The 72,089-nt window shown below is 40.9% G+C and overlaps 1 protein-coding gene across 1 annotated transcript; it reads right to left on the bottom strand.

Annotated features, from left to right (window-relative positions):
- Positions 1-16,893: 16,893 nt before the first annotated feature.
- On the bottom strand, positions 16,894-44,025 carry LOC121388690 (putative amine oxidase [copper-containing]). The gene is made up of 4 exons (XM_041520147.1): positions 43,834-44,025; positions 32,203-32,318; positions 27,733-29,836; positions 16,894-17,904 (listed from the first exon to the last, which is right to left on the bottom strand). Exons 1-4 carry the CDS (start codon positions 44,023-44,025, stop codon positions 17,611-17,613), a joined length of 2,706 nt encoding a protein of 901 aa, XP_041376081.1. The 3' UTR covers positions 16,894-17,610.
- Between the last annotated feature and the right edge of the window lie 28,064 nt (positions 44,026-72,089).

Raw genomic sequence — 72,089 nt, forward strand, 5'->3', positions numbered from 1 at the left:
CGCATCAAGCGAACGCTTTGCCACTAGGCTACGTCCAGCTCCCTATATTAAGAGTTAAAGACCTCTCCTTACATTGTACAAGCGGATACATGTTAAGATACACATAACACTTGAACGAATAGGGAGGAAAAGAGAGGGAGTTAAGAAGTTAAAAAAGGGTGGTGCAGAACATATACATTACATTGGGTGCTTTCTAACATAATTACTATGTGTTAGCTTTAGCAGAATCGTTTTAATAGCAGTTATGAATCTTAAAGTAGTTTTAATCATTTCTTAACTTGCTTGTTCACTAAATTCTGGATTTCCCAATAAAGTCATTTTATAATTGAGATGTAAATAAAAAGACATGAAATTGTTTCTCTGTTCATTGTACCGGGAACAGTAGAGAATGAAATAACCTCTATCTTCTATAGGATGCCCATAAGAACAAGACGGATCATCTGAGATATACAAAAAGAATGTATGCCGTCGAGATTACTGATGTCTAGACTAAGTTTAGTCATGTCTAGAACCCAGATAAAAAGATCTAGGCATAAGCATACGTACGAGTCAGGGGGTAGGGGTGGGGGTGACAACTGTCCTCACCTCCTAGTGCTAAAGCAAAACCTGAAATTCGGCCTCCCTCCCTCCCCCCCCCCTCCCCTCTCTCTCTCTCTCTCTCTCTCTCTCTCTCTCTCTCTCTCTCTCTCTCTCTCTCTCTCTCTCTCTCTCTCTCTCTCTCTCTCTCTCTCTCTCTCTCTCTCTCTCTCTCTCTCTCTCTCTGTCTCTGTCTGTCTCTTGGATATAAGCACGAAAATAAGTTGAAATATGGTCAGCTTTGGAGCAGCCTTGGTACAGTTCAATGGACCCATTGTGTATTTTCCTATTCCAGGTGCGATCGATCGTATGCTTGGTACAATGTGATGGATATTGTATATTTCCATATGACCGGCGCCCGCGCTGCGCCTGAAACCAAGCACACGGAAACCTCCGTTATCTGGGCGGGATTTACCTCAGTCAGTAGAGTGCTCACCTGCGGTACTTGGGTCGTAGGATCGAACGCCGTCGACGGACCCACAGGTATCCCCAAACATTAACGTCAGATATGTTATAATAACGTTATATAATACTCTTTATCTATGTATCTATAGCATTTGTATGAGGGGTTTCTGTTTAGGGGTACCTGTGGACGGATCCACTGGGTGTTTTCCGGTTCCTAACAGTGCCCCACGACTGGAATATCAAAGGCCGTGCTATGTTCTGTCCTATCTATGGAAAGGTACAGTAAAATGATCTAATGGAACAGTACAGCCGGGTTTCTCGGATGACGACGCATTAGATTTACCAAATGTTTGACATCCAATAGACGATGATTAATTACTAAGTGTCCTCTAGTGATATCGTTAAATTTTTTTTTTTTAAATCGCGTTATTACTATGGGAATTGGCTTTGTATGGTATGCATAAAAAGCAACAACAACAACAACAACAACAACAACAACACACACACACACACACACACACACACACACACACAAACACACCACAACAATTAGAAACTAACCTGATTTTTCTGATCGCTGTTTTCATCGTTGCTGTCCGCATTGCCATCGCTGCTGCCGCTTTCGCCGACGTCGCATGTCGAATCCTTCTTGAAACTCTTACTGTCTCGGAATGTCTTGAATGTTATTCTCAGAAGGAAACAGATGCACCCGAACGACTGGAAACAAATAAACGAAGCATGCATGGTGACGCTGGTGTCTTCTTCACAATGTCGTAGCCGTTATGCCGTCGTCACTTCGTCTTTGCTACGCCGTCTACGAAGTTAAAAGCTTTCGTCGGCTTGTCCACAATTTTTGAAGGTTACATGGCGCTGATGTCAAGAACTATGAACGGGTTTCAGCAAAGAGAATTCATATTGTGGACAGTGTTTATATAGCAGAGCAAAAACTGAAATGCTTGCACAAATGTTGGACAGCTGTTGACAAACACTGGCTCATTAGTTTAATTCCTACATTAAATATATTAGATTAGATAATACCATTGTATACTGATGCGCCAGATGTAACCAGCAGACGGTGTGTGTGTAGGTATGTGTGTATGTATGTGTGTGTGTGTGTGTGTGTGTGGTGTGTGTGTGTGTGTGTGTGTGTGTGTGTGTGTGTGAGTGAGTGAGAGAGAGAGAGAGAGAGAGAGAGAGAGAGAGAGAGAGAGAGAGAGAGAGAGAGAGAGAGAGAGAGAGAGAGAGAGAGAGAGAGAGAGAGAGAGAGAGAGAGAGAGAGAGAGAGAGAGAGAGAGAGAGAGAGAGAGAGAGAGAGAGAGAGAGAGAGAGAGACAGACAGACAGACAGACAGAGGCAGAGAGGCAGAGACTCGTGAGGTGATGGATACAAGACAGGATCAGATACATATCCATTCATGCACGCACGCACAGACACATAGAAAGAAATGTCAATAATTTGTGCAAAATAACTAATTTTATTATAACAGCTTACGTGAAATTCTTTTATTATAAAAGCATCATCAGGGGTGGGGTGGGAGTATGGATAAACTTGAAATATAAAGGTGGTTGTGGGGAGAAGACTCAACCCCGGGCGCCAAACTCAATCGTACAACCACTGTTGACAACACAAACGCGTAAAGTTTCTGTTACGGTTCATCTTGGACGACATCTGTCACACGCATTAATCGTTAATAGAATAACTTACAATACGGTTAATATTATAATTTATGCAAATATGTCTCATTGCTATGGGTACAATTATACATATAAGGATTTTATTGGTCGTATTTTTGTCTGAACGAGTTCAATTGCAGGCATGAAAAAGAATATGTTTGGTAACACCTCAGTACATTAATAAGCCCAGTGGTAAAACATTCACTTGATCTGCGGTCGGTGTGGGATCGATCCCTGTCGGTGGGCCCATTGGTCTACTTCTCGTTGCAGCCAGTGCACCACGACTGTTATATCAAAGGTCGTAATATGTGCTATCCTGTCTGTGGAATTGTGCATATTAAAGATCCCTTGCTGCTAATAGAAAAATGTAGCTGGTTTCCACTCTAAGACTATATGTCAGAATTACCAGATGTTTGACATCCAATAGCCGATTATCAAATCAATGTGTTCTAGTGGTGTCGTTAAGCAAAACAAACTTTAACTTAATTTTTTTTTTTTTTAATTACGGCTGTTTGACGGCTACCATAATAATTATGATTATACTAAACTTAGTCAAGTAGTCAAGACAGAAGAGAGAGAGAGAGAGAGAGAGAGAGAGAGAGAGAGAGAGAGAGAGAGAGAGAGAGAGAGAGAGAGAGAGAGAGAGAGAGAGAGAGAGAGAGAGAGAGAGAGAGAGAGACAGACAGACAGACAGACAGAGAGAGAGCGGAAACCAGCAGCCGCCACATAAGCTACTCATACTGAACAAGCAGCAAGAGATCTTTTATATGCAGTTTTCAATATACAAGACAGTATATTTCATGGCCTTTTATGCAGTGGTTGAGGCGGCAAACATATGAGGCAACCAAGGACGATCGATCCTTTAACCCATCGCACCCAAGGCGAGTGCTTCACCACTACGATACACCCCAGCCCGAATTTAGTCATACAAGTTACGCACTCAGTTTCGCCTGATGGTCATGACAAAACTTAAGGACCCCCCCCCCCCCCCCCCCCCCCCCCCCCCCCCCCCAAAGATTGCAATATCTACACTAAAATGTTCATACGTCGCAGAAGCTAGCGGCAAAAAAGATAGTTATTTCATAAACATTTAGTTTTCTTCTTGACGGTAAAAACCCAAAACATAAATCATATTATTATTATTTACAAAAATTATATTTATAGATTGGAAAGTGAAAATTGTGTTTGTTGAAAATATTTATAAATAACTTTTTGAATTAAATGCTTTATATTCTGATAGCTATGAGGATGGGTGGAGGTTACATATGTAAACGACAAAACCGCATTCCGATACCAAAAAACGTATCTATGCACAAGACAGAGTCGAAAAGATGTTAGTCGTGATTTCAGTTATATATAACAGTAAATTTACACTACTTAATAAAAATTAGTAACTATGACCCTAACCCTGCCATTCTGTGTCCTGGGGGCAATAAAGTTGTATTAAAAAAAACCCCACCCACAAAAACCTATGAATTTGATCCGATTTTTAAACCCATTGAAAATGAATAAATGAATGACTGTTTAACGACACCCCAGCACAATTTTAAATTAAAAAATTACACGTATGAATAAAATTAGGGTAGACATCTATGAAAGATGTATAAAAGTATTTTGGCATTAAAAAAAAAAAAATCTTCAAAATTCCAAAAATAAATGCTATAGTCACACCATGTTAACAGTATGTAGAGCTGTGGTATTTACACGTATATAATTTTCAATCATGCTAAGCATACATTTCTCAAAAAGAGCGATTTAAAATACAATTATGCGCAATACGTCCATGAATAAGGAGAGTTGGATTTGCATCATTGATCTTGGCCCATTGTAATCCAAGTTGGCCACCATGACCATCACCTTTGATGCTGGTAGGTACAGGGTTCGCAGCCCAGTAACGGCTCTCACCCAGAGTGAGTTCTTAAGAGCTCAGTGGGTAGGTGTAAGGCCACTACACCCTCTTCTCTCTCACTAACCACTAACCAACTAACAATTAACCCACTGTCCTGGACAGACATCCCTGTCGGCTGAGTTGTGTGCCTAGGACAGCGTGCTTGAACCTTAATTGGATATAAGCTAGAAAATAAGTTAAAATGAAATGAAATGAATGATTTCCCTTGAAACGATTGAGAGAGAGAGCTGGGGTGAGGTGGGGGCTCTGTTGATCTTTCCAAAAAATACCCCCCCCCCCCCCCCCCCCACCAATTGTTACATCAAATATGAGACAGTGGCTGACACAGGATTCCACGCTGTATATTGCCTATATCAGTGTGTACAACTGGCCTCGGTGGCGTCGTGGTTAGGCCATCGGTCTACAGGCTGGTAAGTACTGGGTTCGTATCCCAGTTGAGGCATGGGATTTTTAATCCAGATACCGACTCCAAACCCTGAGTGAGTGCTCCGCAAGGCTCAATGGGTAGGTGTAAACCACTTGCACCGACCAGTGATCCATAACTGGTTCAACAAAGGCCATGGTTTGTGTTATCCTGCCTGTGGGAAGCGCAAATAAAAGATCCCTTGCTGCTAATCGGAAAGAGTAGCCCATGTAGTGGCGACAGCGGGTTTCTTCTCAAAAACTGTGTGGTCTTTAACCATATGTCTAATGCCATATAACCGTAAATAAAATGTGTTGAGTGCGTCTTAAATAAAACATTTCTTTCTTTCTATCAGTGTGTACAAGTTTTGAAAGAGTTACTTCCCTTCTCACTGTAATGGACCGAGTGATGGTATTTAAAATTAAGTTTGGAAGGATGCTGTCACATGAGCTATTATCTTCAATCCAGGTAGTTGTAATTCAGATTTAAACAATTACAGATAATATCGTCTGTATGTTAGGCTACAGACCCGTACGCAAGATTTGTTTATGTAGCCTATGTGTGTGTGTCTGTGCGTGCGCGCGCGAATTACTCGTGATGGGACCAACAATAGCCAGCCCCTCCCCCTAAATAAAAACGCCGTTTACGTAACGCTTAATTTGATAGGAAAAAAAAGTGGACCTTTGGTAATTGTGTGGGGGTGCGGGTGCGTACGCACCCATCCCCCTCCCGCGTACAGGTCTGGGCTAGATGTAGCCCAAGTACTCTGACTGTAAGAGAGCTAGACGGACATTTGGACATAAATACGCTGACCAAATGTCCGTCTAGCTCTCTTACATTCAGAGTACTCGGGCTAGGCTAGATGTAAATGAATCCGGCATCGACAATGCACTGTGGAAAAAGATATGGGAACTAACTCTGTAGATTAGGAACATTATTTTAGTGTTGTCTCCCTTGAGATGGCAACATCTGCATGATAATGGCTCACTATAAGTTTGTAGCCTTCTGTACCAAATCAAATCCCATAGGCGACCCTGTTAACATTTGTGTTTCAAAACACTATATCAACTAAATTATGACCCATAAATATCAGTACTACAATTCCTACCTCAAAGTATTATCTGAAGAAAATGATACCCTTCATAGCTCAATTTCGATATATATGTATGCTTTTACAACAAGTTGACCCTTATAAGATTAATAACATTAATATATCAGATAAACCATGAATTGACCGTTACATGGTGATTATGTGAAGGATATTCGGTTTTATCCAATAACTTACCCATGATATCCATGTCATAAACCCATGTGATAATTTACTTTATTCAATAACTTACCCATGATATCCATGTCATAAACCCATGTGAGGCAGAGCCTTGACAAATACCGATTAACATAGACTCGGTTGATATTTTCCATATTAACAAATACTCGTGACGAATTCTCTATTTATTACCCATATTGGCTCAAATATACGGGGTAATATTTCTTCTACACTCACTGACTGGCTGGCTTAAAAATCATGAAGTTTGGTTGGTTGCTTGCTATTGCCGGAACTTAACTTTCTTTCAAATAATGTTTCCATTCATGAGTCAGATTACACATACGTTATACGATCTACAAAGATTTACAGAAAAAAATTCACTCATTTGTTTTGTAAACTTGAAATGGTATATTTTCATAAGCAGCGACTTTAGTGGCATATAAAAATCATTATTTTCTAATGCAACTATAGTCGTATTATTTTGTACTGTAAACTGACAATGGCTAGTGGCGTAGGAAGGTGCCAAAAAGTGTGTGTGTGTGTGTGGGGGGGGGGGGGGGCATACTTTTATATTTACACACTTTTACACTATTATAAAGCAAATATAAAGCAAAATATCTAAAAAGTGCCCTTCCCCGCTTCCCATGCCAGTGATGGGTAATAAAGCTAATAACCAACTCGCTACGAGGAGTTAGACTAATCTGTCCCTCGTGAATGAATGTTGTAAAACCCTCACCAAAGGCTCGGGTTTACAACATTCATTCACTTGGGACAGATAAGTTATAATTCCTCGTAGCTCGTTAGTTATTCTCTAAAAGACTAAATATAACATTTCTGGAAGTAGAGCAGAATATTTAAAAAAATGGCTTAATTTACTTCCCTTTTGGGCCTCGCCTCTAATATTTCATTTCAACTTATTTTCGTGTTTATATCCAATTAAGGTTCAAGCACGCTGTCCTGGGCACACACCTCAGCTATCTGGGCTGTCTGTCCAGGACAGTGGGTTGGTTGTTAGTTGTTAGTGGTTAGTGAGAGAAAAGAGGGTGTAGTGGTCTTACACCTACCCACTCAGTCGTTAAAACTAGCTCTGGGTGGGAGCCGGTACCGGGCTTCGAACCCAGTACCTACCAGCCTTAAGTCCGATGGCTTAACCACGACATCACCGAGGCCGGTTGGGGGAGCCAGAATGACCAAATTCACAACGTTATTTTTCTTCACGTCCTAAGCAAGCTTTCCACCAAATGTTGTTGGAATTGGTAAGTACCTATGGAGAAGAAGTAAAAAATGTAACATGTTTACGCACTCGTGTGACCAACAAAAGGAACTATGACAATGCACAATGTTAGAGAGGTGGGACGCAGCCCAGTGGTAAAGCGCTCGCCTGATACCGTGGGTGGCACTTTGGGTTATTTCTCGCTCCAGCCAGTGCACTACGACTGGTATATCAAAGACCGTGGTATATGCTATCCTGTCTGTGGAATGGTGCATATAAAAGATACCTTGCTACTAATGGAAAAATATAGCGGGTTTCCTCTCTAAGACTGTGTCAGAATTACCATATGTTTGACATCCAATAGCTGATGATTAATAAATCACTGCTCTAGTGGTGTCGTTAAACACGGCAAACGTTAACACACACACACACACACATATATATATATATATAGGTGTGTAAGAAAGAGAAGTCGACGTATATTTGATTAAGAGTATGGGCGGAATGTACTTCAGTGGTTAGAGCAATTAAATCTTACTGTTCAGAATGCATTCTTTCTTAAAGTTCCGGCCTCGGTGGCGTCGTGGCAGGCCATCGGTCTACAGGCTGGTAGGTACTGGGTTCGGATCCCAGTTGAGGCATGGGATTTTTAATCCAGATACCGACTCCAAACCCTGAGTGAGTGCTCCGCAAGGCTCAATGGGTAGGTGTAAACCACTTGCACCGACCAGTGATCCATAACTGGTTAAACAAAGGCCATGGTTTGTGCTATCCTACCTGTGGGAAGCGCAAATAAAAGATCCCTTGCTGCCTGTCGTAAAAAAGAGTAGCCTATGTGGCGACAGCGGGTTTCCTCTAAAAAAATCTGTGTGGTCCTTAAGCATATGTCTGACGCCATATAACCGTAAATAAAATGTGCTGAGTGCGTCGTTAAATAAAACACTTCTTTCTTTCTTTCTTTCTTAAAGCGACATACCCTAGTTTTTAAACACTAAGGAATATTTTTTACTATAATAGCCGTTTTTGACAACTGAAATCATACTTTACTTAGATTTTATGGTTTAGTTTATCAATTTCCGTACATTCGAAGATTTTTTGGTCATCCTGGTCTTTTTAATATCACAAAATGCATTTCTGATATTTTTCAAAACGGACGTGCGTCTGAGAAGTAATAGTTATGGAGTCGAGTTTTAGTCTATTTTTAGAGGGCATTTCACCAATTCAAAATCACAGACTCATGTTTCACTCAATTGTAACTTTATCCTAATGCGTTACAGGTTTGTAGATTAACTGAATTTAGTGTTAATTTTCACGGGTTGGAACTAGGGTCTGTCCCTGTAAATGGAAAGTCCTGAGTTTACAACCATTGTGAAATGTTTCCGATCAATACAGCCTTTTCGATGACGTAACATAACCATTAAATACATTTTCTTATTTAAAATGTCATTGTGTGTATTTACAAAGCGATTGTTGTTGTCCTAATGCTTGCAGTAGCCCAAACCGGATTTTGCCTCCCAATAATTTCGTACATACGAAAAAATATATATCACGAATTTAAGTAAAAACTGAGTGCTACAAAGATTAGTATATGATCGCAAACACATTCTATATATATATATAAACAAGAAAATGTATTTAGTATGAAATAGTAGTCGCCAACAAAGCTCTGTTATCGCAAACATCTTACAATGGCTGCAAACTCAGGACAGTCCCTTTAAATCTAAAGTACATTTAGAATAAACACACTTACAACAAAGTATTGCATATAACGACCCTGGCTAAGGTGTGTGTGTGTGTGTGTGTGTGTGTGTGTGTGTGTGTGTGTGTGTGTGTGTGTGTGTGTGTGTGTGTGTGTGTGTGCAAAAAAGACTATCACAATAAAAAGGGCACTTTCCCACATTTTAATCGGGGGTGGGGTGTGGATTGGTGGGTGGGTTGAGGTGGTGAACTACCATTTACCCTCACCAAGTACGGTATTGAAGCAGTGGAATAGCCTGTCCTGAACAGCGTGCTTGAACCTTAATTACACCTAAAGACAGCTGTAAGTTTCATATGTCCATAATGATAGTGGTACTGATCGTTTGGTTTGATTTGTATACAGTCTTTTATTCATTTAATTTTCGTGCTTATATCCAATTAAGGTTCAAGCACGTTGTGCTGGACACACATCAGCTATCTGAACGGTCTGTCCAGGAGAGAGCGAGAGAGTTAGTGGTTAGTGAGAGAGAAGAGGGTGTAGTTGCCTTACACCTACCCATTGAGTCGTTTTAAAACTCGCTCTGGGTGAGAGCCGGTACCAGGCTGCGAACCCTGTACCTACCATCCTTATGTCCGATGGCTTAACCACGGCACCACAGAGGCCGGTAGTTGTATATAGTCCAACAGATGTAAATCTTAAATAACGAAGATATGGATTAACAACATTAGACAAGGATTAAGCGTGGACTAAACAAACTGTGAAGGCGGTGATTTATTTCCCCCCCAGACGCACTCATAAAGCAAGAGAGATCGGCCGAAATTGCTATCACAGAAGCTGGTTAATCTTGTTCCTGAAAGAACAGATTGCCGAGATTTACCGAGATTTACCGAAAACGGACAATAGCCTCACGCGAAGCAAGAACAAGTTGGCGGTAACGACTATGGAGAAAAGTTAAGACATGAGGGATTAAGCAATTGGTACAAAGTTTCCCCCAACTAAACGCTTTCTTTGTATTTAGCGGCGAATTCATCTATGTGGGCCGGCCACACGTTTGAAGATGGGTGATTAGGAACATGTGCCAGATGTGGAGATACTAGATGTATGTCACAAGCTTACCCGATATTGAATGACAGCAGGTTCAATATTCTAGTTATCACCTTAAGACACGTTTTATTTTGTAGTCTGTAAAAATAATTTGTATACAGCATTGGTACCATCCTCCTCCTCCTCCTCCTCATCATCATCACTGTCATCATCATCATCATCATCATCATCGTCATTATCATCATCATCATCATTGTCATCGCCATCATCATCACCATCATCATCATCATCATCATCATCGCCATCACCATCGCCATCACCATCACCTTCAACATTATTATTACTATTTCAACGCTTACAGTTACTACTGCTGCTGATGGTCGGATGTAGCTCAATGGTTTATCTCTGACCTGGAGGCGGGACGTAGCCCATTGGTAGAGCGCTTGCTTGATGCGCAGTCGGTCTGGGATCGATCTCCACCGGTGGGCCCATTGGGTTATTTCTCGCTACAGCCAGTGAACCACGACTGGTAAATCAAAGGTCGTGGTATGTGCTATCCTGTCTCTGGGATGGTGCATATAAAAATCCCTTGCTACTAATGGACAAATGTCGCGGGTTTCTTCTCCAAGACTATATGTCAAACTTACCAAATGTTTGACATCCAGTGGCCGATGATTAATAAAGCAATGTGCTCTAATCGTGTCGTTAAACAAAGCGAACTATATATATTTTTTTATCTTAACAGGATGTAGCTGGTCGGTTTAACTCTCACCCGAGAACGAGCTGTAACTCAATGGTTTAACTCTCACCCGAGAACGAGCTGTAACTCAGTGGTTTAACTCTCACCCACGGGCGAGCTGTAACTCAGTGGTTTAACTCTCTCCCGCGGGCGAGCTGTAACTCAGTGGTTTAACTCTCACCCGAGAACGAGCTGTAACTCAGTGGTTTAACTCTCACATCAGGACGAGTTGTAGCTCAGTGGTTTAACTCTCACCTGAGGACGAGCTGTAACTCAGCGGTTTAACTCTCATCTGAGGGCGAGCTGTAACTCAGTGCTTTAACTCTCACCCACGGGCGAGCTGTAACTCAGTGGTTTAACTCTCACCCACGGGCGAGCTGTAACTCAGTGGTTTTCACCCGCGGCGAGCTTAACTCTCACCCACGGGCGAGCTGTAACTCAGTGGTTTAAATCTCACCCACGGGCGAGATGTAACTCAGTGGTTTAACTCTCACCCACGGGCGAGCTGTAACTGAGTGGTTTAACTCTCACCCCGGACGAACTGTAACTCAGTGGTTTAACTCTCACCCACGGGCGAGCTGTAACTCAGTGGTTTAACTCTCACCCACGGGCGAGCTGTAACTCAGTGGTTTAACTCTCACCTGAGGGCGAGCTGTAACTCAGTGGTTTAATTCTCACCTGAGGGCGAGCTGTAACTCAGTGGTTTAACTCTCACCCACTGGCGAGCTGTAACTCAGTGGTTTAACTCTCACCCACGGGCGAGCTGTAACTCAGTGGTTTAACTCTCACCCACGGGCGAGCTGTAACTCAGTGGTTTAACTCTCACCCACGGGCGAGCTGTAACTCAGTGGTTTAACTCTCACCCGAGAACGAGCTGTAACTCAGTGGTTTAATTCTCATCTGCGGGCGAGCTGTAACTCAGTGGTTTAACTCTCATCTGCGGGCGAGTTGTAACTCAGTGGTTTAACTCTCATCTGCGGGCGAGCTGTAACTCAGTGGTTTAACTCTCACCCACGGGTGAGCTGTAACTCAGTGGTTTAACTCTCATCTGCTGGCGAGCTGTAACTCAGTGGTTTAACTCTCATCTGCGGGCGAGCTGTAACTCAGTGGTTTAACTCTCATCTGCGGGCGAGTTGTAACTCAGTGGTTTAACTCTCATCTGCGGGCGAGCTGTAACTCAGTGGTTTAACTCTCACCCACGGGCGAGCTGTAACTCAGTGGTTTAACTCTCATCTGCGGGCGAGCTGTAACTCAGTGGTTTAACTCTCATCTGCGGGCGAGCTGTAACTCAGTGGTTTAACTCTCACCCGAGAACGAGCTGTAACTCAGTGGTTTAACTCTCATCTGCGGGCGAGCTGTATTTCAGTGGTTTAACTCTATTCTGCGGGCGAGCTGTAACTCAGTGGTTTAACTCTCATCTGCGGGCGAGTTGTAACTCAGTGGTTTAACTCTCATCTGCGGGCGAGCTGTAACTCAGTGGTTTAACTCTCACCCACGGGCGAGCTGTAACTCAGTGGTTTAACTCTCATCTGCGGGCGAGCTGTAACTCAGTGGGCAAGCACGTAGCTCATTAGCAAACTACTCACAAGTACGGGCGCAAAAAAACCTTTTACAGCTTCCCTAAACAAAACCGTGTATCTGCACAATACAGAGTCGAATGGGCATTTAGCACTGGAACGTCAGGATGCGCCCACGAATGAGCATAGAGTAATATGTCAGGCAAGTATTTTAGAGATATATATCGCTGAAATTAGTTTTGAGGGCAAAGTAACTTTGAGAACCATTCACCCAAGGGGTGTCGATCCTAGAACCGATCACATCCCAGAGGAATGCTCTATGACCATGACAAATCCCGACTCTTTGTAATTAATTTTCTAAAATAATTTGACACATATACATATATCACATTGGTTTTCCCAATCCATATTTAGATCATCTTTCATCTGGTGGGGGGGGGGGGGGGGGGGGGGGGGGGGGAGGGGAGGGGAGGGGGGGGGGAGGGGGAGGGGAGGGGAGGGGAGCATACTCTAGTCCCTACAGATTGAGTATGGGTGGGGGAGGAAATGTCCGCCTGTCCTCCCACTTCCGAAGCCTATGTTTGACTCATGATACACGCAAAAATCTTGCATCTTGTCGTTTTTTTTGCGAATTTAACTAGAACTCATTACCTTTTGATTCATAAGAATATTTGTCATGTTGTTCGATCTGAATTCCTGTTTAAATCATATTAACTGTAAGAAAATGCCACAACATCGACATCTTGCAACGGAAGAAGCTGTCATTGGTGCTGCCATATTTATAGAACAATGCCGAAAATATCCAATGGCCCTTGAATCAATTTTGTGGAGCATGTTATACAATTATGAGATTTAGTTAAAGAAACATTCCTAGGTTTTCCTACAAATATTATAATTAATACCTAAGCAAGAAACTGTAAGTAGGACAATTTTGCATTCAACTCCATCCGACCTCGGTTGTGTCGTAGTTAAGCCATCGGATATAAGGCTGGTAGGTACTGGGTTCGCAGACTGGTACGGGCTCCCACCCAGAGCGAGTTTTAAACGACTCAGTGGGTAGGTGTAAGACCACTACACCCTCTTCTCTCTCACTAACAACTAACCACTAACAACTAACCCACTGTTCTGGACAGACAGCCCAAATAGCTGAGGTGTGTGCCCAGGACAGCGTACTTGAACCTTAATTGGATATAAGCACAAAAATAAGTTGATAATAATGATAATAAAATAAAATTGAACTCGTCGTTTGTCAAAAAGTACTGACGAACGTGCGTCTTTAATATGTAATACGTATACAAGTGGCATCATTATGTTTGTTTGCTCCCACGCAAACCATAGACACGGTAATATATCCAGTGATGGGTTCCCCAATGATGTTGATGTCTGTATTGGTAATACAAATCTATTCTGACGCCCATAATCACGTCAGAACGTGCCTTATGTTTTAGCCAAACTTAGAACCGTCTTATTTCTTTTTCCTTCAAGAAGGGTATGGAAGACACAACGGTGGTACGTTTAAGTCACATCCAATTTTCATATTATGCATTTAATTTTATAAATGAAATAAATGGAGACTTGTTGGGCTTTCATCGAGAAGGAAAAGTTTGAAATAATAAAATAATTAAATTGTGTGCTGTGTGTTACGTGCTGATCTTGCAAAATATATGCAGGTTTTGCTAGAGGTAAAGAAAGAAGTATAATAAAATAAAGACAGAGGCACGCACACTGACATATATATAGAGGAAGAGACGAAGTGAGAGAGAGAGAGAGAGAGAGAGAGGAGAGAGAGAGAGAGAGAGAGAGAGAGAGAGAGAGGGGGGGGCAGTGAAGGGGGGGTTAGGAATATATATATATATATATATAATATATATATATATTATATATATATATATGGAGTAATAGATAGAGAGAGAGAGAGAGAGAGAGAGAGAGAGGAGAGGAGAGAGGGGGTTAGGAATATATATATATATATATTATATATATATATATATAGAGAGAGAGAGGAGAGAGGAGAGAGAGAGAGAGAGAGCGAGAGAGAGAGAGAGAGAGAGAGAGAGAGAGAGAGAGAGAGAGAGAGAGAGAGAGAGAGAGGAGAGAGAGAGGGGGGTTTAGGAATATATATATATATAATAATATTAGGAAAATTATAAAGAGAGAGAGAGAGAGGGAGAGAATCGAGAGAGGGATATATAGAAGATAGAGAGGAGCAGGAGAGAGAGAGAGAGAGAGAAGAGAGAGAGAGAGAGAGAGAGAGGGAGAGAGAGAGAAGAGAGAGAGAGAGAGAGAGAGAGAGAGAGGAGAGAGAGAGAGAGAGAGAGAGAGGAGGGAAAGAGAGAGAGAGAGGAGACGAGAGAGAGAGAGAGAGAGGAGAGGGAGAGAGAAGAGAGAGGAGAGGGGAGAATAATATCTATATATATATATATATATCCGGAAGGCAGGAGAGGAAGAGAGGAGAGAGAGAGAGAGAGAGAGAGAGAGAGAGAGAGAGAGAGCGAGAGAGAGTGGAGAGGGAGAGAGTGACGAGGAGAGGCCGAGAGAGAGAGGAGAGGAATCTAGAGAGAGATGAGGGTTAGGAATATATAGAATATATATATAGGGAGAGAGAGAGAGAGAGAGAGAGAGAGAGAGAGAGAGAGAGAGAGAGAGAGAGAGAGAGGAGAGAGCGAGAGAGAGAGAGGGGAGAAGGGAGGGGAGAGAGAAGAGAGAGAGGAGAGAGGATGTTTGGGTGGGTAGGAATGCAAGAGAGAGAGGGTTAGGGCTATATATATAATTAGTGGATATATATTAAGGGAGAAGGGTAGAGAGAGGAGGAATAGGAAGAGAGAGCGGGGGAGCGCGGAGCTGAGGGAGATAGGAGAGGAAGGGAAGGAGGGCGGAGAAGGATAGAGGGAGAGAGCAGAAGGGATATTGGGAAGGAGAGAAGGAGAGAAGAGGGAGGAGGCGATGAGGGAGGGAGAGGAGGGGGAGCGGAGGGTGGGGGTGGTAAGGAGGGAGGGCAGAGAAGGGAAAGGGCAGGACTGAAGAGCGGGAGGTGAGGGAGGGAGGAGGTACGAGAGAGGGAGTTTAGGAATTTCCTATCTTATATAATTCGGCATATATATATAAGAGGTCATTCACACTGAGAGAGAGAGAGAGACTTGAGAGAGGAGAGAGCTACTTTAGAGAGGAGAGAGATGGAGAGAAGAGAGGCAGGGAGGAGGGAGGGAGAGAGAGAGAGAGATTCCGTCCTTGCTTTCTCCTTATCTCAATCTATAATATATCCTTCCTAATCTCTGCTCTCTATCGCTTCTGAGAGAGAAGAGATCTATTCTCTTTCTCTCTCTCTCCTCTCCTATGAGGGAGGAGTTCTGGAGAGGAGATGAGATCATTCTGTGTCTTAGAGCGAGTTGCTTCCTTTCGCTTCTCTTACTCTAGCTTCCTCTATCGTTCTTAGGATCGAGAGAGAGAGATTATCTGTCTCTATCTCTCCTCTCTTATCCTCTCCTCTCTCTCTTGCCTCTCTCGCTACCTCTTTTCCTTCTTCCTCCTCTCTCTCTCTTCTTTCTCTTCCTCCTCTCTCTCCCTTCTTCCTCCCTTTCTCTCTCTTCGCTCTCTCTATAATCCTTCTCTCTCCTTTCTCTCCTCTCTTCTCTCGCTTCCTTCTCCTCTCTCGAGAGCTTTCTTCCGTCTCCACTCTCCTTCTTTTCGGCTCTCGCTTCTCTTCTCTCTTCTCTCATTCTCTCGCTGCTCTCTCTCCTCTCTCTCTCTCGATTCCTCGCTCGAGAGAGAGTGCTTAGGAGGCCTCTCTCTCTCGCGTCTAGCGCTCGCTTTTCTTCGCTCGATCTCTCGAGGGGGTCCTCTGGGAGTCGCGGCTCTCGCCGCTCTCGAGGGAGGCTACTCTCGGTCTCGCGGGAGAAATCCGCGATGAACAGGGATCGATGCTCTCTCTGGCTCTCGGGGAGAGTCTGGCGCCGTTAGGGGTTTTGGAGTGCTCGATCTGGAGGTTCGAAGAGTCCGATCGGGGACGGGCGTGGATGCGGAAGGGAGGCGCGGGAAAGGCGGGGGACCTCGCTCTCTCTCGCGAGAGCGGAGCGCGTCTCGCGCTCTCGCTCGCGCGAGGAGAGAGAGAGAGAGAGAGAGATAGAGAGAGAGAGAGAGAAAGAGAGAGAGAAACGAGGGTTTGTCCATGTTATGATGTTTTAAATTAGGGAGTCCTAAAAATTATTGCATTTCTTTGGAAAAGCTTCATTCTTGACAGATGATGCCATTGTAATATATACGTTCAAAACAATTTACCCATGGTAGATACGCTAGAACACATTCACTCATTTTTAAAAAGTGACTATCTAGTTCATTTTCCCACCCGGTGATAACTATAATCAACATAACACATAAAATGTTCTAATATTTATTTTGACATACACGACTAAAACAAGATGTTTGTTGACAAATGGTATTTACAGTAATAATCGACTAACAACAACACAACAGTTAACATGTAATCGTAGTTACATGTATTGTAACTTTCTAATATAAATTAAACGGCTCCAAAAAGAACCATGTCTCTATATAATGGCGTATGTACACGATGGTACTCGATGGTACACGAACTTACCCGATGGTATACGATGGTATACGATGATACATGAGGTACGCGATGGCTATGGCTATGTACAAGTATGTGCTATATTGTCTATATGAACAAACATGAACAAACATGAACAAATGTTTACTGTACATATCAAGCATTTAACAAAAATAAATATAAATAATTTTTGGTAAAGATCAAATAAAGTATGGCATGAGGTCAAATATATAATACTGGCGTTGCTTACGCTAGCGAGGAGGGAGAAATGAGAGGATGGGGGTGGGGGTGGGTTGGGGTGCATGGGGAAGAGAACAGTCGTTCCCTGTTATTTTTCAAATTGCAAACGTACACCATCAAAATAGAGCAGATTACACTTACCACAAGGATTTTCATATTCATGGCAACATGCACGTAGGCTTCTGATGAATCCTGCACACGTTGTGAGTCATCAGTGTTAGAATCTCGGTTTCCACCCCCACCCCAAGGATAAATGTAGCTACGACCCTGTTTAGCACTGAATGAGACAGTGTTGGTTTTATCTCGCTTCATTTACCCTTTATAATTAAAAGATAGTGAAACCCAAAACAACCCCCCGCAATCATGAAAACGCAAAAGTATTGTTCATTTGTGTTGAAAATTCCGAGTCCGTTCTTGGTATACACTCTGGCAGATTGTCCATCCCGTCTCTCTCGATCATTATATTCTCGTGGGGTCTCGCCTTATCTCGCGGCATCATGCGCACGGCGTCACGTGACGCCATGGACGGGTCCTCGTCGAAGTAGTTGAAGGGCATGAGGTAGAAGGAGAGGTGGCCGCCGACGGTCCCAGTGTTGGGCACGTTCTCAGTCTGCGGGATGTGGTACGTGCCAAGCGTAATCCAAGCAACCAGATCCTGAAAAACACAATAATAATATGCAAATTATAGTGAGAAGCCATTTCAAATACAATCTGAGAAATATTTTTGCTCCGCTTAGTATGTGAATTAAACGCAAGTACTACAAAAGGATTAAAAGTTAAAAAGTTTGTTTTGTTTAAGGAAACCACTAAAGCACATTTATTTATTAATCATTGGCTACTGGATGTCAAACAATTAGTAATTTTGACATATAGTCTTAGAGAGAGGAAACCCGCTATATTTTTCAGTTGGTAGCAAGGGACCTTTTATGTGCACCATCTCAAAGACATGATAGCACATACCGCAACCTTTCATATACCAGTCGATGTGCACTGGCTGGAATGAGAAAAAGCCCCAAATGGGCTTACCGACCGATCTGAGTAGAGTCACTCGGGGTTGAATTTCTTTTGTTGGTGACACAATATGCCTATATATCTGTCTGTCTGTCTGTCTGTCTTTTTTATCTGTCTATCTCTGTATATCTGTATGTCTATGTTTCTTTATGTTTATCTATCTTTCTCTCTGTCTGTCTGTCTATCTACTTGTCTGTGTCTATCTATCTATATCTGACATCAGTTGGTCTCACACCTCCACACTGAGTCTGTACTGGGAAGAAAGCATTTAGGAAGCGAACCCAGTATCTACCAGCCTTAAGGCCAATGGCATAACCACTGAACCGCCCAGGCTGGTATCGATGTAATTAATATCTGGCGTCATGGAATACAGATTGTAACACATCTAAATTTCCAAAGGAAGGAAGGAAATGGTTTGTTTAACGACGCACTCAACACATTTTATTTACGGTTATATGGCATCGGACATATGGTTAAGGACCACACAGATAGTGAGAGAAGAAACCCGCTGTCGCCACTTCATGGGCTACTCTTTTCGATAAGCAACAAGGGATCTTTTATATGCACCATCCCATAGACAGGATAGCACATACCACGACCTTTGATGTACCAGTCACAATGTAAATAGCACAATGGGCTCACTGACGGGGATCGATCCCAAACCGACATGCGCATCAAGCGAGCGCTTTACCACTGTGCTACGTCTCGCTCCTTCCAGTCACAGAGTCTCAAACTGTTTATATTGTATTTCATATATATTATAGTTTTCATCCGTATTAAATAGTTAAAAGCTGAAATCCTCGTTGGGCTACTACAAACGTTAGAACGACCACAGACACATTGAATATGCAGACACCGATATTCAAAAGAAAAACAAATGTATTTAATATGTAAGTTTAATCGTTAAAAGGGCTCTGTTAGTCAAAGTTTATTTTGTTTAACTATACCACTAGAACACATTGCTTACTAGAAACTAATCATCAGCTATCAAATATCAGATGCCAAATATTATGCTATAAATATATAATTTCAGAGACAGCCTGTAACATTCTGTCATTAGCTGGAAGTGATATTTTATATGCATTTCCCCCACACAGGATAGCACATACCAGATACTTTGGGATACCATTCGTGGCGCACTAGCTAGGTTGCAAAAAGACATTTAACCAGGGGCGGGGTGGGTGTGGGTGTGGGTGTTGGGCATCCACAAAGTATTAGTTGTGTTTTGGAACGACAGGCAAGCATATTATAAGGTGGTGGCGAAAACGAGGTAGGGGTGGGGGTGGGGGTGGGGGATGAACATGAAGCTCATAAAGTACGGGGCAGCTAAAGGGGTACGATGCTACGACTCAATCACTTTGAGGGGGCGCGAGGTAGCCCAGTGGTAGAGCGCTAGCTCGATGTGCGGTCGGTCTAGGATCGATCCCCGTCGGTGGGCCCATTGGGCTATTTCTCGTACCAGCCAGTGTACAATGACTGGTATATCAAAAGCCGTGGTATGTATTACCCTGTCTGTGAGATGGTGTATATAAAAGATCCCTTGCTGCTAATCGAAAAGAGTAGCCTGGAAGTGGCGACAGCGGGTTTCCTATTCTCAATATCTGTGTAGTCCGTAACCATATGTCTGACGCAATATAACCGTAAATAAAATGTATTGAGTGCGTCGTTAAATAAAACATTTCTTTCTTTCAATCACTTTGAACAGGTAAGGGGGCTGGATTTAGCTCTGTCGGTTGAGTACTCGTTTTCGCGTCACAGGATCGAACCACCTCTGTGGATCCATTCAACTGATTGGGTTTCATCTCGTTCCAACCAGTGCATCACAACTGGTCAAAGGTCGTGGTATGTGCTTTCATGTTTGTGGGAAAGTGCACATGAAAGATTCCTGGCTGCATTAAGAAAACATATAGCGGGTTTCCTCTGATGACTACAAGTCACAATTACCAAATGTTTGACATCCAATAGCCGATGATTAATTAATCAATATGCCCAGTGGTGTCGTTAAACAAAACAAACTTTCTTTGAACAGGCAACCACTCTAGCAACTAAGCTAGCCCCTCCCCGCCAGCTCTATCAGCGAGAAACTTGTTACAATAGTCACAAACTGACGTCAGACACTTGAACAGCTGAACGTTGTCCTGATGTAACTACATATCATTACATGTTGGACTTTGCTTTATTATTCTAACATAATCGCACACTGATACGAAACGATGCCTACAAATTGGAAAGCCAAACCGCCAGGACCGATCCCCTCCAAACCCTACCATTGACCACCATTACGAAATTTCATCATCCAAGATAAATAAAACGTCAATAAAAACTAGTGTTATTAGAATTGTTAATTTATTCTTGTCAGCACCGCGTGCGGTCCACCAAGATGGAGGAGAGTGTTACCAAATGATTTTGCCCGATTACACTACCAGCGAAATGTCTTGTTGTGGACGCTTTCAAAGTGAACAGATCAAGAACTGAAGAGAGGGATGAAAAGAAACCTGACATGTCAAGGTTGGATCACGGCTGTAATCACAGCTTCGACAACGAACATCTTCGTTCTCTTAGAAGAACGTATACGGTGGATAATAATTGCCCTACGCGAGGATTGCACGTTGTTCTGTAATCCGTTCCGGACACAAGGCCGGGAGCCTGGGGTCATTTACCCGTGCAGCCACCCGTGTAATTTAAATCCGAACACGGAAACAGTTGGGACCACTCGCTTTTGTAATATCGTGACTGTGATGCTGTTCAGTTTTTAATGAATGTTCTGAATAGTACTGTAGTGTTTAATTCTGGCGAAGATTCAGAATTCAAGATGGCAGTGCGAAGATGGCGATATGCTCAAAATTTATGATGTTGTCGTTCTAACATATGGTTGGTTAGGACACAGAATCTGCATGTCACGTGCATGAAACAAAGTTGGGTTGGCGGGTATTAACTTGATTAATAAGTGAAAAGAGCCTGGGGATTTTTCTTAATGGAATTTGCTACTTTAATTTTCTAGAACAGTCATAGAATTAGGAGTGATTCATTGAAAGTTATGTACAGAAAATAAAATGATTGTTGATTACTGATATTATTCACAAGAAGAGATAGGCAATTCGTATCACAAAATTGTATTATTAAATTAAATGTTGATCACTGCTGAAAAAAACCCCTTGAAAATCCTAAAACAAAAAGATCACGGGAAATGAGTTTAAAAATTGTAAAAAGTGATGGCATTTGATTGATAAGTAAGTATGAAAGTTCCTAACAGATAACATTTTGACACATTGAACTCAGCAGGGAAATATATATATATATATATATATATATATATATATACCTTCTGACAATTCATGGCAATCATTAATCAGATACTGCTTTGAAGGGCTTTCCTTTAGAGGTAATTGCAATCGTTCATTCTATCACCCCTCACACACAAACACGTGCGAAAACACACGTACATGTATGTATGTATACCTGAAAGCATTCGCATTTACTGTCTCCAGTTTCGTTCTGCCCCATCTTCCAAAGGTATAATTGTCGGGTTAAAGAGTAAAACTACTCGACGTCTAGACATTGTGCGTGTGGTATTTAGCTTGGTGGTACTCCTGGGGTCGTATCCACACTTTTATAATGATGATGGCATTGTCACACTTTTTCTTAACACTTTTATAATGATGATGGCATTGTCACACTTTTTCTTAACACATATGGCCTATATTTTTGATGACCTTTTTGGTTTGAATTCGTTTTTCTGTTAAAAAATATTTATTGTTGATATTTTGTTTTGTTTGAAATATAGTGACTGACACACACACACACACACACACACACACACACACACACACACACACACACACACACACACACACACACACACACACACACACACACACATATATATAGAGAGAGAGAGAGAGAGCAAGACAGATATGTTTGTGTATATATGCAAGCGCGTGCGCGTGCGTGCGTTTCTTTATGTGCCTTTTTATGAAAGTGAGTATAAGTATTTATGCACTTTCCCCAGACATGATAGCACATACCATGAACTTTATTCATAGAGTTCTAGTTGGAATCGTTCAACATTTCGCAATTCGATCGGACGGTTTGCGATTGAGTAACACAAATCTTGTTCCGTAAGAAAGAAAGAAATGTTTTATTTAACGACGAACTCAACATATTTTATTTACGGTTATATGGCGTCAGACATATGGTTAAGGACCAAACAGATTTTAAGAATAAACCCGCTGTCGCCACTGCATGTGCTACTCTCCCGATTAGCAGCAAGGGATCTTTTATTTGCGCTTCCCACAGGCAGGATAGCACAAACCATGGCCTTTGTTGAACCAGTTATGGATCACTGGTCGGTGCAAGTGGTTTACACACCACTCAGGGTTTGGAGTCGGTATCTGGATTAAAATTCCATGCCTCGACTGGGATCCGAACCCAGTACCTACCAGCCTGTAGACCGATGGCCTGTCACTACGCCACCGAGGCCGGTGTCCCGTAAGAGGTACGGTACTGGGTAACAAAGGTCAGCTGCATTAGCCAAACATTTACACTGGTTCATTAAATAAATGCCCTTTCATTAATCTTTGTACAGTTCCACACGTCAAATAATAATTAATTATATACACGAAGCGCGTGATTTCGATGCATCGCTAGTTGGAGATAATGAACGTTTCTGAGATAAAGACTTGGTGCCACTAATCCAATACCCATCCCTCCCCCGCACAACTCACGGTCTAGGTCAGATACGTCTGGCTTTGGCCAGAGAGGATTTGGGATGGCGCCAAGAAAAACAGAAGAAATATTTGTAAAATCAAGAGGTAATTACCCGTGATTTTCTTCGACTATCCCATTTTCTTTGAAAGTTACATGCTTTCACTTGACAAAGATCCATGCACACGTTTCTCGGTGGTTGTTTTGACTTCTTTTTTTTGGTCTCATGTTCAAAGACGAAGTCACGTTTTAGCTTTGAAATGGTTAGAGAGTGCGTCAGAAGGATGAGTTGAGTGTTCGCTTGACGTGCTTGCGTCGCAGGATCGAACCACCTCGGTGGATCCATTCAAATGCTATGGTATGTGCTTTCCTGTTAGTGTGAAAGTGCATATAAAAGATCCCTTGCTGCATTAGGAAACATGTGGCGGGTTTTCTCTGGCGTAGGAAGCGGGGGGGGGGGGGGGGGGGGGGGTGAGTGGGCATGTGCACCCCACTTTCTGGAATCAGCAATGATTTTTTAAATATATTTATACATGTATTTATATATATATGTGTGTGTATGTGCCCCCCACTTTTTGGCACCTTCCTACACCAGTGAGTCGTGTCAGAATTACCGAAAGTTTGACATCCAATAGCCTATGATTAATAAATCAATGTGCTCTAGTGATGTCGTTAAACAAAAACAAACTGCAGAGGGACGAGAGGGTAGATTCTTCATTGTGAACAACCCTAGCTGATTAAGGGGAGTTCACAAAACCATCATTCTGGCTCTCCAACACTCTCCAAAAACTGAACGATGAAGGAGAATCATTTGTAGCTCCGCTTAATATGTGAACTAAATAAAAGTACTACAAAAGGATTCACAACCAATGCCCAATATAGTAATATCGTAAACTTAATGTTTGTTTTGTTTATCGACACCACTAGAGCACATTGATTTATTAATCATTGGCTATTGGATGCCAAACGTTTAGCAATTTTGACATATAGTCTTTGAGAGGAAACCCACTACATTTTTCCATTAGTTGCAAGGGATCTTTTATATGCACCATCCCACAGAGAGGATAGCACATGCCACGGCCTTTGGTATATCAATCGTGATGCACTGGCTGGAAATACTCCCAATAAGCTCACGGACGGAGATCGATCCCCGACCGACCGCGCATCAGGTCGCGATGGTAGGTATTTACGGCGATAGTAGTGCTAAGATCGCTTCGTGGAACGGGGCCCTGATCAATAACCATATTACGTCAGACACAAATATCCATAATTTCAACATGTGCTCAGGTTTCATTGGACAAATTTAATATTCCTTTCTATGGTATGGTCCGTAGACTCACTATTTTAAAATTCTATTACATTTAATTGCATTTTCATTTTCTTATCTCCATAATTATGATGTTAGTTAATACCAGTTACTGCGAAAAACTCACAAAAACCCCACAATCCACTCCCTCCCCTCAAAAAAAAAAATTCCAAAGCAAAAAACTAAATTCCTCAAACAAAATCCCCCTAAAACAAAAACCATTACTCGCCAAATCCCCTCCTTCGACCCCCCCCCCCACCTTCAAACAACCCACAACAACAACAAAACCCCCCAAATATAACAACAACAGCAGCAACAACAACAACAACAACTACACCTACAAGACCTTCACCCGTGTCATCAAACATCTTTAGATGAAAGTATAATTTGATACACCTAATATCACCTAGTCAACCAATTTGTATGAGGTGGAGATCAATAACCGTCCACCACTGGACAGCGCGACACTGATTACAAAGTAAGTAGTAAGTACCGTGATATGAGAAGAAGAATTACTGACAGCCATATATGGTCACGCCACGGTCAACGTTTCAGTATTAGCCGTGTGTGGGAGGCGGTCCGTTAAGGCTTCCGTCCGTGAGGTCAAATTGGCTCCGACCATCAGGCCAAATTGCTCTTACGGTATATCTGCGGGGGCTAGTAATTATCCCACTGAAGTTTGTAAAGGCGTTATGTGGGCTATTAGTTAAAAGTATTCTAAGTTCTGTTAGTGCGATTTGTTCTACAGGATGGATACGAAGGAAGGAAATGTTTTATTTAACGACGCACCCAACACATTCCACCTACGGTTATATGGCGTCGGACATATGGTTAAGGACCACACAGATATTGAGGGTGGAAACCCGCTGTCGCCACTTCATGGGCTACTCTTTTCGATTAGCAGCAAGGGATCTTTTATATGCACCATCCCATAGACAGGACAGTACATGCCACGGCCTTTGATGTACCAGTCGTGGTGCACTGGCTGGAGCGAGGATGGATACCCACCAAATCAAATCATATAGGCGACAATAGTAACTTATGTGGATGAAACTGCCATAAGCACCATTTCAATCAATGTATACACACCGTGGTTATAAATACTGAATACTTCCACCCCTCACCTTTAAAGTAAATGAGAAAACGTTGGGAGTTAAGCAACTAGTTACAGACATAGCGGGACGCGGTTTGGACTATCCAGGTTCTGTACACAAATTGTCATCCTAATTTTTAGTAGAAGGAAGGAAGGATGGAAAATAGTTTATTTAACGACGCACTATTTACGGTTATATGGCGTCGGACATATGATTAAGGACCACACAGAAATATTGAGTGGGGAAATCCGCTGTCGCCACAGCAACAACAAAACAACCCCAACTATAACAACAACAACAACAACAACTACACCTACAAGACATTCACCCGTGTCATCAAATATCTTTAGATGAAAGTAGAATTTGATATACCTAATTTGATGCTCTCTACATGGGCTACTCTTTTCGATTAGCAGCAAGGGATCTTTTTTATGCACCATCCCATAGACAGAATAGTACATACCACGGCCTTTGATGTACCAGTCGTGGTGCACTGGCTGGATATTTTTTAGTAGGATCACGTACATGCTTCAAGCGCAACAAGACATTGATTTCACATCAAATTACAGAAATGTACTGGACAGATAAAACAACATTCTAAGACAACAAACCCTGTCACATTTATCACCAATGGCAAGGATGATAACGTTAACTGCGATATTAAAAGTTGGCTGCACTTCGAACTTTGACCCGGTGAATAACTATTCCGTATACAGCTACACACATTGTAGTGACTTCCATTAATTCGTAAAGCACAACTATAACCGTCGGCAATGCAAGGTGATTTAAACGATCTAAATCTAAACGGCAGAACCCAATCATGGTCCAACATTTATGCTCTCTGTTCTTTTTCTTTGTCTACGAATGACATACATACTGGTGACGTATCGCGATTAAAACCACATCTCTTCACAATGAATGAATGAATGTTTAACGACACCCCAGCACAATAGTGTGTCAAAACCAATAAAGGTCCAGCTATTGTGCTCTCTCTCTCTCTCTCTCTCTCTCTCTCTCTCTCTCTCTCTCTCTCTCTCTCTCTCTCTCTCTCTCTCTCTCTCTCGATCCCCGTCGGTGGGTCCATTGGGTATTTCTCGTTCTAGCCAGTGCACCACGACTTGTATATAAAATGCGGTGGTATGTGCTATCCTGCCTGTAGGATGGTGCATAAAAAAATCCTTTGCTAGTAATGGAAAAATGTAAGGGGTTTCCTCTCTAAAACTATATGCCAAAATTACTAAATGTTTGACATCCAATATCCGATGATTAATAAATCAATGTGCTCTATTGGTGTCGTTAAACAAAACAAACTTTAAACTTTTTAATATTTGGAAGAAAAAAAAAATTCTCTCTCAGAATTTTCAATTATAAATACCTGGTTGTTCCTTTAAAACTTGCAGTTACCTCGGTGACCCTATCAGGCGAGAAATTGTATACGCCACCGTCGATTGGGCGCGGTGCCAAGACAGAGGTCATGTGATGGTTCCGGCCAGGAATGTGGGTCAGTGTGTCAGGCAGTGGGGAATCCGTGCCCGGGGCTAACATGTACGATCGTTTGTTTTCAAACAATCCATAACGTTTCCGCCACTCCTCCGATAATTTACCATATGTTCCACTCCACGTGTAGCCAACAAAATAAAAAGAGCTCTCTACGAAGCTGGTGCACGTTTCAGATACACTTGCAAAAAATACAACAGCCCACACATGTCTGAAAGTCTTTCAGAAGTTTGTGCCAAATTAATTTACTATATAGATTCCTGAACACATGTCCGAACGATGATGAAATCAGAGTTTCATATCCAGGTATATTGGATTCAAATTCCATACTTGCCTAAGCCTAGTCTATATACAAGTAGTTCTTAAACATTTAACACCCCCACGCACAAGAACACTTCATATACAAGTAATTAAACATTCCACCTCCATCTCAAGAAGCCGATACCTGGCTCCTATCTCAAAGATCCCACTCGAACCCTTTCTAATAAGTCGCTTTGGTGTCGACATCATCCCCAAGTCATGAATAATATACTTCATAATACAAAAATAGTGTCACCACATATTTATGAAAGATTCTCCGACTAGTATCAAAAGTGATATGCATATGGGAAAATACATGTAACAGATCCCTTTCTCTCATCAAGTAACCCATTAATCTGTCCCCTTAACCAGTGTACTGATACAGTGGTTGCAATAAAGATAGTATTGTATCGTATTGTATTGTATTGTATTTGTATTGTATATTACATTGCATTGTATTGCATTGTACTGTATTATATTGTATGACCAGATGTACCTGCTGTAACCTTATTTGTGAATTACAAAACACAAAACACAAGACATACGCAATTTACAACCATCAGCTGCTTACCTCATTTAAAACGGAGTCGTCGTTGTCGAGATATTTCTGGAAGTTGACGACGGGGTCCCCCGCGTCCCACATGGCGAATATTGAGCTGCTCATCTCTTCCTCATCCCTCTGCTTCGTGACGGCCATCTGGTAGCGTGCCCAGGTCATGGAGCTCTCGAACCCGTTCCACGGGGCCAGCTTCTGCTTGGACATTCCTTTGATGATGATGCGGTAGCTGTTCTGGTTGCCGTACCTGTCCCTGGACGAGTTGCTGCTGAAGAGCAGGTACATGGGCTCCTCGAAGTGATGTCTGTACACGGCCTCCAGCTCCGTCTTGTGGACGGTTTTCTTGATGTACGTCTGCATATGGTGGTTGTGGGGGTCGTGCGACCATTCGTTCGTCTTGTTCTCCACCTCCACGCTCCACGTCTGGTACTGGTTGACCACGCCCTTCACGTCCACGTCGGCCTTGAAGTTGAACAGGTGGTGATGCATGCCGGCCGCCACCGTGTCCCCGACCCTGGCTGCATAGCGGTCTTCCTCCGGGGTGTAGAAGTTGGACGCCAGGTAACCCGTGGAGGAGACGCCGGCGCAGACGGCCCCGTTGTTGTGGAACTTGAAGTCGAAGACGTAGTCGTAGTTGATGATCGATATGATGAAGCGAACCACAAGGACGACGTCCACGAGTCCACCGTAGAAGGCGCCGGTTCGGCTGTATGCGCGATGACGTCGCAGTGGCGTCTGCGTGTTGTCCTCGAAGATGCAGAGAGCGTTCTGAAAGCGCTGCATGCCGCTTTCGTTGGAGGTAAAGAGCTCCACGTCCTGGAACGTGGCGTGGTGAGGACAGTCCACCCCGGGGACCATCCCGCGGGTCCGGGTCCCGAACAGCCCCGCGCTGTCGGCGAAATACAGCATGCTGGCCGCGGGGCTGTGTCCGGCATACAGGACGATGATCTCCTGCAGACTCAGTTCGTACACGATTCTCTCAGCGTTGTATCTGATGTTGAACAGCTGCAGCCCAACCGTAGGAGACATCCTGTAGTTCAGCTTCCACTTCATGTAAGTGATTTCGTTACCATCAATGGTGTATCTGGGCCCGCTGGGTTCAAACTGACGAGGCTTCTGGAGGTTTTCTTTCGGGAAAGGAGTTCCTCGGAGGTAGAGGGAGCTGCGGAGGTGTTTCTGTGCGACGCTCGGCATGGTGACTCTCGTCTTGTTGATGTTCCCGTGTTCGTACATCCTCATCAGCTCGGGTAAACTCTCGTACAGTCTAGAGGCGTACCAGACCTTCTGTAGCTGCCAGTTTTTGGGATCTGTATCAGTCATGTCGACAAGGACTTGGAAATCCAACGGATTCAAGGTGAAGAATTCCAAGTCGTAGGTAAACCAGAACCACGATTTCCTTTCGCCCTTCCGAAGAAAAGCGCTGGAAACCGGGGTCATCGAAAACCGTAGGCATTTGTCCCCGCATTTGTACACCGTGGCGCCATAACTTTCCACCAATAGTTTCTCTGCTAGTGTTGCCACGGCAACCAGGACGTGCTGATAAATGCCATAGAACTCAAATCGCGAAAAGGGTCTTATGTTGTAAGGGATCTGCGTTTTACGGGATGTGGTGTTAGCCACCCGGGCGAAGGTCAGGTTTGGCAGATCTCCCACTAGGTATTCTTCAACCACGGGCGGGGTGACATTCCCTCTAAATATAAACACTTTCGCTCGTCGCGGCGGTGCTGGCGCCAAACCATCGAGGTGTTTTAAAACAGAAAGTTTTGGCGCCAACTGCAGCTCGATGGTATGAATGAAATTCGAATTTATCTTAGCCTCATTTAGCGAGACTAGTGCCAGACGTTTCTGGCTCAACAGGAAGCTGACAACACTCTGGATTTCGTCAGCTGTCAGCTCGGTAAACGGGTGAATTTTACTTTTAATGTACGCGTCCTTTGGGAATCGCTTCGCATTGTTTATGCACTTAGAAGATGTTGTTGTATCTTCAACGACGGGTTTTCGTGCGTACCATACGGCGAACAGGGCGCCGCAGAGAATCAGTATAATCGAGACCAGAAAAGCGTCAAAGATGTCTCGTCGCTTCACCCTGTACTTGATGCTCTCGACATCGGCGCGGAAACTACAACAGAAAAAGAAACGAAAAGAAAATACTAGTATGCAGAATAGACCACCTGGAATTGTCTAAAATTTCAGCGAACGCACCGAATGACTAAGCCAGTCTTATTGACTTTTGCGCGCGTTTTTGTTTTTGTTTCGCCTGAACACGCTATGTACAATGTACCAAACGGATTGCATCACCCCATAGACAGAACTTGGTTCTACGGGTTGTAAAGTAGCATTATCATGTGGCGTTATGTGCAGGAAATTGTGCAGGGGGTCTTGTCTGTGGCGAGATACGTTTTGGGGGATGGAGGAGAGGTCGGGTCACGATGGGGGTGGGGGTGGGGGTGGGGGTGTAGCTCAATAATAGAGCGCTCGCTTCAAGTGCGATGCGTCGCAGGATCAATCGCCGGATGGACTTAAAGATTTTCCCGTCCCAACTAGAGACCCACCACTACTATATCAAAGGATCTGGTATGTACTAGCCTGCCCATGGACAGTCCACATAAAAAAAATCCCGTTATATTTTTGGAAGAAGTCGCCTGTGTGGCTGAAGCGGGTTTCCTCTGTCTCGACCAATTGCCAAACTAATCATATACGTTTAACAACCGTAGTTTAAAATATTCCGATTTGTCGTCAAATAACTGTGTTTCGATTAATAGAGCGCTTGTCTGAGGACTGATGTGTCACGGGATCGCTCCCTACCAGTGGATTTTGCTGGGTTATTTCCCATTCTAGCCGTTCTCATGCTGTATAACCGCTGCCGCCACATATTAAATAGAACCGAAGTTTCTTTCAAATGGTAATATATATGAGTCGTGAAACAGCAACAACAGCATCTACACCCTTCAACGAAGTAACACAAGCAAATGTACAAGAAACAAACCCAGTTTTGTTTTGTATGCGCCCATTGGGCTATTTCTCGTCACAGCCCGTGCACCACGACTGGTATATCAAAAGCCGTTGTATGTGCTATCCTGTCTGTGGGATGGTGCATATAAAAGATCCCTTGCTGCTAATCAGAAAGAGTAGCCCATGAAGTGGCGACAGCGGGTTTCCTCTCTCAATATCTGCGTGGACCATAACCATATGTGTGACACCATATAACCGTAAATAAAATGTGCTGAGTGCGTCGTTAAATAAAACATGTCATTCTTTGTTTTGTATGCAACAATTAATTTTTTTAGTATCTTTTTACAAAGTATGTTTATGATCGAAATCTGTTTCACCAGTATAAAACGGATAAACGTTGCATATAATCCGTGATATAGATTTATCTACCTTGATGGACAAGTGCTCTTTTGACGCGAAGCACCGGCCTCTGTGGTGTCGTGGTTAAGCCATCGGATATAAGGCTGGTAGGTACAGGGTTCGCAGCCCGGTACCGGCTCCCACCCAGAGCGAGTTTTAACGACTCTTTGGGTAGGTGTAAGACTACTACACCCTCTTCTCTCTCACTAACCACTAACAACTAACCCACTATCCTCAACAGATAGCTGAGGTGTGTGCCCAGGACAGAGTGCTTGAACCTTAATTGTATATAAGCATGAAAATAGGTTGAAATGAAATGAATGACACAAAGTTAGTTTGTTTTGTTTAACGACACCACTAGAGCAGATTGATTTATTAATAATCGGCTATTTGATGTCCAGCAGTTGATAATTCTGACTCATAGTCATCAGATGAAACCCACTACATTTTTTCCTAAGGGATCTTTTATATGCACTTTCCCACAAACAGGAAAACACATTCCATGGCCTTTGACCAGTTGTGGTGCACTGATTGGAACGAGAAAAAAACCCCCAGTCAGCTGAATGGATCCACCGAGTATTTCAAGCGATTGAACTAATTCCCTTGACGCAAATAGTCCATTGATTGAACGATGTGGGATGAAAGTGTAACATGACACATGGATGGTGTAAATGACTTTATTAGTGAATATTGGCAATATCGTAAGACAAAAACATCATTTTAATGAAAAGATAAAGTGTCAGTTTTGTATTAATTTCTGACGTACTTGTCAGCGAGAGGACCGATGACGCAAATGTCTGTAGGTAGGGAAGTCAATAACAATCAGAAACACGATCATGGTTTTGCTTTTCATGAAAAGTGATACAACGAACACCCACGCTAGTCTGCGTATTAAAACTTTACGATCATTAATTAATTAAGTTTTGTAGTAGAGTGATTTTTTTTTACTAATACTTAGCGCAGACTACCATCAGAGTTCAATTGGCAAACTTTCTGCTGTCATTTTTACGACTGCCCAGATGCTAGTCAGAGCGCTCTGACAACTCGATTCTAATCGTATACACTTCATATGACTAATTACGTAGTTGTTAATCTGAGCGTACCAGTCGTAAATCGTGATTTGGGGGAAATTACAACGCAACCGTCGAGTTGGCCAACTTCGTTGTGACAGTTGGCAGTCTAAGACTAGCATACGACTGTTCCAGAACTGAAAACATGGGTTGGGAGCGGGAGGCACTGTCAGTATTACACTGAGAGAAATAAATATAAGAACAAAAAGCATAGTAATGTTTGTATATATTACAAAGAGTTAATGTGTGATTGAATGCTAATAATGTGGAACTTTGAGTGTGAGTTATGTTAGGATCAGACTATTAACTGTCATGATGGAGTTGGCCAACTCGCCGATCTCACGACTTCTATGCCTGTTCAGTTGCTAGTCTGAGCAGTCTTACAGCTCGATTTTCGTTGTATACAACCCCTACGACCGATTAATTGTTAATCTGAGAGAGTGCGTGTGTGTGTATGGGTGAGAGAGAGAGAGAGAGAGAGAGAGAGAGAGAGAGAGAGAGAGAGAGAGAGAGAGAGAGAGAGAGAGAGAGAGAGAGAGAGAGAGAGAGAGAGAGAGAGAGAGAGAGAGAGAGAGAGAGAGAGAGAGAGAGAGAGAGAGATTGTCTGTCTGTCTGTGTCTGTCTGTGATCAGTTTTGGAACAGTCCATATGCCTTACAGTCGCAATGTGCTTACGTCAGTGAATGGAATCACGCTATTCTTATCAGTGAAAAGGATAAACCTAGCGATTAGTAGCAACTGGTCTTTCACATGCACCTTCTCAAATACAGGTCATACTTTCTATATATCTCTAGTAGGAACGGACAAAATTCCAAACAGGTTTTATCTCTTAGGGGATCAATCCCATGGCATATATTAGCATAAATTAGCATACATTATCTGAATGTGTCTTTTTTATTTCTTTACCTTTTTCTTTTCTCTTTTATTATTATTATTTTTTTTTTTTTTACATAGATAGATAGTTTGTTCAAAATCCAATTCCAGGTAACTGCCTAGACGTTTAAAGTTTTCTTTAAAGTGAATTCAAGACAAGCAAAATGGCGGGACGTAGCCCAACAACACAACACATACCACCGCTTTTGACAAACCTGTGGTGAAAAACCGGTTGAATTAGAAATAACCCATTAGGCTTAATCAGACTTCGCCATGAAAACAAATTGAGGGGAGTGATCAGTTGCTTCTCTAACGTAAACTATGGGCAACCATTACATGACGTAGCCCAGTGGTTAAGCATTCGCCTGATGCGCTGTCGGTCTAGGATCGATCCCCGTCAGTAGGCCTATTGGGCTATTTCTCGTCCTATAATGTATATATGGTATGTGCTATCCTGTTTGTGGGATGGTGCATATAAAAGATCCCTTGCTACTAATGGAAAACATGTAGCGGGTTTCCTCTCTTAGACTTTAAGTCAAAATTACCAAATGTTGAACATCCAGTAGCCGATGATTAATAAATCAATGTGCTCAGTGGTGTCGTTAAAACAAAAACAAAAACAAAGTTATGTCAAAATTACCAAATGTATGACTTCCAGTAGCCGATGATTAATAAACCAATGTGCTCTAGTGGTGTCGTAACAAACTTTACCTTCAAGCCAATCAAAGTGGCTGTGGGTATGTGTATTGGTGTGGGTTCGAAGGAAAGAAAGGAACAGCATTGGAGTAGGAAGCGGGAGGGGGGGGGGGCAAGGGGGGGCAAGGGGGGGGCAAGGGGGGGCATGTGTCCCCCTCTTTTCAGATATTTTGCCTTATATTTGATAATAGTGTAAAAGTGTGTAAATATAAAAGTGTGCCCCCCCCCCACACTTTTTGGCACCTTCCTACGCCACTGAACAGGATTTTCTCTTTTCATTTTCACGCTTCAAACTAACTTCGCTCCACAATGGGTCACCATCAGCTTGACCTCTAGTGTATGACCCTGTAAGGGTGTGTGTGCGTGTGTGTGTGTGTGTGTGTGTGTGTATGTGTGTGTGTGTGTGTGTGTGTGTGTGTGTGTGATGCAACTTTGCGCCATGAACCGTACAGGCGTGGTCACCATGCCCTATCCCCGTGTGTACAGAGTTGACAGTTGCGTTAAAAGGTCGTCATTTATTTGTGTTCAGCAGAGTGAAAAACGAGGATGTCACGGAGTCATTGTATTGGCCATAGCCAGCACGTCACGACGCAACACACAAAACTACTGGCTGGGAACGGCCCCGTTCGTTCTCAATGAACCAGCATTCCACATGGCTACACGGCGAATCGTTTCCGCCAAAAAATGCGGATAACCAAAAATTATATTTTGTTTAGCCACCTTTCATCTTTAATACACAACTGGTCTAGTATATTTAAAACATAGTTTGATCATTCAGACAAAAATACAGTAACACTGTTGACGCGAAATAACACGTGTAGTAATTAAGGAGAAGAAGGAAGAAAAAACCCAGATTATTTAAAAAAAGAAGAAATTACCATCTGTTACTCTTATACTACTACTAGCAGTGATACTTCAAGTTTTACTATTGTTACTATGACAACCACTACTGATACTAGTAATACCGTATCTGAGCGTATTCTACAACAATCACTATTGCTACTACTGTTACTATTACTTCTGGTACTACTACTACTATAACTACTACCACCACTACTACGACTTCTACTACATCTACCACTACTACCGGCTGTTATTATTACTACTACTGTTACTATTACCACTACTACTACTACTACTACTACTACTACTACCACCACCACCACCACCACCACCACCACCACCACTACTACTACCACCACTACTACGACTTCTACTACATCTACCACTACTACTGGCTGTTATTATTACTACTACTGTTACTATTACCACTACTACCGGCTACTGTTACTACTACTACTACTACTACTACTACTACTACTACTACTACTACTACCACTACCACTACCACCACCACCACCACCACCACCACCACCACTACTACTACCACTACTACTACTACAACTAAAACTTATACTACATCTACCACTACTACCGGCTGTTATTATTACTACTACTGTTACTATTACCACTACTACCGGCTACTGTTACTACTACTACTAGTACTACTACTACCACTACCACTACCACTACCACCACCACCACCACCACCACCACCACCACCACCACCACCACTACTACTACCACTACTACTACAACTACAACTTATACTACATCGACTACTACTACAACCACCACGATTAGGCTACTATTACTGCTAGCACTAATACGATTACTACCGACACTATTACTACTGTTCCTACTACTATTACGAGTACTAATACACTACTACTTTAACTACTACTACTGCTGCTGCTACGACGACTACTACTACTACTACTACTATTACTACTGCTATTGGTAATACTACTGCTACAACTATTCCTGCTGCTGCTGCTGCTGCTGCTATTATTACTACTACTACTACTACTACTACTACTACTACTACTAAATTACTACTACCACTATTACTATTACGAACTATACTATAACTACTATTAGAATACTACTACTCTGCCACCACCATTACTACTACTACTACTACTACTACTGCTACTACAAACTACTACTACTACAATACTACTACTACACAACTACTATTACTACAATTACTACTGGCTACTATCACAACTACTATTACTACAATTACTACTGCTACTATCACAACTACTATTACTACAATTACTACTGCTACTATCACAACTACTATTACTACAATTACTACTGCTACTATCACAACTACTATTACTACAATTACTACTGCTACTATCACAACTACTATTACTACAATTACTACTGCTACTATCACAACTACTATTACTACTACGACTACTAGAACTACAATTACTACTACTACTACTACACATACTACTACTACTACTACTACTACTTCTACTACTACGGTTACTATTACCCCCACTACTACAACACTACTGCTGCTACTACTACTACTACTTATACAACTCCTCCTCCTCATACTACTACAAATACTATAACTACTACAACCACAACATCATCAACAACAACTACTACTACCGCTACTACCATTTGTACTACAAAATAAAAGACTCACCAGTTGGAACCATTCGACTGTCGCTTCATTTGCGAATCATATTTCTGTGCGGGTACAGTTGTCTGAAGTAACAGTAAACTGGAGTCGTGCACGTCCACCCCATTCTTAGATATCGGCACTGAACACATAGTACTACTGGCCACTAGCACGCGATCAATATGTGTGTCTCTTGACTTCTAATAACAAATACTTTCGATCACAGGTCGTGCCCGATTCTTGTACTACGTACTTACAAGTTTTTTTTCCTTTTCTTTTCTTTTTTTTTTTTTTCAAAGAGTTTATTTACATTTTTCACTGATGTAATTGGTAAAAGGGGGAGCCCACGTGGTTTTCACTCGTAAAGATCAGGGTTTTTTTTTTTTACGCCATACGCCAAGTCCATTGAGTAGTTCTTGGAGGCGTGCCCTCTCAGCCAATCAGATCGTTCGCCCTAATCGTGTATAGTCAGAACAATCTGAGGAATTTCTAGTATCGGCTGAATGTCAATGTGTCGCTGTACTTCTACATTATTTATCTTTGTTTGTTTGTTTGTTTTATTTATTTATTTAATAAATTTATTTATTTACTTTTATGGTAAATAAAAATTGTAAATTAAGTGGATTTATGCATTTATGATTTTAAGAAGGAGCTAGGTATAAAAAATAGTTATGAAAGAGAAAGAGCAATATATATATATATATATATATATATATATATATATATATATATATATATAGAGAGAGAGAGAGAGAGAGAGAGAGAGAGAGAGAGAGAGAGAGAGAGAGAGAGAGAGAGAGAGAGATGGAGGAATAGGACATTCCACTAAACGTAACCGTGTATAACAGTTACAGCCAAATGTTCACGAGCATGACCACGTGAAATCTTAATACTATACAGACTACTATATGTCTTTGTCATGCTTCGATGACGTTTTATTGTTGTTGACGGAAGTTGAAGGAAAAAGAGGATGAATATGAAAAAATTGACAAATGAATGTATTTTAGCACTAATGACCTCCATGTAACATACTACACTGGGCACTGGGCCAAATCGACAGGCAAACGCCCGGCTGACATGAAAATAATTATAGTCAAGTTCACATGCATTCAAAGGATAAATATAATATGTAAAGATGATAACTAAATATCTTCAGCGGCGGTTCGTTTTTGGCGGTAAAGGGGTGGGGTGGAGTTTCTGAAAACTCGGTTTTTAAAAACTCATAGTGTGTGTGTGCGTGTGTGGGGTGATGGTGGTGCGTGTGTGTGTGTGTATGTGTGTCTGTGCGTCCCAGACAAGAGACACTATTCAGTCTGGAGGCACACAATTCCACAACCTCTGTTCAATAAAAAAACCCCATTGAAATGGAGGTGGGGGGGGGGGGGGACTGCAACCCTTAATTCTTCGTACTTAGCAGTTCTGCTTAAACAATTAAAGACAATTTTCAGAATAACATATAATAAATGAATGAAATAAGAAAGAATAGCATCTATCACGTAAACTCTGTTCTCTCTCTCTCTCTCTCTCTCTCTCTCTCTCTCTCTCTCTCTCTCTCTCTCTCTCTCTCTCTCTCTCTCTCTCTCTCTCTCTCTCTCTATAGTCGAACCAAATTGTAACATCTGAGAGCTGTGCACATCACAAATTAAATTAGACATGGATACGAAGACAATTACCATTATTTATTATATTAGGCTCACACTACCAACTGCCAGTACAAAGTTGGCTAACTGTCTGCTGTCACGACTTCTACGACTGTCCAGTTGCTAGTCTGAGCGCTCTTACAACTCGATTTTCGTCGTGTAATCTATTAGATGTTAATCTGATCTAACCCGGGAGTTGATTAATAAATCACTGCTCTAGTGGTGTCGTTCAACACGACAGACGTTAACTCATATATATATATATATATATATATATATATATTATATATATATATATATATATATATATATATATATATATATATATATATATATATATATATATATATATATATATATATATGTATTATTATATATATATATATATATATATATATATATATATATATATATATATATATATATATATATATATATATATATATATATATATATCTAAGTTCGTTTTACATGATTTAGATATACACATAGAAACCCAGTTTTCTTTTTCTTTGTTTCGATTCCTTTTTTACTTTCTTTTTTCTTTTCTTTCTTTTTTCCTTTTCCTTTTTTTCCTTTCTTTTCTTTTCTTTCTTTGAATTATATTTTACACTGTTAAGTTTATATGATTCTTGTATATGTTACCATCTCTTTCTTTGCGTTTGTACATTAAGATTGTCAGTGGCAGGTATTAATATAGGAATATGCCTGTTGACCAATCCCATTCGTATATTGAAAATAAATATTGTTTAAAAAAGCAACGTGGTATGAGCTGTCCTGCCTTTGATAATAACTTGCTGTTGATTTGTCAGAGTAGCCTACGTGACGAGCGAGGACTAGCTCTTTGGTAAATTACTCGTCCGGAAGCAAATGATGGGCTGTAGGAGCGGTCCTCTCCAGTCGATCCAATGATCTTCAGATGATATAGCAAAAGCCATGGTAAGTGCTATCCTGTCGTTGAGAAAGTGCATATAAAACTACCACCATTATTACAATCATCATTACCACCATCACCAACACCATCACGACCACTATCATTATCAGCAGTAGCAGCATCACTGTCATCAACATAATCATCATCATCACCGCCGTCACCATCAACACTATCACCACCACCACCACCACCACCACCACCATCCTCATCATCACCACCATCATCATTAACATCATCACCACCACCAACATTAACATCATCACCACCACCAACATTAACATCATCACCACCATCATCATCACCACCACCACCACCATCAGCACCACCATCAGCACCATCATCATCACCACCACCACCACCACCATCATCACCACCACCATCATCATCACCACCACCACCATCATCATCAGTACCACCATTGGCACCACTAGAATCATCATCACTGCCACCATCAACATTATCACCCCACCCCAACCACCACCATCATCATCATCATCGTCACCACCATCATCATTATCACCACCACCAATATTAACATCATCACCACCACCATCATCATTATCACCTCCACCACCACCACTACCACCACGACCATGATCATAATCACCACCATCATCGTTATCACCACCACAACATTAACATCATCACCACCATCATCATCAGCACCACCAGAATCATCATCATCACAACCATCACCATCACTGCGACCATCAACATTATCACCACCACCCCACCACCGCCACCAACATTAACATCATCACCACCACCACCACCACCACCATCATCATTATCACCACCACCACCACCACCACCATCATCACCACCACCACCATTACCAACATCATCACCACCACAACCATCGTCATCACTATCATCATCACCACCAGCACCACCACCACCATCATCATCATTATCACCACCACCACCACCATCATCATCACCACCACCATTACCAACATCATCACCACCACAACCATCGTCATCACTATCATCATCACCACCACCACCACCATCATCACCACCACCACCACCACCATCATCATTATCACCACCACCACCACCACTACCATGATCATCATCACCACCATCATCATTATCACCACCACCATCATCACTACCACCACCACTATCACCACCACCATCATCATTACAACCATCATCATCACCACCAACATTAACAACATAATCATCATCATCATCATCACCACCACCACTATCATCATCAGCATCGTCATCTTATTCATCATCATCACCACCACCACCACATTTCGTTATAAAAACAACCACCACCATCAACATCACCACCACCACCATCATCACCATCATCATCAGCACCAACATTAACATGATCATCGTAGTCATCAGGCCAACAGTAACAGTGAATGGAGGATGGTGATTAAATCGTCTACACAAAGTACGCACGATTCTGAAACACCTTCACAAAAACACGTTATTTGTGTGGACTTCGTACCCAACCCATTGCATCATTTATTTATGTTATAATCATTATCTTACTATAAAAGATGGTTTTTGTATTTTTTTTTGTAGGAGGAAGCAAAATCTGGAAACTTGGTTAGATTGTCCTAAAAATAGTATAATATATAAGGATACGGACACGAATTAATCATCACATCAACATACTAGACCTGCATTAAAGGAAATATCAACGCGTAAGTATAAACGATAGAAAAACTATAAACTAGAACTTTTAAACACTGCGTCTTAACCATACATTTTTTTGTTTTGTTAATTATTATTTATTTTTAAATCAGAGAGTGAGGCGGTTCTGTCCTACTACCAAAGCACCTCAGGCGAGCGTTCTACCCATTGACCTAGATCCCGATTCGAAAAGAAAGAAAAGGAATGTTTGACGTAAATGGGGTATACATTGGTCGATACTACCAATATGGTGTTGCGTGGGGTGGAATGTGGTATACATGGAAGTATGTGTGTAATGTGTATTTTATTGCAATTCCTAGCATAAAAAACCCCAAAACATTACAGGATATATTTTCAAGACCGTGAGAAGTTTTTTAATGCTGTATACTGTAACTACAATTAATCCTTATTGTTTGTATTTGAAATTTGAGACACACAGTGATTAACATATTTTACGTTTACTGATAAAGCTGACATGTTTGGGAGCGAATGTACTCTGGTAGTCCCCCCCCCCCCCCCGTGTGTACGCGATGTGTTTAACCTCCTCCCCCATCTGGGTTTACGTACTTAATAGAAGTACTACAATAAGGGTATGCTAAGGAGAAGTCACATGATACAAGTGCCTAATACAATAATAACCACGATAATAGCCGACTGACAACTGGGAACTGGGAACTATTTTCTCGTGCCCCTATCCAGAAAGGTTCAGGCACGTCCACCATGGATCCGCGTTCTGGCATCGTCAGCCCACGGTTCCATGGCGGAAGGGGGGAGGGGGGTGTGTTTGTATGTTGGGGACATATAAAATACGGTAAGACCTTACATATAAAATTACTTAAAAGGGATAACTGCATTTATCTTTACTTATATATACCTAAATGGTATATTACCTATATTTCTATTATATTTTTGAAACACCATAAAATATGTAGTCAGGCTATATCATTTAACTTATTTATTAATTGGTGTCATTTTTGATCGGGCTGGTCAAATATTTGTTATTAACTAATCAGAAAAAAGAAAAATATTATAACTTATTAGCCTAGCTTTTAGCCCTAGGGAAGGAGGTTGGTATAGGCGGGCGGGGCATCGCGTCCAATCCAGCCCGCGCGCAACCCCAGGGTAGGGCCAGAAGCCGGCCGGATTTCCACGGGGGAGGCGTGCCGGGGGGGGGGGGGGGGAAGGCCTCCTACCAGGCATTCTATCGGTCGAAACCGCCTACGCCCTAACGCACCCAAAATAGCACCCTACCACGGCGTCCCCCCCCCCCCCATCCCGCCTAACCCAAAGTTATCCATACAGCAGTCTGGTCCTAGTTAAAGATGTTGGTATGAGGGGTAGGGTAGGAGGGAATGATAGGGTTGGGAATGATATGTGATGATTAACCCGCCAATCACGTCCGGACCGCCGAGGTGGAAACGCATCTCCGGATCGTTGTTTCGGTTAGTGGCTCCGAGGTGTCTCATTGGATTTCTTCAGCATTCGTACGCCTACACCCGCAAGGGTGCGTCACCCATACACATGACATAGTCATTGCTATATAAACCCTAGGGCCGTCCAGATGACCACTTATTCGTTAGGTGGACGACCCCGGTAGCAGTCCGGTTATTTTCATTTAATAAATTAAATATGGACTGCTCAAGTTAATACCAGTTTAAAAGTGTTATATAAAAAGGAAGGGTACATATATCACTAAAACAATAATTAAAATACTAAGAGGAAAAAATAATAAATACTAATACTATTAAAAGAGGAGGGAGCGGTCCACTCTATTTTATCATATCTAACCACTTCCTCGACACACATTATTCTCACATTCACTCCCATCACTCAATCCGGCCGGCATACAAGCGGAGCACACACTGCCAGGTGCGCGTCCCGCTGTTGTCTGACCAAGATACCTCATACACCCATTCATTCTTACATAATAAATATAATAAAAATATATACATTCACACACCATAACATATATAGTTAAAAGGAAAAATCCCAAGGATTACTTACCGGGTTGGGCACCAGCTAGTTGTGAATTATAATTATTGCTACCGGTCATCTCCAGAGTGTGAGCGGCTATCACCTACCTGTACATCCATGTCTCACCATCTCTATCTTGCCACCACACTAACCATTCTAGCCGCCAGCCCAGCCGACCTCCAAATCATTCTTTTATGCGTTTATTTATTAAATTACTATCTTATATCTTTACACCTGTCTCTTTAATATATTTTATTATAGCCTTATTGATAGCATTATCACAGTATTTAGGCGGATTAAACATAACTATTGGATTAAATTTTAAGTTGTATTTAATAAATGTATCTTTAAGTGTAATTCTCTCCCCACTGCACCGAGTACAGTAGAATAGAAAATGACGAGCATTGTCCACTCTACCGCACTCGGTACAGTTGGATTTACTTAGATTACTAATACGTGCTCTGCTCTCGTTCAGGCCCATAGAAACTCCCAGTCGGAGTCTAGTAATTAGTTTAGTAGTCTGTGGATCTAAAAAGGTGGGACTTTTACTATTTACCTTAGGTTTAATTAAATAGTGCCACAGTCTTGTTTTCCTGTCCCACTCAGTCTGCCAAAAAGACATTAATTTATTATGTGCTGCGGCCATAATTTAGTTACAATTTAGTTTAATATTAATATTAACTATTTTATGTGAAAGTGCTTTTTTAGCATTTAGATCAGCAGTCTCGTTACCAGCGATGCCCACATGGGCAGGGATCCATTCCATCACCACGGTGTGGCCTCTATCTATAATATAATTAGCAAGATTAATAATCTGTGGTATTAAATACGAGCTGATGGTCTTGCCAGCATTTATAGCTTGAAGTGAGCTCAGAGAATCCGAAAGTATTAAAAAAAAATTGGGTTCCTTTAATTTATTTATGGTTGATAGAATCCACTTTAATGCCGACAGAATAGCCACCAGTTCAGATGTAAATACTGATACCCGGTCGGTAAGTCGTGCCCGGCATGAAAATGGTTCATCATTAATATCTTTATTAACATAGTAAGCCATACCTGTTCTGCCGGACACCGGATCCTTGGATCCGTCCGTATAGACACAGATATGGTCAAAATATAAATCATTTAATGCTGCTCTAAATATAATATTTTTGAATGGCGGAAATTCAGTTTTTAAAGTTTCTTGTCTTAGTTTTAAATTAATTACTGCATATTTTAATCTATCCAACGGTTTTAAAACATTACAATTATTACTAAGCTGCAGGCCCACCAGCTCTAAATTGTTAGCCATGCGGTTAGTATAGTCTAGTACAGATCTGTTTAATATATTTCCAGTGTTAGTATTATCCTGTGTCATAAGAGACACAGGATGGGTTGAAACAACACTCCTAATCTTGTACCAGTACTTGAGACATTGTTTAACTCTCCTCACACTCAACGGAAGTACTCCAAGCTCCACCCTGATGCTGTCATTGGGGGTGCCGAGATGGGCCCCTGACACTATTCTGAGGGCAACATTATAGGTGGCCTCTAATTTAGCTAACTGTGTAGGAGAGGCATTGCTAAAGGCCTGAGATCCATATTGGAGACGGGAGACTATAAGCGCCTCAAATATAGCTAACATAGTACGCCTATCAGCACCCCAAGTGGTAGCGGTGAGAATCCTGAGCATATTTATATGTTGCTTGCAGGCATTAACAACTTCAGTAATATGAATACCAAAAGTAAGAGTCTGGTCGAAGGTTACTCCCAAAAACTTAACCGATAGAACCTGTGGGATAGAGGTATCTTTATATATAAGTTTTAGTTTAGTTTTTTTTTAATTTCCTTTGTTAGCAAAAATTATCGCAACAGTCTTGGTCCTGGAAACAGTAACTCCCCAGGTATCCGCCCATTTTTCTAAGTTATTAATATCTTTTTGAATATCACATTTAAGTTTTTCAATACACTCTCCAGCTCTCCAAAAAGCAGTGTCGTCTGCAAAAAGGCCTAAACTAAATTTAGTGTCATTGGACTTGTGGTCCAATAATTCCTTGGCAAGGTCATTTATAAATATGCTGAAGAGTGTTGGGGCTATAACAGATCCCTGCGGTATCCCGTTTTCCAGGTCCATGACCGGCGAAAAAGCCTGCGCAACATTAACAGTAAAGGAGCGTTTAGAGATAAAACGCTCTATAAAAGTAAACATGGGGCCCCTAATTCCCATGTTGTATATTTTAATTAGTAGTCCGTGTCTCCAGACCATGTCGTAGGCCGATTGACAAGACAAACATTACGATTTACTCAATATTTATGCACTCGGTTATTATCGTGGTTAGGGGAAGGACGTAGCCCAATGGTAAAGCGCTCGCTTGATGCACTGTCAGTCTGGGATCGATCCACGTCGGTGGGCCCATTGGGTTATTTCTCGTTCCAGCCAGTACACCACGACTGGTATATCAAAGGCTGTGGTATGTGTAGTTCTGTCTGTGGGATGGTGCATATAAAAGATCCCTTGCTGCTAATCGAAGGGAGTAGCCCATGAAGTGGCGACAGCGGGTTTTCTCTTTCAATATATGTGTGGTCCTTAACCACGTGTCCGACGCCATATAACCGTAAATAAAATGTATTGAGTGCGTCGTTAAACAAAACATTTCTTTCCTTCTTATTGTGACTATTCTCGTACACGACACTCGAACCGTGTGGCGTGACCTATAGTCACCAAACAGGCGAAGTGTAAAGTAATGTGTTTTCAAGAAGTTATTAATTTTCTTTCCTCATACAATCATGTAAATTTATGACCCGGAATATAAAGATAATCCTGTCCTGTGGATACCAAGGGCAGCTGGCATTCACTAAACTGTCGAAATGCAAAAAAGACTTGCAAGGATGTTTCTTAAGAGTGGGGGAAATACGCATGCGATAGGATTGAAGCAAGAAATATATCATACAAAAATATTTTCTATTAATGTGGGGATGGGAATAATTTTAAATTTTAAAACCATTTAAAAAAAAAACCCATAGCCAGCTCTGGTCGTTATTCCTCAATATATTATATCAAAATCACCAAATGTTTGACATCCAATAGCCAGTGATTGATAAATCAATGTGCTCTAGTGATTTCGTGAAACAAAACGAACTTTAACTTTTTCTCAATATATTATGAGGGTATCCTCAGGCTCATGGGAACATTATGCGGAAGGGTAGGAGTGGGTTGAGAGCACAAGGACATTAAAAGAAAGTATATATAGTAAGACAATACGAATATGAATACGAATACGACTACGACTATGTTTATTTGGATAGCCGATTATTACACAGTATGTTTCACACTTAAACACATTACAATGCATACATATAAACAGAGAATAATACATGAGTGACCGTTAGATAGCATTTATCTCACAACGAGTTGTTTTAAAATGTATTTAACGAGCGAAAGCGGGTTTGATACGTTTTTAAACAACGAGTTGTGAGATAAATAGTATCTAACGGACACGAATGCATTATTCTATTTCTTACATATCCTCACAAACCAGGTTTTAAGCAAATTTTAACATCTTTTTCGACTAAAAGTTATTTACAACCATTGTACTTGTAGCTGACTTACACGTCACAGGCACATGAATGTCAGGTTAACTATACGTCACAGTCTCATCGATTTCCATCGTGTAGGTTTTCATTGGATGTATTTCATTGGTGACCTGGTCATCACCTAGGAGCAGCCAGTCGTATGTCTTAAAATTGTTAACACACACCAACCATGTGTAATCTAAAATAACGCATGGTGTTCTCACCACGGGTGTGTAAGAAATGCACAGTAAATACTGTGGAGGGTGGACTCGGGGTCACACGATTTGATCAGACGTGCATACCCAGGATATGGCTGGAGGATACCAGGGGTACAAACTCGGGCAGTGTTATAAGGCTCGATACGGGCCTAGTTACATTTGGATTCATTCATGAATGTTAATTTTCTGGCAACAGCGTTGAAAACAAAAGCAAAAGATAATCTTCGTGTGCCGTCTGTCACGGGACTCAGTTTGGCGGCCAGGTAGGTGCGTCAACCCGACTAGAGTGCGTTAATCCGATCATAGGGATTATCTCAAGTATGGACGTGCGTTTATTATTCTTACGATTCCTGCTATGTCACAAGACGTCAAGTCGGTTAATACAGGTTGTTAGACACAACATACGTCTATACTCAATACAATGTGTATTTTGTTTGTTTCGTGTATTTTGTTTGTTGTTCTTGTTGTCACATACTAGAAAAGTTTATTCTAAATAAAATGTGTATTATGTTGTTTGTTTGTGTGTAATTTTATTGTTTTGTTTGTTTGCTGTTAAACACAACACACGTCTACACTATATACAATGAATATTTTGTTGTTTGTTTTGTTTTGAGTGTTTTTATTTTGTTTGTTGTTAGACACAACAGACGTCTACACTAAATAAATAATGTATTTTGTTAGTTTTGTTTCGTTTTATTTTGTGTATTTGTATTGTTTTGTTTTATTTTGTGTATTTGGATCGAACCACCTCAGTGAATCCGTTCAACTGATTGGTTTTTTTCTCTCGTTCCAACAAGTGCACTATAACTGGACAAATTCCGTGCTATGTGCTTTCCTGTCTGTGGGAAAGTGCATATAAAAAATCCCTCGCTGCATTAGGAAAATGTAGCGGGATTCCTCTGTTGACTACGAGTCAGAATTACCAAATGTTTCACCACCAATAGCCGATAATTAATTAATCAATGTGCTCTAGTGGTGTCGTTAAACAAACCAAACTTCTACTTCTACGTAAATAAAATTAATAAATAAATAACAGCACGCTTTCTACGGTTAACTGGGCTTTATCAATGTGTGGATGTCCCCTTTGGCCAATCCTCGTAGCTCAGTAGTACAGCGCTCGCCTGATGCGTTATCGATCTAGGATCGATTTCCGTCGGTGGGCCTATTGGTCTATTTCTCGTTCCAGCCAGTGCTCCACAACTGGTGTAACAAAGGCCGTGGTATGTATTATCCTGTCTGTGGGATGGTGCATATAAAAGATCCCTTGCTGCTAATCGAAAAGAGTAGCCCATGAAGTGGCGACAGCGGGTTTCCTCTCTCAATATCTGTGTGGTCCTTAACCATATGTCTGACGCCATATAACCGTAAATAAAATGTGTTATGTGCGTCGTTAAATAAAACATTTCTTTCCGTTGGCCAATCCGGTACGGTCGCGGGCTGTTCGAATTCTGCCAGTTGACACTTTGTGTTTTTAAACATTAAAGAAGAGAATGTCCTGCGTTTGCGTTCATTGTAAGATGTTTCAGACTAACAGAGCGTTTCTGGCGACTAAAAGTACACATCAAATATATTTTCTTGTTTAGAATACCTGTGTCAGAATATCGTATTTGTTTGCGGTTGTGTGATAATGTTTGTACCAGTCAATTTTGTCATACGCACGGAATTATTGAAAGTTAAAATCAAGCTTTGGGATACTACAAACATTAGGACGACAACAAATACTTTACAATACAAACCCAGGACAGTCCCTTTAATATTAACACAGCGTAGTTTTTCTTTTGAATGTTAATGGTGAATTTGAATGAATGAACAGAAGTCTCAAGTTGGTGATGCAGGTTCTTGTATTTTCCTTTCCAACATTAAACATTATTAATAAATTAACAACATGGTGATACAGATAATATACAAGTCAGAGCTTTTGGGTGAATGGCACACAGGTCTCCCGATAGAGTTGACATTGCTTATGTCACAAACTGTCTCTCGGATCTTCCAGTAGAGTTTGTGATTTGTGAAAGAACTTCAAGACATGTGAACAGTATCTGTTCTCCCCGAGCCTGTCTTTCATGGGTAAATTATCCTTATTTATAAGACACATACTAAACACGTATCTATGTCATATGCAGTTGTCACGGTGTACTCGTTCAGACGCCTGCAATATCCGTGGCAACAATTACATTGCATTGTATCAGATTGCTCGTTACATGTTTCATTAGTTCTTGACCTTAATTGGTTTGATGGGCAAGTCACTAAGTGGATACCATGGCAGACGTCAGATTACCAATTAACTAATTCTAATTAATGCACTTGTAAAAATAAACTCTACTGGAAGATCCGAGAACAGTTTTGTCTCAGTCGCAGTGTCAACTCTATCAGGAGACCTGTGTGTCATTCACTCAAGAGCTCAGACTTGTATATTATCTGTATCACCATGTTGTTAACTTATTAATAATGTTTCATGTTTGGAAAGTAAAATACAAGAAACTACATCACCAACTTGAGACTTCATTAACGTTCATCAGAAACAATACGCTGTGTTAATATTGTCTTGCACATCTCCCCTTTGAAATTTTTGATTCTTGTAATCATACTTTCAGACATCACCGTTCAAAAGAAAGAGACAACCAAATATGATAATGACGCACTTGCCGTGACGTCAGTACTGTATGATAGGATCATTCTTTATAACATCTATAGTGGACACGTTTCATTTCCTTTTGAAGTTTACGTCCATTGATCAGAGCTCGACGTAAAAATATATATAAATAAATGAGGGAAGTGATTAATTGCTAATTTACACCGGACTCGGTGGTGTGGTGGTTAAACCATCGGACATAAGGCTGATAGATACTGGGTTCGCAGCCTGGTACCGGCTCCCACCCAGAGTGAGTTTTAACGACTAAGCTGGTAAGATGTAAGACCAATACACCATTTCTCTCTCACTAACCACTAACAACTAACCCTCCGTCCTGGTGTGTGCTCAGGACAGCGTGCTTTAACCTTAATTAGATATAAGCACGAAAATAAGTTGAAATCAAATGCTAACTTACATTATGGCGAGCCATTTTTCGATTTTACCATATTGATACAGTATATATTCACATACTATAGGGAGCTACAAATCACTCTCCTTGAACTAGTCTCAGGTGAGTGATGAGGAGCGAGAGTGATAGCTCACCTTAAATGACAAAGTCTGATTCAGGATTCAAGCACGCTGCCCTGGGCACACACCTCGGCTATCTGGGCTCTCTGTCCAGGTCAGTAGCTAAATGTATAATAGTTAGTGGTTAGTGAGAGAGAAAGTGCCGATGCCTTACACCTCCACTCTGTATGGAAGCCGATACTGGGATACGAACCCGGTAACTACCAGTCTGAACTACGATGGCTTAACTACAACATGTATATTGCCATGCCCGATCTGATGAACCTAATGATCGTGTTTGTTTTATTAGTCATTTGTGTAATAGCACCACTTGGATTGTCGTAAAGTGTATAGACGAAAAAAACAAACAACAAAAAACAACAAAAAATTCAAAAACAACAACAACAAAAACACACTAAAAACAAACATAAAAAAAAAGAAAAAAAAGAAAAAAAGAAGACAAAACCCACAACAAGCAACAACAAAAAAAATCCAACAAGTAAAAACAACAAGAAAAAGCCCCACTAAACAAACAAAAACAGCAGCCCCCATTCTTATTATGTTATGAACGAAATGCTTTTCCATATCATTAGGCCTACATAATGTATAGGAGTTACGATTACATTAATAAACCACTTGAATTGCGATATATACTCTTCAAAAAAAGAAACGCAAAAGGGTACAAATGGGTTATAACTCCGATTTTATGTTTCCTACCGGTTCATGCTTTGTGAATATAAGGTCATTGCATGTCCCAAACACATTCCCACCGTTACATTCGATAAAACGCAGCTACTGTACAATAAAGTTCCAAAATGTGAATATTCGCAAAAACGCAGCATGTGCAAACCATGTCACCACTGCACGTGCGTTTGTCTGCACGTGCAACATGAACACCGACAGTATAAAAGTGCAGGGTGTTCGCTTGCCTGGCCTCTGTATCTGGCCGACAGTTGACAATCCAGGACATGCCACGTCTCAGTGAACCGCAGAGAAACAATGCCATCGGCGACTAGACGCAGGCGAATCCAGAACGGCCGTTGCCAGGGCATTCCATGTGTCCCCAAGCACCATCTCCAGACTGTGGGACCGTTACCAGCAACATGTATCAACACGTGACCTCCCTAGATCCGGTCGACCACGGGTCACTACCCCGGGCAGGACCGCTACATCCGGGTACGCCACCTTCGGGAACGATTGACTACTGCCACCCTCCACAGCCGCAGCAATACCAGGTTTGCGCAGGATATCCGACCAGACCGTACGGAACCGCCTACGTGAGGTAGGAATTCGTGCCAGACGTCCAGTTCGAGGTGTCATCTTAACACCACAACACCGTCGACTCCGACTGCAGTGGTGCCAGATTCATCGACAATGGCCTCAACTGCGATGGAGCAGTGACGAGTCCCGATTTCTGCTCCGACGTCATGATGGAAGATGTCGCGTGTATAGGCGTCGTGGTGAACGTTATGCGGCAAACTGCGTGCAGGAAGTGGACAGATTCGGCGGGGGTAGGGGGTAGTCATGGTGTGGGCAGCCATCTCACCACTGGCAGAACACCTGGTCCACGTGCAGGGCAACCTGAATGCACAGGGCTACAACCAGATCCTCCGGCCACACATCGTTCCAGTTATGGCCAACGCCAACAGTGTTCCAACAAAACAACGCCAGGCCTCACACAGCACGTCTAAAAACGGCTTTCCTACAGAACAACAACATTAATGTCCTTCTTGGCCATCGATATCACCGGATTTGAACCCAATTGACAATGGGACGAGTTGGACCGACGCCTCCGACACAGCAACAACCACAGCCCCAGACCCTCCCGAGCTGGCAGCAGCCTTGCAGGCCGAGTGGGCACCATCCCCCCGGGACGTCAGCCGTACTGGTTGCTTCAATGGGCAAACAGGCAGTTGTCAACACACGCAGAGGCCACACGCGGTATTGACTCCAGATGACCTTGACCGAAATGGTGTTCCTATACTTACTCACAATGGACTAGATGAATTGTAACAATCCTGCAACATTTGGTAATTATCGGACTCATTCAATAATTAATCAAACTCCAAATTGACATTGCGTTCTTTCTTTTGAAGAGTATATATATAGACCAAACAAACAAAAAGAAAAAACAACGACAAAAAACAAACAAAACGAAAAACAAACAAAATAAAACCCCATGACAATAAAAAAAGAAAAAAAAAGTGAATTCTCCCCAAAACCCAAACAACAACAACAACAAAACAAACGAACAACCAAAGAAACAAACAAACAACAACAAAACAACAAACAAACAACAAAAAACAACCCAATCAAAATCAAAATAATTACACCGTATTATAATGTTATGAACGAAATGCCTTTCCGTATTATGACTGCATTAATTTTCCTGGTATGCCTTTTTTTTTTTACAAGTCGGTGCATATGGCCTTATATGTATTAAGCTTGATTCCCCTCCTAAGAATTTTACTTGATCCGCCCCTTGCTTCATGGACGTGTTTGACCTTACTAATCAAAAGAAAACCAATACTTATTAATTCAATCTTGTGTTTTTATTAAAATAAAATAAAAAGACTGGTTTGAGTATTCTATATATATATATATAGAAGTCCACGTACTTTTTCGTACTTGAAAACCAACACTGGCCATAATATTAATAATAAAAATGTTATAACTGAAATTAGATTCTGTCTTTTTGTTGAAAACAATATATTTAATGACTTACACTGATTGTTCTTTTAATGACCTTGACCATGACCTTATCTTTCAAATACAATATTAATTTTACATCTCTGAATAACCATTAAGAAAACAAGATGTCATTTTCCGCCTACGCAAATTCAATCTATTTCATGGACCATCGTGCATTTTTAACGAATGAAGGTATTTTGGGACCACATAATTGTCTTCAATTAATGGTTTATATCCTTGTTATATATTATTAAATCCTTGTACTGCGACCTAGTACAGAAAATGACATAGATAAAAGCTAGTAGAATAAAACGTAATGCATTCCTCTTTCTGTAAAGACGACAGAAAGAAAAATCACTTTATTACTTTCTTTCCTGAATATGATGTTCAAAGATCTCTAAAGAAATGAAAGGCGTCTACAAGTAATTCGTTCAGATTTTAAACAAGAGTCTTAATGCCAATATCAAGATATCTATTTAACATCTTGGCTAGGTGCTCTAGAACTGATGTATCAAAAATCATGGTATGTCATGCTCTGTCTGTCAGATTTTGCCTGTATAAAATGCCTTTTTCATTGTATTCCTAACACGGTAGTGAGTTATCATTATTATAACATACGAAATAAATGAACACTTAGTATTGTAGACCACATTTCAGTCACTATTAAAGGGACAGGCCCTAGTTTTTAAACACTAATGCATATTAGTGCCGTTTTTGTTCAGTAAAATATATTGTTTAGATTAACCACTTCCGTACAACCGAAGTGTTTCTGGTCATCATGGTGTTTCTAAACCCACAAAATGCATTTTTCATATTTTTAAAAAAACACACGTTCTTCTGAGAAGTAACTGTTATGGAGTCGCGTTTTAGTCTATTTTAAAGGATATTTCAACGTCACAGACTCTTGTTTCACTGTTTTATCCAAATTTGTTACAGGTTTGTAAAATAACCAAACTTAGTGTCCATTTTTACGGCTTGAAACTTAGTGTTTATAAACTAGGGTCTGTCCCTTTAACGTCGTAATATTTGGATAAGAAGAAGAAGGAAATGTTTTATTTAACGACGCACTCAACACATTTTATTTACGGTTATATAGCGTCGGACATATGGTTAAGGACCACACAGATATTGAGAGAGGAAACCCGCTGTCGCCACCTCATGGGCTACTCTCAGCAAGGGATCTTTTATATGTACCATCCCACAGACAGGATAACACATACCACGGCCTTTGATATACCAGTCGTGGTGCACTGGCTGGAGCGAGAAATAGCCCAATGGGTCCACTGACGGGGACAGACCATAATATTTGGATAAAGTACAAAGATGTAACGTGACATTGGAATTATTGAAGATTTGTTGATGATGATAATAATGGTAGTGTTGATAATGATAATAATAATAGGATATAATGATAATGGTGAAGATAATAATAGTGATAATGACGATGATAATTGTGATGATGATGATGATAATAATAATAATACTGATGGTGATGATAATGATGATGATGATGATATTAATGGTGGTGGTGATTATGATAATTGTGCTAATAATAATAATAATGATGATTATTGATGATAATGGTGACAATAATAGTGGTGATGATAATGGTAATGGTGATGATGGTGATTATTATTATTATTATTATTATTGTTATTATGATGATGATGATGATGATGATGATGACGACTGTCCTTTATATTATTAATGTTTTTATTTACAGAGAATTCGATCTTGATTGTCCTCCTGAATATTTAGAAACGTGTTTATAAACATTTCAAGTTCAGATTCAAGACTCTAGAAAAGTATTCGGACTTAAACTACATAGTCACCATCTTTGTTTTTTTGTTAGTTGTCTGCAAAGAATTATGGAAAAAAACTTAGTGTGTTGAACGTGTACGCATAAAACAGTGATGTCGCTAGTTAATATGTGGGACACACTCTAAGGATACCCCACCGCCAAAAAAAAAAAATAATAACATAACAAAAAAAATTCTACTAGTAAATGGAATTATTTGTTTGTAATCTTATAGGCATAAAGCTGAAGGTGTAAACTTTATGTTTCAAAGTAAAAAATTACAAATATGTTAGGCGGGAACCGCCATTATTGCAACTTTGACATTACACCTTTAAGTCTAGACTTTAAACTTTTGTATTAGTCCGAGGCCAGGTTTGGTTGACTACTCTGATTGGCGTACGTGCTGTCTACCCAGGTACTCGTTCCACTAACCTCGCTAGTGTCTCCACAGAACGAGGTTATCCCGCCTCCTCACCTTCACGGACGGGTCGAGATCAGTATAAACACACAAATGATAACATGTACGCCATTTCCACGGGTCAATGCTCTGCGCCACAAGAGCAAAATATGTAATGGGGATAAAGTCAGAGTTTGGCCAAGTGCCATCTTTGTTTTATAAAACAAGGGTAACGATAGTAATAACGTAATTTTTTGCGTCGAGTTGACTTTCAAAATCTAATTTATTTCCAAGAGTGCAACGACACATGGAGATCAATATTTGTATACAAAATATCACAGACAGACAGACAGATACAGATATATACGGACTGTCTGTCTGTTTCTTTGTCTGTCTGTCCTTTATTTACATGTGTCTGCATGTCTATCATATGTGACATATTAATCACTTAATACACACACTACAGGAAGAAACCCGTCGGCACCTACGTATCTAAATAAACATTATTAATTAAAAGTGAGTACTGTAGAGATTATATGTGTATTATTGGTTAATATGTGAAATTTTTGTTACCAGCTAACTCGAAAATCTTCAATGTAATGGTATTGAGCGTCTTGAACATAGAGTTATTGTTGTATTATAGTAGGCAGCGATTCAGTGTTTTCGCTGTAGAGTTATATCTGACTGAGAGAGCGATCATAACCGCCCAAACGTCCGTCTAACTCTCGAACGGTAGAGTGCTGGGGCTAGTTGACTATGTGCCCAGGACATAGCCTAGAGGAAAGACCACTTGGGTGTGCCAAATGTGGCACATAGTTCTCTGCGGATTTTGACTCCGCGGGGGGATGAGATGGGGGTGGGGGATCCACATCGATAATCCACCAGATGCCACCCGATCAGTCTTGAGGAATTTCAGAAATCCAAGATGGTCGCAAAAACATGGAAATATGTATAACTTTTACAGAACAATAATTATAGCATCTACCATAAGGGGCCAAAGAAGACACTGGTGCCATCAAGATTCAGATTTGATAAATGAGTCACGCAATTCCAAGATGGTCGCCAATAATGGCGGTCGAAATCAACAAAATGGCAATAACTTCCTTAATTTAGTCCAGAAAATAATTATTGCGTCTTTGATGTCAGTATAATTCTGCTATGCCCGTTATATTACTTTAGTTTACTTCAAAGGTAAAAATAATTGAGCAAGTCAGTTGGAAAATATTTTATGCCGTAGTGGCTTTGGCTGTGCCTGGCTATTTCAAGAAATTGGTGATGTTAAAATATTTCTAAAAACTTTAAAACTTAGACTAACAGACGTATATTTACAAGAATGGTTAACAGATATAAATAGGTGTGATAGATATGAAATATATAGATCTTTTAAATCAACTATACTTTTAGAAAAACATTTGAATTGGAATATACATCATTTTAGAAAGGCACTCACAAGATTTAGATTAGGCTATAACATTATTAACACTCATAGAAATAGATACAGACATGACTTGCCCAAACAGTGTCACTATTGTGATGACGTATTGTAAGATGAATTCCATTTTTTGTTTATATGTCCATTATATAGGGATTTAAGAATCCAATATCTGTCTCCAAAATACAGGTGTCATCCCAATAGATTAAAAATGATAATTTTATTAAATACAGAATGTCATACACAGAAGTGGAATTTAAGTAAATTTATTTGTGAAGCACTTAGAATTCGGGAAGTATTCTGTAATAGTTAATTCAAGTCATTTGGTTAGAATGTATAAATATTATGATTGGTCTCCATATTTCATATGTATGTGTTGATGTCTGCGCTACTCTTCTTGTAACAGGGTGGTCGACCCTAACAATGAAAATAAATAAATAAAAATAAAATAAATATTAGTACTTTAGTGTACCCAAATTGGCCACCAATAAGGCTGCAAAGTTGAATTAATTTTCAAGTCATGTTTAGGCTTGATTCATCAAACTAGCTAACTATGCACGTAGCTGGCATTTACATCGAGTACTGAATAACCTCTATTCAGATATAGGATTCAATGAAAAGGGTAATAATGATTTTTGTTTTTAAATACGCGTTACTGGTAAAAACATTCTTAAAATCTGTTAAAATTTCGAGTGATTCCCAATTTTCAAGTAGATTAAATAAAAAATATCTATGATTTTATATGTATACTGACAAATATGCTGACACACTGCTTAAATCACTTTTAGTACAAAATATAAACCTTTTCACTAATGTTATGGAAGCAAAATAATGACTAAACATCATATTTTGCTAAACATATCTTCTACACGACCACTTATAATAAAAGACAGCAACCCGTATTGAACTATTCCACGTCAATAATAATATAGCATCAACACAATGGCATACAAACATATCACAGAACTTCCGCTGTATACTCAATGTTGATGTTTTAAGACATTAACAGTATGTACATGTATACATAAAGCTTTGTCTTGGGCAGACGTGTGATGTGCCCTTGCGCTACAAGGCGAGGCCGGCGTACTTCTGGTGTGAAGGGCATGTATAACTGCGCGTTTAGTAGTTAGTACCCCGATCACCAGAACGTTGACCCATGCAATGTTAAACCTGTCTTTAGAAAAAATCGCCACCACTGGAGAAAGGATTATGCACTTGTAATATTTTTCTATGACATATTCTGTCGAGAGCATTGATCCACAAGTGTTGTCAGTTGTTTGGAAATTAACATAGAGGAGAGGGTCAGACTGCTCAAAATACGTTAAAGGGACATACCCTAGGTTTTAAACATTATGGCTTATTTTTCACCTAGACCCTAGTTTCAACCCGTAGAAATGGACACTAACTTTGGTTAATTTACAAAGATATAACAAATTTGGATACAACAGAGTGAAACAAGTTTATGTGACTTTGAAATACCCTTAAAAATAGACTTAAACGTGACTCCATAACCGTTACTTCCCAGACGCACGTGCTTTTTTAAAAATATAAAAAATGCATTTTGTGGTGTTATAAACACCAGGGTGACCAGAAACATTTCGGTTGTAAGGGGCATCTACAGAAGATAATAAGCGAGTTTTCGAATATTATAAAATTTATGTCCCGAGTGAAATAATTTTCACTTGTTACGAGCTATAACGAGTGACAAATGAAAATTATTTCACGAGGGTCATACATTTGATAATTCTGAACGATAATTCTGTACGACGTTTCTGTAATACATGATCAGGGCCGTATCTATGCACAATCCAGAGTCGAATGGGCGTTTGACAAAACAGTCGTTGACTCCATCAATGCCTATCCAGTGCTTCATCTATATGAGGACAGCCATATCCGAGAAAATCCTTTATTGGAGATTTCATCCCTCTTGCACCTCCACAAATATGATAATAACCGAGTTTGTTATCCTCATTATTATCGTAGGTTTTGTTTTTAGTCGAAAAGTCTTATAGTTTTAATATCCATAATGTTTTCTGAAGGTGGCAAATATCCATATAGCAATGGGCATGAAATACACAAGTTACAGACCCCATAGTTTTAAAATAATTAATTATTCACTAGGGTTGTCGTTTGTTTTGGGCAACCGGATTTATATTGGCAAGGTATGATAACTAGATAAATGTCTATATTTTCGGCCACTGACCAACAATACAGCTTTTTGGTACGCAGCTACTTTTACACTATAGTCAATGCCAAAGGAATCGCCTTTTTCATACTGTGGAATTTAGTACAAAGTATTTATTTCTGATCCGTTGTTTTCGAAATTAAATACAAAAATTGTATATATTTTGTTATTTCCAAAGCACTTTTACTTTTGTTTTTACGTCAAACCAAACTGAAATTATTAAAAAAAAAAAAAAAATAAATTGGATTGGCCGGACTATAGGTGTAAACAGGAAAAGGAATGCTGTATTGTTACAGATTCTTTTATTTCCAGTTGATGGTTTTGAATTTTTGAAAACCATTTTGAAGACAATTTGATTTTAAAACTAACTAATAAATTGTTGTTTTTAAGAACTGTTTTATTTTGGTGTATTGATATTATAGGTGACAAGGCATTCAACACGTTTGGATCTACTACTCTGGTAAAGTGGTGAAATAAAATGGCTCATTTCATAACTTTTAAAAAATATTCTGTAAGATTCTAGGATTTACAAAATATCGGCTTTATCCTGCTAGGTCGAAAGACGAATGCCATTTTAACCTTCGCAGGCTAAAGCCGATATCTTAAGACAGTAACCAGTTATTATCTATATAATATTGTGTAGCCACTGCGCTCCTATATCTATTTCAAACCTCAGCTCTGTTCAAATGCAGCATCTTGTTAACTTTTAGAGAATAATTATCAATGTCGAAACATTCCATTTAGTTTTGGAAAGAGAAAGACCTGAGGTCCGGTCACGTCAGAGGGTTTTACTTGCACATTCAGAGCAAGCTGTTGTAGCGCACGCCTGTCATGGGTACAGGTGCCAGCCTTGGCAAGCTCCCCTGTCCGAGGAGAGTAAAGAGGTTGGGGTGGGTGGGAGAGGGGACCGCCCACACTGTAATGAATGTAACGGAAATTTAATTATTTGGCCATGGTTTTGAATCGAATTATTATTATTATTTTTTTTTTTATCTCGAAATGAAAAATAGCGATTTTTATTTTTCAGCCAGTGTGAAATGCATGTCTCGAACCACTTATACTGGTCTAAGTTCAACTTACATCTTTTAGCAAATTTAGATTTGGAAATAATATGTGTTTGAGATTGCTACATCAAACGTCCATACGGTTCCAATTTAGTTTTAGAAAAGTAACTAAAAAGTAATAATTGTAGAGGTTTGCTTGTGTGAAAAAAGGACCAAAAAAGGACAAAGAAAGACCCCCCAACGCCCCAAAATAAACCCCAACCAACCCACAACACCCAAACCTCTCCAAGACCCCACAAAACAAAAACAACAAATATAAGAAGAAGAAGAAGAAGAAGAAAAAAGAACAAATCACCAAACACTCACACACACACACCCACCAGAAAAGGAAAAATAAACCCCTACAAAAAAAACAACAACACCCACAAAACCCACCAATAAACCCCCAAGCAAAACTAAAAAAAGACACACACCCTAAAGCAATAAGAATACCTCCAACCTACCCCCCTACCCCCGCCACACACACACACCAAAAAAGCCCACAAAACCCCCAAAACAAAAACAAAACGAAACTAAACGAAAGCAAAAAAACACAAAAAAACCCACCCCCCTCCACCAACACAACTAAACAATGCAAAACAAAACGAAAACAAACGACCCTGACCTTTAAGTGAAAACTGACACACCGTTAGATCTAGAGTGACATACTCCCCCACGGTCGTGATCCTCCCACACGAGTGTCGTGTTCGCCGTCGTAGGCCGCCTATTCCTGGCGAGGGGATTAGCTTCGTCTTTCTAACGATAATGGGATCTCCGGCTGTCAAAGTTTCATCAACTGATTGGTGACGTCTAACAAATTAAAGGCTTTCTCCTGACTTGTAATTATATATGCGAAACTAATGGCATGGACGTACTCGTGAATACAAACGACTGGACTGTGTTTACGTGTACGTTTGGTTCAGGGCCCGCTGGGTGGATTTGAAAGAGGGGATGGGGTGGTGGTGGCATTGTTGTGTGCAATGGGCAGGGAGATGGACATTTAAGAAAGAAATGTTTTATTTAACGACGCACTCAACACATTTTATTTACGGTTATATGGCGTCAGATATATGGTTAAGGACCACACATATTTTGAGAGGAAACCCGCTGTCGCCACTACATGGGTCTACTCTTTCCGATTAGCAGCAAGGGATCTTTTATTTGCGCTTCCCACAGGCATGATAGCACAAACCATGGCCTTTGTTGAACCAGTTATGGATCACTGGTCGCTGCAAGTGGTTTACACCTACCCATTGAGCCTAGCGGAGCACTCACTCAGGGTTTGGAGTCGGTATCTGGATTAAGAAATCCCATGCCTCGACTGGGATCCGAAACCCAGTACCTACCAGCCTGTAGACCGATGGCCTAACCACGACGCCACCGAGGCCGGTTGGACATTTAAGAGCCCCGAAGAACCCAATCCTGGTGACGTGGTTCGGGGGCATGCTATCCCGCTAAAACAGTTAGATTTGTTTTTCATGTGTTCAAATACATTTCCACCTTTCTGAGCACAATGACAGATTCGGGGGCATGCTATCCCTAAAACATTTAGATTTGTTTTTCATGAGTTCAAATACATTTCCACCTTTCTGAGCACAATGACAGGTTCGTGGGCATGCTATCCCTAAAACATTTAGATTTGTTTTTCATGAGTTCAAATACATTTCCACCTTTCTGAGCACAATGACAGGTTCGGGGGCATGCTATCCCTAAAACATTTAGATTTGTTTTTCATGAGTTCAAATACATTTCCACCTTTCTGAGCACAATGACAGATTCGTGGGCATGCTATCCCTAAAACATTTAGATTTGTTTTTCATGAGTTCCAATACATTTCCACCTTTCTGAGCACAATGACAGATTCGTGGGCATGCTATCCCTAAAACATTTAGATTTGTTTTTCATGAGTTCCAAATACATTTCCACCTTTCTGAGCACAATGACAGGTTCGGGGGCATGCTATCCCTAAAACATTTAGATTTGTTTTTCATGAGTTCAAATACATTTCCACCTTTCTGAGCACAATGACAGGTTCGGGGGCATGCTATCCCTAAAACATTTAGATTTGTTTTCATGAGTTCAAATACATTTCACCTTTCTGAGCACAATGGGAAAGATTCGGGGGCATGCTATCCCTAAAACATTTCAATGAGTTCCAATCCATTTCCACCTTTCTGAGCACAATGACAGGTTCGGGGGCATGCTATCCCTAAAACAGTTAGATTTTTTTTTCATGAGTTCAAATACATTTCCACCTTTCTGAGCACAATGACAGGGGAAAATGGGAGGGGGAATGGTTCCGCGACTCCTGTTGTTTGCATCTCTCTAGCTTTTTCTTTATTTTCTTCTCCCGTTTCGCGTTGTCAATCACAAGTATTTAAACAAAATGTATGTATCTTTATATTCCTCTCTCGATTATATACAAATTCCCTCCCATCTCTCTCTCTCTCTCTCTCTCTCTCTCTCTCTCTCTCTCTCTCTCTCTCTCTCTCTCTCTCTCTCTCTCTCTCTCTCTCTCTCTCTCTCTCTCTCTCTCTCTCTCTCTCTCTCTCTCTCTCTCTCTCTCTCTCTCTCTCTCTCTGTGTGTTTCTGTCTCTCTGTATTTCTGTCTTCCTCAGTAGTTTTATCCCCCCCCTCTCTCTCTCTCTCTCTCTCTCTCTCTCTCTCTCTCTCTCTCTCTCTCTCTCTCTCTCTCTCTCTCTCTCTCTCTCTCTCTCTCTCTCTCTCTCACTGTCTGTCTCAAAAAAATATCATTCCTCTGTCAAATACCCCACTCCATGATACCCCAACCAATACAATGTATTTTTATTTACAACATCAAAATATCATCATATAATGATTAAATCCTTTGACAGGCAATACACCATGACCATTAGAAACAGCCATGACATTCTCTCGCGTCCGTTCACCTTTCTCCACTCGCTGAGGACGCTCTAAACGGATCACGATGGCCTTGGGGATTCAGCCATGACCTACATCTGTGGGATAAGTACCTACACAGAGGTGAGGTCCCAGGTGCGACTCTCAGAGCAAACCCTTGTTTCAAAGAATGGTCGTCATTATAAGTGCAATTATCCCATTGGAGCGTGGCCTATACTTTGTAACAGGGGATAACCATGCAGCCAGCCCCGTCCATTATATTGTTGAGCCTTCGTGTTCAATAACAAGTACACGTGTTACACGATAATAATTATATGTGTGTATAACAAACATTATCATGACAGATCATTGGCCTCAGTAGCCCATTGCTTAAGCAGGAGCAGATGCAGGGTTTTTCTAGGGAGGGGTGCAAATTAAAAAAAAAATGGTACCTCAAGTATTCAGGGAAGAGATGCGACGTTTCAAAATAGCACCAACACTATTCAAAACTACACTAACATATATTGGCTACTAGTAATCTTCCACATGAATAGCAAGCTTACCATGACATTGCAAATTCCCCACTAAGTCTTGAGTTTACCCCGGCAACATTAGATGGTTAAAGTTAAAGCTTGTTTTGTTAACGACTCCACTAGAGCACATTGATTTATGTCAAACAGTAGGTAATGTTCAGATGAAACTCACTAAAAAAAATTTCATTAGCAGCAAGGGATCTTTTATATGAACTTTTCCAAATACAGGACAACACATACCACGGCATTGGTTGGGACGAAATAAAAAAAACAAAAAAACAAGCAGAGTTGGTCCACCAAGACGTTTTGATCCTTTGACCCAGTCTGGATGGTCGCAGTTTGTGCCAAGAACTTGAATTTTAATAATCATTTTGCACTAGAACCCGATAAATACAAATTTGATCACTATACTCATTTACTCACCCACGACTGGTACACCAAAAGACCGTGGTATGTGCTATCCTGTCTATGGGATGGCGCATATATAAGATCCCTTGCTGCTAATCGAAAATAATAGCCCATGAAGTGGCGACAGTGGGTTTCCTCCCTCAATATCTGTGTGGTCCTTAACCATATGTTCGACGCCATATAACCGTAAATAAAATGTGTTGAGTGCGTCGTTAAACAAAACATTTCCTTCATTTACTCACATATTGTATAAATTAGCATTCACATGACACTCTTATCGTGGTGTTATTGGAGAATATAATCAAATTCTCATGTATCCAAATACAAATGTATTTGCAATGTGAAAATGCACTTGGGATATGCGTTAACCCTGGTGAAAACCTTTGCCAATGACGGGCGTGGTTGAAACGAGTTTCGTCTTCTTTGCACATTCCTTTCTTCTCTCTTCTTCACAGACAGAACTTAGGAAAAGGAGTGAAAGAAAACTGTGTCACACGTGGAAGCACTTGGCTACAGATGAAACCTCTTGTAATGTGATTACAAATCACTAGGAACTCTTTTAAATATTTATTATATTAACATTCCTAGACCGAGCCATCGTACGTATACAATGTGCTAGTTACATTACACGACATCACAGCCAAACTATATGCTATACCGTCAACTACTTTCGGCAATTTAAAGTCTTGAATTTTGGTTTTTGCCTTGCTGAGTTCTAACAGAAATTTGAGCGAGTTTACTCAAAAGACTAGATTTCAGACTTATTAATTTTGTTTCAGTAGGCGACGATTAATTGATCAATGTTCTAGTGGTGCCGTTAAACAAAGTTTAACTTTAACGTTTAAACTAGTTGGTGTCTTAAGCCGCTTTCACAGGAGTGGGATTTAGCTCAGTCGGTTGAGTGCTCGCTTGAGGTGCTTACGTCGCAGGATCGAACCATCTCGGTGGATCCATTCATCTGATTTTTTCTCTCTCTCGTTGCAACCAGTACACCACAAGACCGGCCTCGGTGGCGTCGTGGTTAGGCCATCGGTATACAGGCTGGTAGGTACTGGGTTCGGATCCCAGTCGAGACATGGGATTTTTAATCCAGATACCGACTTCAAGCCCTGAGTGAGTGCTCCGCAAGGCTCAATGGGTAGGTGTAAACCACTTGCACCGACCAGTGATCCATAACTGGTTCAACAAAGGCCATGGTTTGTGCTATCCTGCCTGTGGGAAGCGCAAATAAAAGATCCCTTGCCGCTAACCGGAAAGAGTAGCCCATGTAGTGGCGACAGCGGGTTTCCTCTCAAAATCTGTTTGGTCCTTAACCATATGTCTGACGCCATATAACCGTAAATAAAATGTGTTGAGTGCGTCGTTAAATAAAACATTTCTTTCTTTCTTTCAGTACACCACAAGTGGTCAAAGGCCATGGTGTGTGCTTTCCTGTCTGTGTGAAAGTGCATATAAAAGATCCCTTGCTTCATTAGGAGAAATATAACGGGTTTCCTCTGATGACTACGAATCAAAATTACCAAATGTTTGACATCCAATAGCTGACGCTTAATTAATCAATGTGCTCCAGTGGTGGTGTTAAACAAAACAAACTTTATTTATTTATGTGTCTGTATGTTTGTTTGTCTGTCTGTCTGTGTTTACAAACATTGATCTCCACGTGTCGTTGCACTCTTGGAATAAAATAGGATTTTGAAAGTCAACTCGGCGCAAAACATTACGTTATTACTATTGCTACACGAGAGAGAGAGAGAGAGAGAGAGAGAGAGAGAGAGAGAGAGAGAGAGAGAGAGAGAGAGAGAGAGAGAGAGAGAGAGAGAGAGAGAGAGAGAGAGAGAGAGAGAGAGAGAGAGAGAGAGAGAGAGAGAGAGAGAGAGAGCCCAATTCAGTCATAAAGGCTGCTCCCAGTCAAGAACTACAAGGAATGAAGGAAGGAAATGTTTTATTTAACGGCACACTCAACACATTTTTATTTACGGTTATATGACGTCGGACATATGGTTAAGGAACACACAGATATTAAGAGAGGAAACCCGCTGTCGCCACTACATGGGCTACTCTTTTCGATTAGCAACAAGGGATATTTTATATGCACCATCCCATAGACAGGATAGCACATACCACGGCCTTTGATATACCAGTCGTGGTGCACTGGTTAGAGAACAGCAAGGAGTCTGCATATGAACTTTCCAAAGACAAGTCTAAAAATTCATCGTGTCCTGGAAGTAAGAGTTTGATAATTTGCTAACACTGGCGCCCATGACAGGCGTGCGCTGCAACAGCTGCACGTTAACTATCTTGACCTTGAGGTCACAATATACATTTGATGTATCATTCGTAGATGGCTGGTCGTGACAGGAGAAGATCTGGCGAGTCCACCGATGGCGATCGATCCTACCTCATGGGCACCTCAGTCCAATACTATCACTGTCAGTTGGAACTACTGCCCGCCCAGTCCTCCTAGCATAATCTAGAAGCATTTTAAAGTTAAATGTTTGTTTTGTTTTTAACGACACCACTAGAGCATATTAATTTATTAATCATTGGCTATTGGATGTCAAACATTGGTAATTTTGACATATAATCTTCGAAAGAAAATCCGCTACATTTTTCTATTAGTTGCAAGGGATCTTTCATATGCACCATCTATCTCAGACGGGATAGGACATACCATGACCTTTGATATACCAGTCGTGATGCACTGCTCAATAGGGCCACCGACGGGGATCGATCCCAGGGCGACCGCGCATTAAGCGAGCGCTTTACCACTGGGCTACGTCCCGCCCCCAGAAGCATTTTAAAAACAAAATGTTATATCATGAAACTTTTGTTTTTCAACTTTGCTCGCTACCAAGCTCGATTTCGCGTCATAAATGCACACAAGAATTCAACGGAATTTTTCTTCGTCTTCTTCGTTCAGTTTGTTTATGCTCCTTGAATTCAAATCCTGAGTTTTTACCGCCTCCATGAACACCGCAGTCAGCACCAGGCCTGGTACTTATAAAACTGTGAGAGTCTAGACTAATAGAGTCTGAGACACTAGTGCCACGACAACGCCATACAAATTGTATGTGTGTGACGTCATTAGGACATATACACCATATATGATTATTCCATTACGGCTGGGCGCATGCGTTTTGCAGACACACGCATCCAGTCTTAACGCTGTCATTAAAAAGGAAGGAAGGAAATGTTTTATTTAATGACGCACTCAACTCATTGTATTTATGGTTATATGGCGTCAGATATATGGTTAAGGACTACACAGATATATATAGAGGAAACCCGCTGTCGCCACTTCATGGGCTACTTTTTTCGATTAGCAGCAAGGGATCTTTTATATGCACCATCCCATAAACAGGATAGCACATACCACGGCCTTTGATGTACCAGTCGTGGTGCACTAGCTGGAGCGCTGTCATTAAAACTAATGTATTTCGATTTTTTGTTTTAGGCGGACCGGAAACACGCGTCAGTCTACATGATGATGAGCCTTAACGCAAATGTTGACGCCGTCGCAGCCGCCATCGTCGAAAACCTAATACTTTTATAAAGGCGAGACAAAAGTGACAAAATGTAAGTCGGTTTTGGAGTTCATCGACTTGAAATTTGACTTACCAGTTTGGGACATGGCCTACGGAACAAGTCTGCTAGTTTCCATGTAGGCCTAACAGAATTCAGTATGGACCAATTATCGACATCAGGACGAAACAATAACTTTTCGTATTATCATCTACATAACAATTCATAAAACATGTATGAAAGAACGATATTAATTTCTTTACATCTCTTAAGTTAAAACTCTTTCATTTCATTTTAATTTATTTTCGTGCTTATGTCCAATTAAGGTTCAAGCACGCTGTCCTCAGCTATCGGGGCTGTATGTCCAGTACAGTGGGTTAGTTCTTAGTGGTTAGTGAGAGAGAAGAGGATGTAGTGGCCTTACACCCACCCACCGAGTCGTTTAAACTCGCTCTGGGTGGGAGCCGGTACCGGGCTTCGAACCATGCACCTACCAGCTTTATGTCCGATGGCTCTACCACGACGCCACCGATGTTGAAAACTCTACTGCAGCTAAAATACAAGACGCAGTTACTCCCCCTGATTGTCATTATTTATTTATTTACAAACAAATATCAGCTGATTTTTCTGGTTCTAAAATATAAACAGAAAACAAATAAGTATACACAATCATATTAACGATTGATTAGTGCATCGAATCTGTAAGGATGTCAGGGTTGCACAAACGGTCATTTAGTGAAAAAACGTGCTGTCATTGGTTCCTCTGGGCAAGGTTACACCGCAAGCTCAAGGTCACTGTTCGGTGAAGAGGAAGTCTGTTACCCATGCAATGATGTGTATACAGCGTATTTATAAACGGATCATCTAGAGTGTAAGTGGTGGGTGTATCTCATCAGATATCTTACATCCTCGAACAATAACCACATGTTTTTGAAAGCTATGTACACAGGGATGAGTGCCAATAAAGGTTACACATCACCATTAATTACTCCATGCAAGTCAATAAAATTTCTATCAGAATATTTTCTGTGAAAAATCAAACACTGGAGAGGTTTTGCAACCACACCGTTACTGTTCAGGGCCCCGTTCCTCAAAACGATCTTGGCCCTAAGATTACCTTAAGCGCATAGCTACCCTATGCACTTAAGTTGATCTCAGGGCTAAGATCGCTTCGTGAAACTGGGCCCTGGATTATAATGCAGGCACGACGGAGCAGAGGGAATGAGGGAAAAGCATCTGAATCTTAAATATTACTGGTAGTAAATCTTAAGGAAGAGATGAAGTTTACTTGTAGAATGCAGGAAATTGCATTTCAGGACATCTAGTTTTCACAATTGTACGGGGGAGCATACCCCGAACACCCCATGAAACTTTAATTGGCGCCCTCGATCTCACTCAGCCCCCACCCATATCTACTTGCTCCCGCCATGCCTGTAGTATATAGGATATCAGGTTACTACGTTTTGATATTATGGTTGTGACAGAACATGCTCTTAATTTTTTTTTCGCCTGTGGCTATATTAATTGTTTTAGAGGGCCGTGTGCAGTTCCAATATGCACTTAAGCCCAGGTGGGTAACTTGTTACGTGATACCTTTGCGCGACGGTCGAGGAGCTTTTCTAATACACACCCAGCGCAGGTGCGGAGGCCATGTGGCCAGTAGTTACGTAATAACTCCGGTAGAACGGTTTATGACCGGGGGATTTCTGGCGAACTGGCGACAGAATGTCTGGTCATCTAAGAAAATATATAGACTCTGGGAGTGGTGGAAATTCACATGATAAGATTCAGTACCGCGATGTGCCCCCAGGCGATATTTGGGTTTATAATAAATAGCTAGGGTTTTAGAGATATCGGAGAGAAACATAGGAAGGCTGCAGGGGAAACGGACGTCGTCCACTGAACGAAATATTTTAATACTGTATTATACCAATATTATTTAGACGGTGCTGCCGGTCATCTGACGCAGTATACTGTAGGCTCACTGGTCTAAATATATATAAAGATTATCCAGTCATCCTAGAGGACCTAGGTAAACTGTAGGTTATTGTCTTTATTGTGATAGGTACCAGTATTAAGTCTGTATTACAAGGTTATTGAATAAGTAGTTAGGGTTAATTACAAATTAACCAGTTAGGAATAGAGTTGTAATTCCTTTATTAATTAAGTTCCCCTGGCAGCGTTTCTCAATTATCACACGTTACTGAACGAGTAGTAAGGGTTAATTAAAAATTAACCAGTTAGGAATAGAGTTGTAATTCCTTTATTAATTAAGTTCTCCTGGAAGCGTTTCTCAATTATCACACGTGTGGGTGTTGTGTCACGGTGAAGAGATTACAATATTGTGTAAACTAGACACCTAGAGATTAACTAATTAAGTGATCAGTTCTGGGTTGTTATTATTTGTTGTTGTTAATTAACTACTGCGGCAGTACATTGGTCTGCGTAGTAGTAATACAGAGTCCAAAGTGTGTAGTGTTTTTGTTGTTTTTTCTAGTGAACTAAACGTGCTATATTACATATACTTTATATAAGATCTTATCTCTGATCATACCTAGACGAGCCAGCGGGTATAACTGCCTGTTACAGAGAGATCTAATAGATATACAGTTAGGAGAGATATTTGGACAATCGTGTTTCATTGAGTTACGGGTATTATAGGATCCCCGTGACAATGGTTATTTGGCGAGATTTAGATTACGGTGTAACAGGCTGGCTTCAGCGAGCCTGTTACACCATTATCGAACCGACAAAAGAGCCACGCTATCATGCTTCCTATTGACCGGATAACCCCTACCTGATAACTTGAAGTGTTATCACGTCACTAGGAAATGAGTTGTACGTATGACGGATGTTTGCTACATTTTCACGTAAGTTGTTTTCTCATTTTTTAAACATCCATTTACAGCAATAATTGGTGAACTGCATAAATAAATATAACATTTATACTTCCTGTAACGTCAAATTACCTCTTATTTTTCAATTCTCCATTATTCGCTCCCATTCGGAACTAGCCAGCGTTTTGAATTAAGGTCTCACTACACAGATCACTTCCGGGTGAGAGTTCATTGATCACAGTCCACTATAGTTCCTAATTGGGACACATGTTATGGTTCACATATTCACTTCTAGGAAATGGTGAAGAATTAAAACAATATGTATATTTAATGGTAAGCCTCCTGGCTGTATTTTGCCCATGTTATTTTGTAATATTGTGCATCGACCTTTATGGGCATGGGTATATAGCGCAAGTGACAGCCGGAGTGAATCGGTTAATGAACCACCTGTTCGGACCGGTACTACAGCCAGATGCGGTCATATAGCAAAAAACTGAGACGGAAATGTTCTCAATTTTGGAGTGAAAATAAATGCTTATATAATGTATATTTGCAATGGTTTATGTTGTTAGTGCCAACGAGAACCCGTTCTATGGGCAATCTTCGCTTGAAGTTGGGCAGTTTAACATGGGTTTGAATGGCAGATGACATCTGTGTAGTGAGACCTAAACATTTTGAAACAAAAAAAGCAAGTAGCTTCCTGCAAATAATGTTTACATTGGAACCGCGTCTGACGTCACAATCACTAACAGCCAGTGATGTAGATCTTCTTCAGATCACACATAAACGAGTTTATTTTCACAGAAAAAGGTACAAAAATTATAATGCTGTGACACAACAAACGTTGAAATATAATGGGGGAGGGGGCGGGGGCGGTGATTGCTTGGGACAGCATGCTTGAACCGCAGTTGAATGCAAGACAGAAAAGCAATTTTGAATGAATATTATCACGGAATGCCCTCGTTTGTTAAATGCCATACACAACAGATCTACGCCGTACGATGTCATACCCGACGCTGCGAAATGCAATCAAGTGTGTAGGTATATCTGTAACTCATTTAATACATTATCATAATATATCACCCATTCACCACACGTGCAAGCGCTTACTTATCGGCTAAAACGGTCATTTTAATTTGAAATATGTCTGTGAAACCAAACTTCTCACGGACTTGGCAATGACGTAAGTGTTAACGTCAGACAAAGCTAAACTTCGCATATCGGGTAGACAGTATTTCCTGCAATTTTCTTATAATCTCTCTCAGACCACTCATACGACTAAACTTACCACGTGCATCTAGAAATTTTTAAAGGGGATGGCTAAATGTTTTTGAGATCATAAAAGCCAATGTAATTGAAACCGTCTGGAGTGGTGTTGTCCATGTTCCCATGGAAAATTATTTAAAAAACAAATGGTCTAAATAGAAAAGAAAAGATTTCCTGGCTTCGGAATAAAAACATAATGATTATCTGATTATCATTTTCGATCATATTAAGTTGTTTCTTTAGTTGAACAAATATTAGTTATCAAGGGACATCTTTGTCACCACCTGTTTGGGAATCCACTCTTGAATCTGCCTTTTTGTGTGTCAGTCTTCACCCCCTCACCCCCAAAACAAAAACTCAAAAGCACCCCCCTCCCCCAAGAAAACAAAACAAAACAAAACCCAACAACAACAAAACACAAACAACTCCCCACAAAAAAACCCCAACCAAAGTACCAAAAACCCCCACAAAAACAAACAACCCAAAACCTTCCCACCCATCCCCGAAAAAACCAACAACCCCCTCCAACTCCCCAATCAAACAAGAAAATGTAAAACAATAATAATAAAAACCACCAAGATTGTAGAAACCCGCTAAGCCATCGGAATACAGGCTGGTAGGTACAGGGTTCGCAGCCCGGTACCGGTTCCAACCTAGAGCGAGTTCTAAAGGGCTCAACGGGTAGGTGTAAGGCCACTACACACTCTTCTCTCTCACTAACCACTAACCAACTAACAACTAACCCACTGTCCTGGACAGACAGCCCAGATAGCTGAGGTGTGTGCCCAGGACGGCGTGCTTGAGCCTTAATTGGATATAAGCACGAACATAAATTGAAATGAAACGAAACCCGGATTACATCTACTGTGGTGCACGGTACGTTAATCCTTCTTAACGGGAACTTTTAGACCGAGAGTCATCACTTAGGCCTTCGTTTCATCCAGCTGTGCAAGAACATCATGTCGTAGTCTAATTATTGAGTTATGGTTTCAGAAAGGATACGACGTATTGCACCAGACAGGACTGACAAACCGAAGACAGACTATGACTTTATGATGCTCCCGATAACCTCTGGTACGAGAATATTACATTCCAGAATGACATCATAATCTGGAACCCACAATCTTGCAAACAAGGTGCCGTCGAGATTAGCTATTATCTAGAAGATAAGTCTTGATTATTTATGGAGACATTAATTACAAGTTCAAATACTTCGATTTTATATATAAAAAAAGAAAACAAAAAGGTAAAAAATATAATATAATAAAAAAAAAGAAAGAAAGAAAGCAAGAAAGAAAGAAAGAAAGAAAAAGAGGGTGGCTAGCCAAACAACCCACTTCCCCTCCCCATGTCCGTCCATGGCTGCCATTTACAACTTAAGACTTAGAGCAGAATGAAGAAAATTTCTAAATAATGGCCTGATAAGTGTTCCACAATAAAGCATGGGTTTCGGAAAGCGCGGGAAAGAGATTGTTGGAGAATGGGCCACCTATTAAGTAGGGTCCATGTTTGAGCTGGCTCAGGGCCAGCGGAATCCTGGCAGAAGTGTTTGGCGATGAGCTGATGTACACACAAACATGGCGGAGGGTTATTCGGTTCACTTTGTAGGAAGTATAGCGCACTGCAGCATAAACACAGACATAGAAGGCGGAGGCGTCATCATCCGATTTAAAGATGGTGGAAGCAGACGTCCGGAATCGGCCCAGTGGAGTAATAGTTAATCATTGGGACCATAAAAATTGTAGGTCTGAGGTCGCACCCCAGTTCCAGCTTCCATCCAGCGTGATTTTTAGGCACCAGCCCATCAT

The sequence above is a fragment of the Gigantopelta aegis genome, chromosome 2 (assembly GCF_016097555.1).
Source record: "Gigantopelta aegis isolate Gae_Host chromosome 2, Gae_host_genome, whole genome shotgun sequence".
NCBI classification, from domain to species: Eukaryota; Metazoa; Mollusca; class Gastropoda; order Neomphalida; family Peltospiridae; genus Gigantopelta; species Gigantopelta aegis.

Bases quoted from the DNA above. Each gene is read 5' to 3' on its own strand.
- LOC121388690 (XM_041520147.1), bottom strand. From the start codon at position 44,025: ATGTTAGCTATATTTGAGGCGCTTATAGTCTCCCGTCTCCAATATGGA. The intron at 29,837-32,202 runs GTAATTTCCCCC...TTTCTGTTGTAG, and splicing joins GCCAACTCGACGGTTGCGTT to TTTCCGCGCCGATGTCGAGA. The intron at 17,905-27,732 runs GTAAGCAGCTGA...TGTGTTTTTCAG, and splicing joins ACGACTCCGTTTTAAATGAG to GATCTGGTTGCTTGGATTAC.